We start from the raw sequence: 72089 nt of genomic DNA on the forward strand, positions 1-72089 counted from the left end.
TTTTTGTAGAGAGAGCGGTATATCTGAAGAGCCAACTCCCTATTCATAACCTAAACTCTCCTAGAAGGTGACTAAGTCATCTTTCAATGACTTTTCTTTCATATACAGAGAGTCAAAGGTGAAGGCGTACAATTCAAGAGCTTGAAAGAAATGATTCCGAATTTAGTATTTCCAGATTCTGTCTTTACATTTAACAGACTCCAAACATGGTATGGGGAGGGGGGAAGGGAAACAATCACCTTATAGAAGAAGGCTAAATGAAGAATGTTCCTCCAAACTTTTAGGGATCACCAAAATGTAATGGTACTTAAATTTTTTCCAACTCTTATGGTAGATATCAAATATCCTCAACAGTTGGCAACGAGGGAGCAACTTTTGTCCCTAGTCTCCTAGACTGAAGTGCACAGAAGATGAGACTATTCTGACTGCACAGAAGGATATTGAAGATGAATTCTTGAAGTTCTACAGAAACTTAATGGGTCAGGCACAAAGTAGTATTATGCACATTAATGTAGAGGCAATGAGGAGAGGTAAGCAGATTGGGATATATCAAAGGAATATGCTGACTAGTCAGGTAACTAATGCTGAGATTGAACAGGCTCTCAAAGGCATTGGAGCTCACTTTTTAAAGTTTGTTGGCCTATCATCAGGACTGATGTTGTAGCAGCTATTCATGAGTTCTTTCATCATTGTAGGATTTTAAAGGACTTTAATAGAACTATAGTTACTCTGATCCCAAAGACTGCATAAGCTAAACAGGCCAAAGATTATAGGCCTATTGCAGGATGTACGACTGCCTATAAGATAATCTCAAAAATTCTGACTCAAAGGCTGGGGACAATTCTGCCTAGTATTATCAATATCAATCATGCTGCTTTCATACCTGGGCAAATTATACATAACCACATTATGCTAGCTTTTGAATTGTTGAGAGGATATACTAGAAAGGGTGTGGAACTCCTAGGTGTATGCTGCAATTGGATCTCCAAAAAGCATACGACATGGTGGATTGGTATGCCTTGGAGCATGTGATGCAGGAAATAAGTATGCCTCAGATGTTCATCAATTGGGTTATGATGGCTATTACTAATGTTAGTTATGAATTTATTGTTAATGGTAATACCTCAGAGATCATGCAGGAAAAGAGAGGCTTAGGGCAAGGGGACCCTATCTTCCCCTTGCTTTTTTTCTCATGATGGAGTACTTAAATAGGCTTTTGGTCAAAATGCATAGCAATCCTGATTTCAATTTCCATGCAAAATGTGAGAAGGCTGGTATAACCAATCTCACATTTGCAGATGACATACTCTTGTTCTGCAGAGGGGATATCACTTCAGTCCAGATGCTCTTAAATACAGAGAAGGAATTTTCCGACTCTACTGGGTTGGTGATCAATCCCAAAAAATGCAGTTTTTTGTGGAGGTATGGACAGAGACATTAAGGAGCAGATGACTAGGAGTACTACCTTTGAGGAGGGAGTTCTTCCTATGAAGTATCTAGGAGTGCCTATTACCAGTAAGAGACTAAATATAAACCACTATATGCCATTAATTGAGAAGATAATGAAGAGAGTGAATCATTGGACCTCAAAACTCCTGAGCTATTTTGGAAGAATTTTACTTGTGAAAAGTGTGATCCTGGATATAACTCAATATTAGATGCAGTGTATTCCTATCCCTCAATTTGTGATACACAAGATTGACAAGTTATGCAGAACCTTCATTTGGACTGGGAGTATGGACAATAGTAGAAAGAGCCCAGTAGCTTGGCAGACTATGTGCAGTCCCAAGAACGAGGGTGGACAGGGCATAATTAATCTCACCATTTGGAACAAGGTCACCATGATAAAGTGCCTTTGAAACCTGAGTAGAAAGGATGACAACATGTGGGTCAAATGGATCCACATGTACTTCTTGAAAGGGTAAAATGAATGCGGAAATCATCCAAAGCAGCTAGTGGGTTATTAAGAATATTCTGGACTTGAGAGGTGTTGTGCAACACCATCAGCAGACTTGGGATAACATACTCAGTCAAAAGAAGTTCAAAATGAGTGTTATGTATGATGCATTGACTCATAGCAATCAGTGTGTGGAGTGGAGTTACCTGCTGAAGAGAAGTGCAGCAAGACCAAGAGCAAAGTTCATAACTTGGCTGGCTTGCCATGGAAAGTTGGCAACAAAAGATAGACTAAGAATATTCAAAATGATTGATGAGAGCACCTGTAGTTTATGCCATGCTGATGAGGAAAGTATAGACCATCTGTTTTTTGATTGCACGATTACTGTGGACATTTGGAAACAAGTTCTAATTTGGTTGAATGTCAACCATCAACCGCAACCATGGCATGAGGAGCTCCATTGGGCTCTACATTATGTATTGAGGAAGGGATGGAGAGTTAGCCTAATAAAGATTGCTTTTGCTGAAGTAATATATGGTATTTGGCAAAGAAGGAACACAGTAGTATTTGGTCACACTAATCAAACTGATACTGTACAGAATATTATAGAAAATATAGTTTATAAGAGTTGGCTTTATAGGAGAACTAGAAGCTATATTGCTCAATTGATGTTATAGGATCTTTGTTTCTATTGATAGTTGGATCTCATGATCACCTTGTGTATCTTTGTTTTTTGGTAGTAATATATTTTAATTTAACATTTTTAAAATGCTAAGTACTTGACCATAAATTTGATTTGTATTTACATAAAATTTAAAAAGTTAAATACATTTAATTAATTTTCTTAATTTATTTAAATTATTTTTTTACTTATTATAGTGAGAAAATATACATAAAAAAACTCATATTCTCTTATATGATTTAATTATCCAATTTATCCTTACATTATCTTATTTTATATTTTCATTATTATACAATTTTTTAATTTATAATAATATCTCTATTATGATTTCTACTCCACCATACAATACATAGTTAATATAGAGTTGTCAAATGGGCCGGCCCGACCCAACCTGCTTCGGCCCGGTGGGTCAACGTGTTTTAATGGACCGGTCCGGCCCAACCTAATTGTTTAATGGGCCACATAAAATGAGCCCGACCCATTTTTCAAAGGCTTGTGTGGCCCGATGGGCTAGCCCGACCCGTATTTCAATATTATAATTTTAATTTTACAAAAAAGATGTAATGGATAAACGCAATACAACATAAGTAGAGAGTCATCATAAACGTATATAAATGATGTTTAAAATATTTATCCATGATATATATATATATATATATATATATATATATATATATATATATATATATATATATATATATATATGGGACGTATCAAATGAGAACTTTGGTTATTATGAGAATGAGAACTTTTAATAATAACCGTATGATTTAAAATCAATGCTCAGATATGCATTTATGTGATATGTATTTAAATCAGAATCTATCTATTAATTATTGTCTTTTAAAATTTGAGTGAGATCTAAGGCATTGATTTTAAATCTTACGGTTATTATTAAAAGTTCTCAGTTCTCATAATAGGCAAAGTTCTCATTTGATACGTCCCCTATATATATATATATATATATATATATATATATATATATATATATATATATATATATATATATATATATATATATATATATATATATATATATATATATATATATATATATATATATATATATATATATATATATATATATATATATATATATATATATATATATGAATACCACAAAATATTCCATGTAAAAATATAAAGTAACTTAATATTACTATCACCAATACTTATCAAATTTTCTCTCCATCTCACAATTATTTATTTGATCACATCATCTTGAAAATATATCTTGATCCTCTTTAACTTTTCTTTATGACTTGAAAACACATTTATGAAATCATATGTTATCTCAATCTTTTTTCCCCAAAATTTACCAAAACCTTTTTTTTAATGGGTCTGCCCGAAGCTCGCTTGGCCCTGTTAGATATTTGGTATGATAATCCTTGATATCTTCAAGAATCGTGTTTGTTCACTTTCCGAACAAAGTATTTCGACCCTATTCTTTGTCTGGGTTCACGAAATCTTTGCGGGGATGATTCTTGAAGAACAATCTGTTTCTGACAATGGAGAACAGATCAGAATGTAGAGAGGAAGTATGTAATTTCGTGTTCCAAATCGAGACCAAAAGACTCCTTATATAGGAGACCAATAATAGAAGCGAACAGACACACCTCTTCGGAAACAGTTATGTCTGTTGGAACGGGTGCAACTATTCAAACGAATCGTTATGTCCGTTGGGAACGGGTGCAACTATTCAAACGAAACGTTATGCCCGTTTCTATTATTCATATTCAATTACGCGTTTGGTTCGACGAGCGTGCACTCCGCACTACCCTAACTCGTTTCAAACTTAACGCATAATTGTATTGGCATATAGTAAATCACATTACTACCAAAATGCATTGATGATACTAAAATCACCAACAAACTCCCCCCATTTTAGTATAATCCTTGATTTACTTTACAGGTATAACGATCAAACAAATGCATAGAAGAAAATGTCTTACGATTGAATTTTCATCTTAGTACAAATACACATTCCAAATATTCAAAAATCGGGGTGTCATAATGATTGAACCCGTCAATCCATTTGAATATTTAAAGATATAGTACACATATGTTTCTTACAATACTCTACTATTCATACTTGACACTTTACAAGCCATGTGTCCTTATCCATTAATAAGCATATAGGAAGCCAAGTCCAAGCTTCTTGAAGCGGCAAAACTTCATGCTCACATAGGTGATCCTTTTAATCTTGCACCTGCATTTGCAATTTTTCAAAAGAACCATTAAGAAGATATACTTCAACCTAGCCATCACTTGCAGGTCTGAGCACATACCTTGGGAAGATAAACACAATTGCTCCAATCTTTAACTATGATCTTTCCACATTGAATTCTGCTTCTAACGTTGTATTAGAAGGGAATTGGGTATACCATAACTAATAGATTTAAATGGACTTTAATCCCATCCCAATTACCGACTTCTTCACTAAGTCTCTAGCTAACCCCTTCGTCAAGTGGTCAGTTAAGTTTTGTTGCGACCGAACAAACTCAATAGATATCACCCCATTCATGATTAATTCCCTAATCATACTATGTCTAATACCCAAATGTCTAGACTTTCCATTGTATATTTGACTATATGCTTTAGCCAGTGTGGCACTGCTATCACAACGGATAGAAATTGGTGATATCGGTTTAGGCCATATCAGAATCTCATATACCAAGTTCCTTAGTCATTCTGCTTCTTTACCAGCAGCAGCTAATGCTACAAACTCAGATTCCATTGTGGAACTAGTTATACATGTTTGCTTCTTGGAAGCCCATGAGATGGCACCTCCCCCAAGCAAGAACACCCATCCACTTGTAGAGGATGAATCTTCAACATTATTTATCCAACTAGCACCAGAATAACCCTCTAACACCGAAGGAAATCCCATATATGACAATCCATAATTCATAGTACCCTTCAAGTACTTGAATACCCTAGTTATCGCATGCCAATGATGTCTACTAGGATTACTAGTAAATCTGCTCAACTTTCCAATCGCATAAGCAATATCCGGTATAGTGCTAATCATAGCATACATCAAAGAGCCTATAGCTCTTGAGTATTCGAGTTGATCCACAGGTTTACCTGTATTTGGCATAAGCTTTTCTCCCGGATCCATGGGAGTACTTACTGGAGAACAATTTTCATAATTGAATTTCTTGAGTATTTTCTCAATGTAATGAGATTGTGTAATTACAATCCCCTTATTTTCCCGTTTAATCTTAATACCAAGAATAATGTAACGCCCCAGACTGCTTTCGGGATGATCGACTGACCCCACAAACCAACACGGGTCTTTTCAGCATGCTTTGACCTCACTCGCACGCTTTCCGGGAAACTTCCCAGAAGGTCACCCATCCCAAGACTACTCCAAGTCAAGCACGCTTAACCGTGGAGTTCTTATGAAACGAGCTACCGAAAAGAAGATGCATCTTGTTGGTATAGGTAGTACCTATCAATCCTTATAAGCTTTCCTTCAACCATGCAGTCCCATACCTGCACGACTTTAGGATCCCTCTCATTCCGATGTGGCGACCACCCTAGCCCCAATTGGCCTCGGGTGTTCCATGCGGTGCAACCACCCCCCGCCTTCTTCGGCCTCGGGTGTTACATGCCCACCAGCTTCCGCATGGTTCGTCCTCGAACCACATCGTACTGGGAGAGGTCTGGCTCTGATACCATTTGTAACGCCCCAGACTGCTTTCGGGATGATCGACTGACCCCACAAACCAACACGGGTCTTTTCAGCATGCTTTGACCTCACTCGCACGCTTTCCGGGAAACTTCCCAGAAGGTCACCCATCCCAAGACTACTCCAAGTCAAGCACGCTTAACTGTGGAGTTCTTATGAAATGAGCTACCGAAAAGAAGATGCATCTTCTTTTCGGTAGCTCATTCCATAAGAACTCCACAGTTAAGCGTGCTTGACTAGGAGTAGTATTGGGATGGGTGACCTTCTGGGAAGTTTCCCAGAAAGCGTGCGAGTGAGGTCAAAACATGCTGAAAAGACCCGTGTTGGTTTGTGGGGTCAGTCGATCATCCCGAAAGCAGTCTGGGGCGTTACAAATAACGTCCGCTTCTCCCATATCCTTCATGGAGAACTTTGATGACAAGAAATTCTTTGTTTTATCAACTTGATTTTGGTCGGTGCCAAAGATCAACATGTCATCAACATATAGACAAATGAACACTCCTTTACCGGATGTATCAAATTTGCTATATACACATTTGTCAGCTTGGTTTAGAATGAAACCATTAGACAAAACAACCTCATTAAACTTTTGATGCCACTGCTTCGGAGCTTGTTTCAGCCCATACAACGACTTAACTAGCTGACACACTTTATGCTCATTACTAGGCATTACAAAACCTTCAGGTTGCTTCATACACACTTCTTCTTCCAAATCACCATTCAAAAATGCTATTTTGACATCCATTTGATGAATCACTAGATTATGAATAGCCGCCAAGGCAATCAACAATCTAATAGTAGTGATACGGGCAACTGGAGCATAGGTATCGAAATAATCAATCCCTTCTTTTTGTCTGAAGCCTTTGGTTACTAATCAATTCTTGTAGATGTTTAGTGTATCATCACTATAATACTTCCTTCTAAACATCCACTTGAGAAGTTCCTTGAAAATACATCTTCATTGTAACTTTTTAGGATCAACTTCCACTCGAAGGATAATATGAATATTACGAACAAAATTCTCACATTTTCCTTCTACACAAGAGAAATAAGTCGAAAAGTGATTTTGTTCGGTCTTATATCCTTAGCCTTTCAGACTTTGCTTATTCTAAGTTCGATTTGTTTTTCAACAATGATTGACGAACTTTCGATTTATTTTTCAATAAATCCGTAGAGAACCTTCCTCACGAGTTTTTCATTTGTGGGAATCTTGAATTCCTTATCCTCCGCGATAAGATTCTCAAATTCCACATCTCGTAATTCAATAGTTATATTCGACTCCAAATTCATAAATTTATATAAGTCATGATCCATTTTCGAATGACCTTTATATACCTTCTAATGGTAAGTCTCATTAAACCCAAACATGTAATTTACATTCAAATATATATCACAAATCAATATTCTTAATTATTTAAATTTATATACTTGAATGATTTATAAATCATGCATATAAAATTTAATTTCACAAAATAAATATTATTTTTAATATATTATACATGGATTTAGAACATCATATGTATATTTTTAATATAATTATGTGCCTTAATAAAAAAATTGAGTGTATAATTCTCCATAAAAGTTGAGCCACAAATTAATCATAAAATGATAATTTAAAATCACATAGAAATTTAAAATTGATATAACTTTAACTGTGCACCCTTTTACATTAAAATTTGTACCTGAAAATAAACGTTTATATATTTTCAAATTTAAAACCACAAACAATAAATTTGGTGATTTGGTGGATAAATCTTATGCTACGTTGTAACTTTTTAGCCAACAAATATCTCTGTTCAAAATTTATTCAAAACGGTACATTGCTCTAATGACACAGTTGTGATCATCCAAAACGGTACATTTATTCAAAAGGATACATTGCATCGGTTTGAAACCAAATGGCAATTGGTTTTCTAATACTCACATTAACATGCCAATTTTGTGTTCCTACATAACATTTATTGTTGTGTTCCACCATATTCATATATTTTTTTTTTTTTTATGAAGGTAATAGCACAGTATCATTATTATTAAAATCAGTATGTTTTTCATGTGCATGATACATCATTGTATCAAATTATTTCTTATCAAATTATCTCTTTTGCATGCAGAATAAGAAAATTCATGCGAAAAGTGAAAAAATATATAATATATTTTGAATAACATATTGATTACGAAAATAATCATTACCGAAAATCATAATCTCAATAACTTCAATTTCAATATCATTTGTTAGAAAATTTTCAATTTAAATCTTGATATTATAAAATTGACAAATACTCTAATTTCTATGAAAAACAATAAAATGTACCCGGTTTATGATGTAAATTTTTCGTGTGTTCACCATATGTAAATTGTCCTTGAAACTTGTCCAATTTTCCGAAACTTTTTGTCATCTCCTTGACGGTGCTTCCTCCTCCAACCATGATTATCAGAAAGAATACTTTGTTCGTTTGTTAGATATTTGGTATGATAATCCTGGATATCTTCAAGAATCGTGTTTGTTCACTTTCCGAACAAAGTATTTCGACCCTATTCTTTGTCTGGGTTCACGAAATCTTTGCGGGGATAATTCTTGAAGAACAATCTGTTTATGACAATGGAGAACAGATCAGAATGTAGAGAGGAAGTATGTAATTTCGTGTTCCAAATCGAGACCAAAAGACTCCTTATATAGGAGACCAATAATAGAAGCGAACAGACACACCTCTTCGGAAACAGTTATGTCTGTTGGAACGGGTGCAACTATTCAAACGAATCGTTATGTCCGTTGGGAACGGGTGCAACTATTCAAACGAATCGTTATGTCCGTTGGGAACGGGTGCAACTATTCAAACGAAACGTTATGCCCGTTTCTATTATTCATATTCAATTACGCGTTTGGTTCGACGAGCGTGCACTCCGCACTACCCTAACTCGTTTCAAACTTAACGCATAATTGCATTGGCCTATAGTAAATCACATTACTACCAAAATGCATTGATGATACTAAAATCACCAACAGGCCCGACCCGACCCAACCCATAAAAAACATAGGCCCGATAGGCTGACCCAAAAAGACAGGGTCGTGTTTTTTAAAGGATTTTGCGATCCGACCTGCACTAAATTGTAAGGCTTATGGGCCCGCCCGATGGACCAGTCCATTTTGACAGCTCTAGTTACATACATACATGTCATAACACTCACAGTCGTCAAATTTAGGGATAGATTCATAGAGCTGCCCAAAAGCTAATGCGCCAAGCCGCCAACCATACCTTTTAGAGTAAATTACTAATCGGCGCAGTACCTTTTACAGTAATATCACAAAATAGCAAATCACCACGCGCCAATATGGCGCGTATTCGAAAAGAAGAAAAATTCAAATTTCACCTCTGACCAAAACCGATCAAGATCTTACTCTACGTACGCTAGCACGTGCGCCGTCACCTAACACTGATCACATACAATACTACGCTCGCATCTCCACTCTACGCACTTTCCTCTCTCTCTTCTCTTCACTCGTTATCCTAACATCAAAATTCCAAGGTACTATCATCATCATCACCGATCATCGCTATGATTCTCTTCGTTTATCAATTTTCTATCAATCTCGCATATCTTCAATCCCCTTTTGTATGGTTATTCTCCAAAAAAATTGAATTCAAATTCGATAAAATAGTTTTTTCTTCTGTTAATACACTATTCAATCTCAGCCTCTCGTTTTCCCATTATCTGTATTTGTTTATTTATTTAAAAGAAAATACTAATTTTGTAAAACTGGTTTCTCGGCTGTCCCATTTTGTTGACCTAGAAAATAATTAATTCTACTATACTATAGTATTCATTTATTGATTAATTTATTGATTTATTGAAGTGGGACTGAATTAAAGTTATCGTTGGTTGTTTGTTTGGTTCAATGTAGATAGGATAGGACCAGTAAGGTGTAACCAAATATAGGGAGGTGTTTGGTGGGGATTAGAAGATACTATAAGAGTTATATTATATAAATAAATAAAACATGGCTGATTTGGTTCAAGAGGAACAAAGGGTTCTTGGAATTGACGAAGAGGGTCAAAATAAGGGAACTGAATCTGAGGGAAACAGCAACAACAGGCGTATACATTTGGAGGGTCAAGGAGAGAAAGATATGCAAGGGAATTCGATTCATAGATCCAGTTCTAGGCCTCAACTTGATGTTAGTAAAGCTGAAATTCAATCTAATGTGGAGGATAAGTATCCCACCATTTTGTTGCCTAATCAATCCGATGATTTGTCTCACCTAGCTCTTGATATTGGAGGTATGTCATGTGTGTGTGACTCAGATCAATGTTTCATGCTTTTGGTGTTTTGTTTTTCATTTGGTTAAGTTGTTTGCCTTTCTCACTTCTTTTTTATTAGTGTGTATTGTTATGATCTTTGTTCTATTCATTTTGTTACTATACATGGTTTTTGTTGTGTTTTATGGGGGGGTTAAAGTTAATATTCTGGGTTAGTATCTATCTTCCATGAAGTAATAAGTGAAATGCATAAAACAACTGCCATCTTTTAACCAACTTTCCTTTTTCAACCTAGGATATTATCTGTTCACTCTGATTCTTGTTTTATGTTATTCTTTTAGGCTTGGTCCTTGTCTCTTGTTTTTGACTTTTTTTTTTGTGAAGTTTGATTACTATCTTGTAGAGAAAGGGGGATACAAACCTATAACAGTGTATATAACAGTTTCATCTTTTTACTTTTTGAGGTTTTCACAGTTTTGAGTCATATTCAGGGATTTGTCTTGTCACTGGTCTATTCTATGATTATTCTGGTTCATTTTTAGGAAAATAAAGAACTTGTAGTATCTGTACTATGCACGAAAGTTGATCTATTTCATTATATGGGCAGGATCTCTGATAAAGTTGGTGTACTTTTCACGACATGAAGGCCAATCAGATGATGATAAAAGGAAGAAAACTTTAAAGGAGCGGTTAGGGCTTTCTAATGGTAATAGGAGAAGCTTTCCTATTCTTGGCGGGAGGCTTCACTTTGTCAAGTTTGAAACAAGAAAGATCAACGAGTGCTTAGATTTCATTCATTCAAAGCAGCTTCACCGTGGTGGGTACATAGTCCCTTTTAAGCATTGAGCATTTAAATATCATTTTATTATCTTGTTGTTTTTGTGTTCATTCAACTGAATTCAACATTGCTAGAAAAAGTTAGCACATTAATACAACTTAGTGAATTTATATGATTATGGAATTTTTTCTTGCTTAAAGGGTTGGAGTCACGTTACCCAGATGCTGCGGCTAATGAAAATGCCATAATTAAGGTAACTTTGAGTCTTTGTTCTCTTGGCTTAACCAGAAGCATTTCTTCTAATATCTTTTCTGTTTGGATTATATCATTTCTTCAAATCATCAATCATAATTTATATGAGATTGTAACTATAAAGCTACAACCTTTCGCTGCTTATCACATGTGTCAATAGTTACTGTCCAAATGAAATCTGATTTGCTCTGCCCTCTGGTTTAGAAACCAATATCGAGGATTTTTCTGTTCATTTCATTTGATGTTGTTAGTATTATTTGTAATTTTAGTATTATCTATTTTTGGAAAGCTCTCAAATTGGATAATATTTTCCCCACTTTTCTGCTTGTCTTCTGCTTTGATGGCTATGAAATACTAGACTAATGCATTCATTTTGTGACAAAGGCTACTGGAGGTGGAGCATACAAGTATACTGACCTTTTCAAAGAAAGACTTGGGGTTAGTCTTGACAAAGAGGATGAAATGAACTGTCTTGTGTCAGGAGCGAATTTCTTGCTTAAGGTGGATGCCTGTTTTAAATTATCCCTTTCTCCTGCATTATGCATTTTATTTAAGTCAGCTTGACAGGGGAGGATGTATTGTCTCTGTGAATAAGTATTAGGTACTTTGCATTTTCACTTATTTAAATGAATAATCATAAATAAATAGTTAAAATGAGAAACAGTTCTTTGTCTGACTTTGCTTCTTTCTGAGTCGTTGTTGTGTTTTCCATTGTTATAAAGGTAAAGAGCATTTCTTTGGCTAAACTTGGTTATGTTTATAATTTGGTACAACCAATAAGCTTTAAATTTTAACATGCTAGAGTTTTTATATAGCTATAGCTGATTACTGCTTATTTCTGTATTTTCCTTAACTTTTCATGTTTCTTGCTACTGACCAAGATCTAATTGGAAACCACGTTGGTTCTGTCTTTTAGTTTGGAAATTGTGAACAGAGTGTGCTATGCCATTAACTCTTTCATTTTTACTGATCTTATACTCTATAGTTTGCTCTCTCTTTCTCTCTCAATATCTCTCTCTCCCTCTCTATCTCTCTCTTGATATCTCTGATTAGAAGTTCTACCACTTCTTAGTAGGCAATTCGACATGAAGCTTTCACACACATGGAGGGCAAGAAAGAGTTTGTTCAAATTGACCATAATGATTTGTTCCCTTATCTTCTAGTTAACGTTGGTTCTGGTGTTAGTATGATCAAGGTACAGTTTTTTTCGTGTATCCTAATTTTATTATACTTTTGATATCTTTGGACAACGTATGACAATGATTATCAGGTTACGATACTTTCTTTTTATTTGTCATAGGTTGATGGGGATGGAAAGTTTGAGAGAGTTAGTGGGACAAATGTTGGTGGTGGTACTTATTGGGGCTTGGGAAGACTGTTAACGAAGTGCAAGAGGTTTTTATCACGAGACCTGTTATCATTTTGATCTATTACTATGTTTAAATTATTGACAAGGTGTTTTGTTGAAATGAATTTCAGCTTTGATGAGTTGCTTGAGCTAAGCCAGAAAGGAGACAATAGAGCCATTGACATGCTTGTTGGGGACATTTATGGTGGTTTGGATTATTCTAAGGTAAATTTTACAGTTGACCTTATTATTATATACTATAAATGTTCATCATATAGTGTGAGAAAAGTGCAAATTAACTTTACAGAGTAGATGAATATGAATCATTTTATAATATTTTATCAATAGACATGGCTGAGTATTCTTTGGTCTTAAATAATTCAAGATTGGTCTATCGGCTTCCACTATTGCTTCAAGTTTTGGGAAAACTGTATCAGAAAAAAAGGAGCTTGAAAACTACAGGCCTGAAGACATATCACTCTCTCTTCTACGGATGATTTCATACAATATTGGCCAGGTGAGGTGGCAATTATAATACATTCCATTTAAGGATAATTTCATACAATATTGGCCGGGTGAGATGGCAATTAAAATATTATCTATTTTTTTCTTAAATATATGCAGCCAAACCTGTGATTCTTCTTGTCCGTTTGTCCAACCCATTATTAAAAATCTCACTGTTATGTTTTGTAAATTAGACATGTAAAACTGTAGAGTTTTTTGTAGTTAGTTTATTTATTGAATCTAATTTCACTTTTAAGTAATATCTGTTATCGGGAACCACTTTAAGTAATTCCAACGTTCAATTCTAGTACTTATTTTTCTTCCAGCAAATACCTGACACTCCTGTGTTCTTTTCATCACTCTGTAGATAGCTTACTTAAATGCATTGCGATTCCGGTTGAAGAGAATATTTTTTGGAGGATTTTTCATCAGGGGTCATGCTTATACAATGGACACTCTTTCTTTTGCTGTTCAATACTGGTACATAAAATGCCCGAGAGCTTGATGTAAATAGAATATTTTTCTTCTAAATTAAATTACTACTTTGACTTGCAACTTATATAATTTTGTATTTAGGTCTAATGGGGAAGCACAGGCAATGTTTTTGCGACATGAAGGCTTTCTGGGAGCTTTAGGTGCATTTATGAGTTATGAAGAGCATGGTTTAGATGACCTCATGGTGCATCAGTTAGTTGAAAGGTTTCCAATGGGTGCTCCATATACTGGAGGCAAGATACATGGCCCGCCACTTGGAGATTTGAATGAGAAGGCAAGTGATAGGAAATTGGGTGTTTTGGAGTTAGTGTATTTAGTTTAGCATAGTTTTTTCATAAAAAGTTTATCCTAACAACCATAAGTATAACTTCGAAGTCAATTTAACAAGAGTGTTTTTTTTAGTGGGCATCAATTCCTTTACCACCGACCGAGAACGTCCCATTTTCTCCCTGAGTGGTTTCTCTTGAAGCTGTAATAGTTAAATAACTAAAGTAACTCCACTAATAAAATTCTCCAGAATAACTTTTAATGTCACCCTATGGAATCATATCCAATTGAGTTGGAATATTTGTATGCCAACTTGAGTAGCTAGTAAAATCAAAAAGTCTAGAATATAGTAATGTGCCTCATGGCATGAAATTATAAATTGAAATGAAGTAAAATTCGTTATACTTCAAAACAGCACCTGTTTCCTGTGATACATTGATTGTATCATTTCTTGTAAATTCTTCTAGGTGGTTATAACTCTGATGTGCCTTAGTATTAAATATTAAAGGAACCGACTTTAGTAAGTTCCACTGTAACTACTGTACCCTAGCTATATTTGCTAAGTCTAACTGATCCCTAGAATCAGAAAACTAACTAACAGATTTAGTTAGCTGTGCAAGTCTAGATAGACCACACCACATGTAATTCAAATCATATAGTACACAAACAGAAAACAGAGAAACTCAGTTGAGATTTTTCTCTCAAAATCTATGAATATAGAATTCCAACACATAGAGTTATATGAATAATTTTTCACCCTTAAGTTCAGAAGAGGCTCACTCTATTAAAAATTTGATGTGATTTGGAGGTTTCAATGCAGATTTCATGGATGGAGAAGTTTTTACAAATGGGAACAGAAATTACTGCACCTGTACCGATGACTCCTGTTGCTGGAACTACTGGACTTGGGGGTTTTGAAGTCCCTTTGTCAAAAGGAAGTGCTCTGCGATCTGATGCGAGTGCTCTAAATGTTGGTGTTCTCCATCTAGTACCAACTTTGGAAGTGTTTCCATTGTTAGCAGACCCAAAATTGTAAGTATTGTTGTGGAATGTGCATACACCTCCTAGATTGAAATTTCACATCTATTGGGCCGCCATTACGATGATATGATCTTGTCATTTATATTGCCATAGATGGCAATAAAGAACTATATATATGCGCTGGCTTAGATGCATGCACGAATCATGTATGCATACATGTACACACATATAGTGACTTATTGCAAGAACAGATCACGGCCATTGGATTGTTTCACACTAATTTGTAATCTTGGCCATCCATGTAAGGTCTAATAATGGTCAATATCTGATCCACTGTTATCACTTGTTATGTCGCTTTGTATTTATTAACTATGGTTTGTGTGCCTTTTCAATATAGAAAATGTGCTACTTTTTTAAAAAAATTGGCTTTATAAGACAATCCTATGTCATCACTTTTCATTATTCTGTTTTTCAAAACTGATATTAAAATGCATCTTTCAGGTATGAGCCCAATACAATAGATCTTGCAGATCCCAGTGAATTAGAGTAAGCAAATTATCATTAATTATTGGTCAATTAAGGCTTCATAGTTTCTTAGTGTTTCTTCTGTTGCTAACACAATTTGTATCTGACATAGATATTGGCTCACAATTTTGTCAGAGCACTTGCCAGATCTTGTTGACAAGGTAATAAACTAATGTTGTCTTGGAAGTTCAAACCTCAGTCTTCATGCTTGTGTCTCTTTTATGCCACACAAAAAAAACTAAAATTGGAACTATTCGTGTATGAAAAAACACTAAAGATCACTCCAGGTCTCTGCTTACAATAAAGATAACCTCTAGTATCAATAAAAGTGTCACGTGAGCATTGGAGACCAAAAAAATTACTCAAAATTATCTTGCGCGTGAACTGTGTTGGTATAATGACAGCCTATCTTAGAATCAGATAGAACTGTAGAAGTTCAATACAAACACTCAGAGAAGGATTATATGTGATCTGTAAACTTAAGCTATTTTAGCATTGGCATTCTATTGCTGTAAAATATTACTATTTATCCTTTGGCTTTTAAAATATTTCTGTCAATCAATTGGAGCACAGCCTATACCTACTCGTGTAAAACTATTGTATTTCTGTGTTTAGCTTGTTAATGGTCTGGATACAACCCTTGGCTCAGTCACTTTGTTGTTCGGTTGTACTGCATTGTACCTCCTCTTGTTGAGAGTTGTATGTGAAAAGACAAATTATCAAGTCATAATGTATTTTCCGATTTTGATATATACAGGCTGTTGCTAGTGAAGGTGGAACTGATGATGCCAAAAGAAGGGGTGATGCTTTTGCTCGTGCATTTTCTGCCCACTTGGCAAGGTAAGATTGATATAAGATTCCTGTTTTGATGGCTTAGTATGTTGGTATCATTATTGAAGCAATTGTATTTTAGCCTTGTTATCTTTAATCAACTAGTTTAATTTTAAATTAAAAGTTATTGCTGGTCAAGTGCTCTTGCACTGTGTTTCATGGTTTTGAGAAACTCCTCCCAACAAAAAGATGTGCATGAGAAGCAACTAGAATTGCCAAGCACCGCGATCTTGTGTGTGTGAGATATATACATGGATCATGTCAAAGTTACTATAGTTTACAAAATTGGCTAGTTCGGTCTCCTTTTACTTTATACTGCCCCTTTTCTTAATTTTTTAGTATATCTATTTTTTCAACTATAGCGTATTAGCATGTGAAGAGAGAAATCCATGAGTGTGTAATAAAGAGCTAGGGTGGATGTTGTATTTGACTTAAAAAACTTGGTACCATAACGGGAGGGAATTTTTTTCTTAACACATAATTCTTTGAATATAAAGACAATGCAATTTGGTGCAGTTCCCACTCCAAGTCAACCAAATTTCTAGCATCAAAATTAAAACAGATTGAAGGATGTCCGACCTCTTCCTTTTTCACAGTTTCACCAACTAGATCATGAATCCCATAGAATAAAAAATAGAAAATTGTTCAGATGGAACTTCAAATTTTGTGTGAACATCCCTTAAACTTCAAACTTTGTCATATTATTGATGTTGACACTGTATTTATTATGTTTAATAAATTTTCAAAATTCATGGACTTTATTTGGTTTAAGCTCTCTTTCCACTAATCAACTTGCACACCAAATGAATAGGTTGATGGAGGAGCCTTCTGCATATGGGAAGTTAGGTCTGGCCAATCTACTGGAAATGAGGGAAGAATGCTTGAGGGAATTCCAGTTTGTTGATGCCTATAGAAGTATAAAGCAGAGGTAATTATGCTTTTAAATTTAAATCTCTACTTGGACTATGTTTAACCAATTGCCTTCTGAGTCCTTTGAATATTTTTTAACTAGAAGTTTAAACATGAATTGATTTTTTTGTCCATTCACACATGCATTCTACTGATATTTCTATCTGTGTGGTTCCTGGTTTGTGTATGTATAATAGGGAAAATGAAGCATCACTTGCCGTTTTACCTGACTTGTTTGTGGAACTTGATAGCATGGATGAGGTATGCCGGAATAGTACAACAATCCTTTAGATTTAACGAATAGGGGGAGTTAGTATAAACTGGTTAAGTAATTAATGTATCATTCCTAATTTAAAGAAAATGTGTGTTGATCTATCTAATTTTTTAATAAAATTATAACTGAATGAGTTGGTTAAATTTTGAGGCCATAGTATTTTCTCATTCATGAGCTAATTTGTACTCGCTTCTGCTATGGGCTTAAGGAACTCTAGCTTCTAATAAATCTTGTTGCTACCAGTAATATGAATCTCCTTTGTTTCAGGAAACGAGATTGCTTACTCTAATTGAAGGTGTTCTAGCTGCAAACATTTTTGACTGGGGATCTCGTGCATGTGTGGATCTCTATCATAAAGGAACAATTATTGAAATTTACAGAATGAGTCGCAATAAAATGCGCAGACCATGGAGGGTAGGTGTTGAGCATATCTGTTGATAAGAGTTATTATTATTATTATTATTATTATTATTATTATTATTATTATTATTATTATTATTTTTTGAATTTATTCATCATAGTTCATAGTTAAATACCAATATAACTTTTACTGATCTAGGTGGATGACTTTGATGTCTTCAAAGAGAGAATGTTAGGGTCCGGAGGCAAGAAGAAGCCCCCTCATAAAAGAGCTTTACTTTTTGTTGATAATTCAGGTGCCGATATTGTTCTAGGGATGCTCCCTCTGGCTAGGGAGCTCCTTCGTCGTGGAACTGAAGTGAGTTCACTTTCAAGTTTCTATATTTTGAAAATTTTAAAATTTTGTATAGGATGTTATACGTGTTTGAACCTAAGCAACCCCCTTCCAAAAAAATTGTTGACTTTATTTGAATTTAAACTTGGTAATTTTAATAACGGGATTGGCTACATTATATTTATATGGTTGGTAAATCTCCAAATTTAAGTACGACTGCCTCCTTAAATTTCCCTCCTTTAGCATGGTTTTTTTCACTATCAGTTTTATGATTTGACAAATCAATTAAATAATGATTGATTGACATACACATTATGCTGTAGCTTTATATTCTGTGCATGCATGTGCTGCTTAAGTTAGCGTCTGCAATGTTGCAGTAAAATAAAGTATAGTTAGTTTGTTATTACGGTAAAATAGAGTTACCAACTGTTAACAGCTTGCCAAGCTTGCATGATCGGGATACAAATACCTGCAACTACATTATGCACTTCATAATTTTTCTGAAAGCCTATCTTTCTCTGAATTCCACTCTGCACCAATTTCTACCATTGTTATTTACTGGTACTTTGGATGTTATATAGTCACTTTGGTCAATGTCTATAAATATTGTTTTTGCCATGATAACAATGGACATGCCTTGTAGGTAGTTCTGGTTGCAAACTCGCTACCTGCTTTAAATGACGTGACTGCAATGGAGCTTCCTGATATTGTAGCTGAGGCTGCCAAGGTTTGTCTATTTTTCTGAACACTAATCGGTCTTTATTTTATTTTATTTTATTTTCATGTCTGTCATATTCAGTTACTTCTCTTTGTTATGCCCGCCCCCCTTTCCTCTTCGCATTTGATGGAAAAAGCTTCACTACATATAAAACACTCCTTCATTTTGTCTATTCTTCAATCTAATAAAATTGTCTCGTAGACTTTTACCAAAATGGCATAGCATTCAATGTGAATTGAATTAAAAAAAGATTAACTAGAGGTCATTTGTGCAATTTCATGTATCTACAAACGGAATTGTTTTTTTTTTTTTTTTTTTGACCAATACAAACGGAATTGTTAGAAGTTCCAAATACCACTGTCCTTTTGTTGGTATTATTTTGACCATATTATCCTTTAGTGGAACTAAACTAATCTTCCTGTTTATAGCATTGCGACATTCTAAGGCGAGCGGCTGAAGCTGGAGGCCTGCTTGTTGATGCGATGATTAATACAGATAGTTCTAAAGAAAATTCATATTCAGTCCCCTTGATGGTTGTTGAGAATGGATGTGGTAGTCCATGTATAGACTTAAGACAGGTCAGCTCTGAGTTGGCTGCTGCTGCAAAAGATGCCGATTTGGTGAGAGGATTGTTCTTTCTGTTCTTGTTACAACAACATTACTTTGCATATAGGAGGAGTATAAAGGAGAAACATTTTATGATTGAGTTTTTGTCATCTGCAGATAATTTTGGAAGGGATGGGTAGATCTCTACATACTAACCTCTATGCTGAGTTTAAATGCGATGCTTTGAAGGTAACATCTCTGGTTAATGGCTTTTATAACTGTCAGATAAATTTAATTTGACTATTTTTGTCATTTGGTTTTGGTAAGAGTTTACTTAGCTAATGCTTCTCCGAAACTCTATTGTTCTTCTGTGTCATGATTGTGGATAGTTTGATACATTCTTCTTCTTCCTCTTTATCATCTTTTATTTATTTATTTTAAACCTTCCTGGCAGCTTGCGATGGTGAAAAATCAGAGATTGGCTGAAAAGTTGATTAAAGGGAACATATACGACTGTATTTGCAAATACCAGCCTTCTAGTTGAAAGCTTCAAGGAACGAGCTGATTGTGTAATCGAGTTTCTAAGAGAAAGAACTGGTGTTCAAATGTAACCTTATGTATGTTTTTTTCTTTGTACAGATGCACTATAAAGTTTTATTAGTTTTGAATTTTTCATAAGAAATGGAGCTTGTGAGACCACTGAATTCTAATTCTAAGTGGTCTCACCAAATTTTATACACCAAATCCAATGGTCCTTTAGTCCTCTTGACGGCCATTGAAGAGGTCTCACTCTCAGCAAGCCTTTTTTTCTATTCGAATTCTACGTATTTCCTTAATATCAATTGTATCATTCGCATTTAATTGCACTGAAACCTCTTGTATTTCTTTCTTAAATCTCTTTCTCAACCATATCAACACATAATATAGCCTTAACATCCTCACGTGTTTTCGAGTAAGGAACTACCCTGAATTTCTAATTGATGCCTTTTTGCTCTACGTATTCCCTCACTATTTGTTATATTACAAAAATCACATGTCACCTTCTTCTTGTTATTTAAATCTTTCAAATGATTATATTTCCATCCTATATTCTTACTATTGTTTGGTTTGAACGTTGGAGAACATGAATCAACCGACGTAGAATTCAGTGTTGTAGATGATGCTGCCATATTGTTTTAGTCTCTAGAATAAAGATAAACAATCTTTACAACAAAACAAAATAGAAGAAGTAGAAAGTAGAAAAAAACAGTAGAAAGAAAAGAAGTAGAATAAGTTGAAGAATTAGAAGAAATTACCTGAGATGGTTGAACTAGATGAAAGAAGAACCGAAGAAGGGGAGTAGCAAGGAGATGGCGGAAGAACGAAGGAGTTGTAGGGAAATTGCGGCAGAACTGTTGAAAGAGAGTTAAGGAATGAGGGCACGATAGAACACATCGAACGAGGGAGAAAGAAAACAAAAATTGTTTAAAACTATTTTAAAACAAGGGCATTTAAGTAATTTGGCCTAGAAAAATGTTTTAAAAAATAGAGAACCGGAGCCGCTCCGCCCGGAACTTCCCGCGACCCGGTAATGGGGCTGAAGCGGCCGTTTTTCCATCTCCGCCTCCGAACCCTGCATATCACGCGGGGGGTGCCGCGCCGCTACGATGCGCTGCGATAGCGGCTGGAGCGCCTGCTATTGACAACTCTGGGGATCAAGAGACAACAAAAACAAAAAATTTAGCAACTTTTTCCCTCTTGATATTGTACTACATAAGTGTATTGATTTGGACCTTGCCAATGCACTGATTTGGACCTTGCCAATGCACTGGATCTTGAAGTAAGGGCATAACTCTTTGTATTACATTAGTGATGCTCACTCACTCACCTTAATGAAAAACCAATAATGCATTTAAAATTCGAAAGTTAAAATTTTGATGCACTCGAAATTCAACGACAATTAAGTATAAGACCCTGGATTGAAAAAATTTGGAGGTTAGTATCCATATTTTTTAGTTTTTTTTTACGAAAGTTAACTTTTAAAACCATTCCTATCGTCTAACCCCAGAGATAATTGTAAAAATGGGAAGAATAACATAAATTATCATAAATTTTTGTTATGATATACATAAATCATGTAATTATTTATAGATTTTTATTAACCTAAATCTAACATTAGATTTCATCATTAAGAGATAGTTGAAGATGTTTTAACATTTTTATGTCTGTCTTGTAAGCGTCACATCCACCTCTATCAAATCTTTGGTTTCATAACAATGAAATATACTCCACATAACCGTTAAATCTTCATTCGTCTTCTACTCAAACTAGTTGAATTGTATATTTCCTTCATTGTTAATCGAGGGTGAACGACAACAGAGTTTCACGACTCTCCAATTGTCTAGGTATCCCAACAGATTCTATAACACCCCAAATTTAGTAAATTATTTTATTTATTTTATTTTAATTTAATTATAAATTTTATTTAATTATTATGTGGTGATAATTAAATTAATTTGGGTGGTAGGGGTGTGTGACCTTGAGAGTAGAGTGTAGAGAGTAAGTAGAAGTTGGTATATTTTTTTTAGAATTATTTAATAATTAAAATAACAATAATCTATTGTGATTTATTTAATTAAAATGAGAAATAGAGGAATTGAGCCAAAGGTGAGAAGTAATGAAAGTTATGGGGAGGAAGGAGTAAGAAGTGGGTAAGTTTGAGTTAAGTGTGTAATTTTGAGAAAATTTATCCTAAGTAGAAGATTAAGAGATAAACCTATAATTGAGAGAAATCTATCATTACATAGAGAAAGTGAAAAGAAGTTAAGGCTACGAGTAGAAGGTTGAAACTTAAAAAAGAAGAACAACACCCAAGTTAGAGAATCACTTTGGTTGCTAGAAATTAAGGTAAGGGGAGAACAACCTTAATAAAAGGTATATGCATGAGGGATAGAGTAGATGAGTCCTTAACCTCCAATAGGGTATTTTATATTGATTAAATATGAGTTTTTGTATTGTTATGATGTTGCTGGCTGAATTGATGATGAATTTTTGTTTATGATTATGTGTGATTTTACTAATTTGAAATTGTAATAAATTCCACCATTGTTGAAACTTGAAGCTTTGGGGTTAATATGTTTTCGAGAAAATTGAAAAAGATAATTGTAAAGATCGGGAATTTTTATGAAATCAAAATCGGAGGTCCAAAAGGCCTCCAACGATGAAAAACGCAAAAGTTTTGCATTCTGCAGTTGGCGTCGACACATACGTCGCGGTCGTATCATACTGATTTGTTTACAAAATCAAACATTCTGTCCTTTTAGCTTCGACACATATGTCACATAGGTCGACGCATAAGTCCTATATGTCGACGCATGCTCCCTAGAGATCGACGCAAGTTTAGCAGAATTTGAAAAAATGTCGTTTTGACCTAAGTTGTATCCCCCTACAATTTTGGCCATAACTTTTGATCTGTAAGTCCAAATTAATTGTCATTCGAAGCGTTGGGAAGCTAACGCGAATTAATATCAAATGGAATTTTTTATCAGGGGATGAATGTGTTGTGATAACCCGAGTAATTGATGTGGATTACATGGGTTATTGATGTTATGTTAGGGAAGATGAGGATTTATAACTTTGAAATGATTTAATAATTGTGTTGCGCATATTTCAATTGTGTTCGGCATTTGTGATTTTGATTGTGTGGTGATCCAAAGAATGGATTATGAGAGTCGTCAGTGCATTTTGTTAGGATCAGAGAGGGATCTTAATGCATTGACATTGATATGTATGATTCGTGCATCATTTGAATTGTGTCAAGAGGCAAGTTCGCTAGTTTAAATATGTGTCAAATGGCTTGTCCCAAGCTCAGAGAGGGGGCTTGGAGCTCAGAGAGGGGGCTCATGGGTTCAAAGAGGGAACTTGATTTTTGAGACGAACAAATGTTGAGTTGGTACCACACGCATATGCATCAAGTTTCATAGTTGAGTTGCATTACATAAGTGAGTTGTATGCATAATGTTTGTTTGTGTGTGATTGTTGAGTCGAGTGTGAGAATGTATTATGACATGGTGTATGCAATTATTTGTATAACATGTATGTATTGATACTCTACCTTGCGGTATGTATCACTTACTTTATTAATGGAATTTATCACCCCTTTGTTGTTGTTGTTGTGGTCTGTGCTTCTCCTTGGAGTACATATAAGCATGTAACTGAGTAGCTGCTCAGAGCGGAAGATGGCACGAGGTTGTTCTTCTTTTATTTTTTGTTTTTCATTTTAGATTACGTGCTCGTATCTGTAACATTGAGTGGGGCGAACGATGTCTTTTTATTTTATTTATGTTAAATGAAGAGTTGGATGTTATACTCTCTTCGAGGCGATACTTATATTGTTATATTCTGTTTAGTTTTGGCTGGCAATTGGACAAATTGTCGTGTATTGTTTCTCTCAATGGTTGTCAATTCGTCAACCATTACAGCTTTCTAGGCATCATTCTTTAATGCTTCATTATGGTTGCTAGTTCAACATTTGTCATTAGTGCAAAATGAGCAAAATATTCATCTTCTGTGACTTCATTAATTGCAATCACCTCACAATCTTGTAGTCTTGCAGGATTTACTCTTGTCCTTTGAGATTTCTAGATCAAAGAATCTTTCATATCATGGAATTCTCAACTACATCTTCTGGTGGAGTTTCATCAGACTCACCATCTAATTCTTCTAAGCTAAGTTCAATAAAGGCTTGTTATTTATGCTATTAGAAGCCCAGTTCCATGCTTCATTTTCATCAATATTGATGTCTCTATTGATCATAAGCTTTCTGCTGATTGGATTAAACAATCTATAAGCTCCAGTTTTGTGATAACCAACGAGTATCATAGCTTCACTTTTGTAATCTAGTTTCTTCATTCTAGAATCAAGCACATGCTTATGAAAAATTGAACCAAACACCTTAATATGATCCACTAATGATTTCTTGCCACTCCACATTTCTTTTGGAATTTTGTTCTTCAATCTCCTTGTTAGAAACCTATTCAACTCATATGCAACTGCTGTTACTGCTTCTCCATGAGTTAGGCGTACCATTTTGCTTCAACATACACCTAACCATATCCAAGATGCTTTTGATATTCCTTCTCTAAATTTCTTAAAACATCTTGGAAGTATATTCTCCTCCACCATCTGTTCTAAGGACATTGATCTTCTTCTCACTTTGATTTTCCACTAAAATTTTGAATCTTTTAAAGATTTCAAATACTTCATCTTTGGGCGTGATCAAGTAAACCCAAATATTTCTACTGTGCTCATCCATAAAGGAGAAAAATTATATATTTACACCTATGGTGTGATCCTTAAAAAGACCACAGACATATGAGTGAACCACTTCTATGATGCAGGATGAACTCAGAGACAAATAGGACTTGAAAGCATTCTTAGATTACTTTCTCACCAAGCAGCCTTCACATAACTTTCCAGGCATTGCAAACTTTGGCAGACCAATCACTATTTCTTGTGCAATAAGTTGATTGAATGATCTGAAGTTTGAGTGACCAAATCTCAAATGTCACAACCAACTTTTTTTGTGCTCAACCACAACTTGCAGAAACTGATCAAAGTCTTGAAGGTTATATTATCGAGAACCATTTCTCAATTAGTTGACAAACACTTAAGAGATTACACTTCATGTCTGGTACATATAGCAGATTTTCAATGACTATTGACTTGCCATTACTTCTTTTGATGACCGTGTTACCCGCTCTTTCTGCTTGCAATGATCTTCTATTAACAAGTCTGATCATGCTTCTTCTTGACTCATCAAACTTGATAAGCCATGTCTTGTGACCATTCATGTGATTCAAGAAACCTGAGTCGAAGAACCAAGTCTTTGAATCAAAATAATCATATGAAACTTTAGCCATAAAAGACCATAGTTTCATAACCATCTAAATCATCTTGTTCCATTTTTGCTTCATCACAATATTTATCTTTAGTAGTTCCTTTTCCTTTGTTGTATCAATTGTCCTGGGCCATGAGAGCCAATTTCTCACAATTATAACATTACATAATTTTCCTATCAAAATTTTCTTTATGATGAGAAGTCCATCCTCCTCTTTTAGAAGATTCAGGCTTGTCTTCATTCTTCTACTTTTGAGAGTGAGACAAAGAATCCTTCTTATTATTGCTTTTGTCAAATCTACCTTTGAGCTTTCCATATCCACCATGCTTCTTCCAAGTATGAGCTAGCAAAGCCTGAATTGATTTTTGAACACCTTTTTCTTTCAACAATTCTCAACTCATGGGCTTCTTATGAACCTACAAGGTCATCCAACTTCAGCGTAGACAAATCACTAGATTCTTGAATAGCCACAATAATATGATCAAAATGAGAGGTCAAAGGTTCATCACCTTCTCAATGATCATCTTATCTGTCATTTTTTCACCATAATTTTTTATCAAATGAACAAGATTTTGCACCTTGGACACATTGACTGCAAATTTCTCATTTTCTCCCATCTTCACTAACTTATATTGGCTTTGTAAAGACTGCAACTTTACACTTTTGACTTTCTCAGCTCCTTCGTAATATTTGACAAAAGTATTCTATGCCTCTTTCGTAAACTCAACATGAGCAATCCTATCAAAATTTACACCATCAACAGTTGATTGAATACAAAGCGACGCCTTGAAATCCTTCTTTTTGGAGTCTATGTAAAGAGTACGTTGAGCTTCGATTACGTGTGCTACAAACTCAGAAACGCATTTGGTAATCACCTCAATAATATCTTGAAAGCCAAATAGGGACTTCACTTGCTTATGCCAGCGGTTCCAATTCTTGATTCTTGCCATCAAGAATTGGTAGATAGTGTGAAATGTCATTGTTACCATTCATCGTTAAACAAATGCAAATCACCACCCTAAGATACACAACTTTTATGGATGAGAACCAAAGGGTTCGGATACCAATTTGTTGGTGCAAACTCGATGTTTAGAACAAATATTCGACGTAGATATTGGAGAGAGGACAGAAGTTGGGAGTGTAATTGGTAAAGTAATATTATGACAGTGAGAGTTATCAAAATATTATAAACACAAGTGTTTATATACTATATGTAAGATTACTTGTCTCATAAGTAACAATCTAACTACCACAACTAACAATCTTATAACTACCATAACTACTTTAAGTTGGATTTATTTACAACAAGAATGAGACTGAGGTCTTATCCAAGTATTAGTAGGTTAAGAAAACACATGAGGGGATTCATAAGGTGCGTCCCCATAGTTATAGGCTTGGGAAAAAGAAGAACCAACATATTAAGAGCTAGGTTGAGGTTGAAACTGTTGGTTAAACATGTGCAAACATGAGAGAAGTATGGCCAAATTTAAAGCAAACATGACATTGAATATTTGAGTTGCGTCCTCCTCTGCCTCTGCTATACCACGACCACCACACGAGTTAGTACCTCCTCTAAAGAATTTGTACTCAGGTTCATTTAACTAAGGTGGAATGAATTCACGAGAAGTATGAGACAAGTCAAAAGCATCATGTTAACTAGTGTAGGTGAAGTGTGGTTTAGTTTCAAAGACACAACATCAACAACAATTTGTTTCTTGATTTTGTCCAATCTAAGTTCATGAGCAAGAAGAAGGACTTCAACTTTATCAAGATCCATCATATCAAATTTGGTTTCCATAACTGATATTACATGAGCAATAGGATCTCCAATAAAAACAAAAGCATCAGCAAATTTTCAAATGCAAAGAAAGTAATCAACGAACTATGAAAATCACATTAATCTAACATATAAGTATTACAAATTTATACATTTAATATCTTTCGTTTTCTTGAAACAAATGGAATAGTTGAATAAAAAAAGGCAAAAAGAAAGATAGCTGCACTGCAATATTATTTAGCACATCTTTTGAAAGTTTTGGATTTTTCTATGATTAAATAAGCTTTCGTTGATAAAACACACAACAGGGCATTTGGTCTAGTGGTATGATTCTCGCTTTGGGTGCGAGAGGTCCGGAGTTCGATTCTCCGAATGCCCCTTTTTCCATCTCTATCATAATTTTCTTTTGCTTAATATATCTTGCATGACGGCACAATAACGAAGTCAAAGAAACACTCATATCATAGTTATGCACTTAATAATATAAATAATAGCCCAAGATTTTCATAAAGAAATAATAATAATATAACAGTACTACAACATATCATCTTTAACTAGGATACAAGAACTACCATATCTTCCTCGATGTTACATCAAACATAAATCCTAAATCTTCCATAATCTTCCATTACGTGTCGCACACTAAGACACACATGCATATTTATATAATCCAAAAGCCACACACCAATGCAGTAGATTTGGACTCTCCACCTTCTCATTCACACTCCATCCATCACCAACTAGAAGAAAATAAACACTACATAAAAAAAAATACATGAAATTAATTAATTAATTAATTAAACCCTCCCATACAATAACTTTATGTATATATAATAATACTATAGAGTGATTGATTAGGTCATTGATCAAATTAACCATTTACCAAGAGAAATCTCAGCCGTTGATCAAAGGGTTTGTTGTGGAAGATCCATAACCATTCATCATGCCACTCCATGATCCATATCCAGCATCAGAGCAACCTTGATCTTGTTGCCATTCAAGAGATAGTAGTTTAGGGTTTGGCTTCACATCAATTGAACCATTATGATCCTCATCATGAGCATCATATGGAAGCATGAGTCTTTGACAAGAATCCATTAAATAACCTCCATTGTTATTGTTTCCATCAAATGATGATGACATGCCACCAAATGAAGAGTGAAAATTCTGTTGCAATTGAAGCACATTTTGGTTTTGACCATTCATCATGTCTCCAACACCCATGTTCATACTCATGTGATCATTGTTTCCAAAAAAGTTATCAAAATTCCTAGAGCTACTTCCAATTATGCCTTCTAGTTTACTCTCCATCATGAAATCAATAGGCCTAGGATTCTCAAGCATGCAAGCATTGAAATTAGGGTTTCCTAATGCACCAGAAGTACTACTCCCTAGTAAGTTACTAAGGTGAGAGAATTGCACATCAGGGAAAGAAAGATGAAGATCCTTAGGGTTGTTGTTGTTGTGATTATGATGATGGTATGAATAAGAAGACCCTTGTTGAGGTTGGTTTTGAATATGATTTTGAATATTATCATTAGGTTTTTTGGAAGAAACTTTCTTGTTTTTTCTACAACCTCCACCAACAGGAATGTTTCTTAGGGTTCCTCCTTTGGTCCAATACCTTCTACAAGTCTTGCAGAAGTACCTAGGCTGAGAGAGACTGTAGTTGTTGTAGTAGCAGAATTTGGTGTGAGTTGAATCACATCTTGGACATTTTAGAGAAAGGTCATGTGGTGGTCTTAGCCTCCTTTGATCTATCATGGAGGATGGTCTTGAACATGTTAGCATGTCACCAGATAATGGTGAAGATGAATCCATTCCTGACTCATCGTGAATTGTGCCCTGACATTTTGTATAAAAGAAACTAGAAGTTAGTATATTTATGATAAAAGTTAAAGTAAAAAAATGTGTTGATTTGGTGTCTTGTTGGACTTGGATTGTTATACATTGTCTTTTTCTTTTTCATTCTTTTTGTTCTCTTTCTAGCTAGCTAGCTTCTTCTAGTTTTGTTTTTCTCTTTTTTTAGTTTTCATTCTTCACTTTTAAATTTTAATCATGAGATCAATGAGTCAAAAACATATAATGCAGCACTTTTAATTAAATTCTATAGAATTTCAGGAGATCAGTCTCACCGTCTACTGGCCACAACCCAACTAAAGGCAGAAAAAACATCGGTAGAAACCGGTAAAGACCTATTTGACATAAGAATAGTTGACACCTTGAATATAATTAAGTTGATTATTAATTTGTAAAGAAGAAACTGAAAAACTACTATAGCATTGATTTAAATAATGCATGTGGTAGTGATATAGCATGATAAAGAAAATGAGAGGCAAATGGTAAACAATGTGCATGTGCATGTGCATGGTATACCTGCAACCAGTGATCTGCAGATGAATCCATATTGCAGACGTGAAGAGAAGATAAACCCATTCAAAAGCCAAGAATTGAGCAGTGTAGTTGGTTAAACTAAGTATCACTCACTCACAGTCAAACTATTATACTGTATCAGTATTCATAGTGTAAGAAGAGAAAGAAAGAAAATGAGAGAGGTAAGTGTGTTAAGTGAGAAGAAACTTGCATGTGTTAGTGTGGTTTGCATTGCAACAACATGGGACAGGACAAGTGAATAAGAAGGAAGAAAAAGGTGAACTCAAGGGTAGTGAGAGAGTTAATCACTTAATTGGCATGTTGTCTGTTGCATCCTAAAGGAAAAAAACTCGTCGGTGATAACAATGGTGGGCCTTAACCTGTCTCTCAAGAAACGGAGGGTTGAGATTTGGAGAGAGGGAGTGAAGGTGTTGATGTGGATGAATGAGAGACGTTGATGATGATTTGGTGGGAGTGAAAGAATAGATATATACGTAAGAGTAGTCGTATCTGACGTGAGAGAAGGTGAGAAATGAGAATATTTGAGAGGTTCTATTATCGATAAAGAACGCATACCGAAAGAGCACTCTACTTAACAGCCCCACATCGTTTGGACCCACTCCACCTCCTTCCACAAGCAAGGGATATATTCTCCTTATTCAGAAGTTTTCAATCCTTCACGCGCCTTCTTGTCTGCCTTCATTCCTCTCTTTCTATTTCAGAGACTAGACAAAATCATCTAAGATATTCCAAATGTATTTGTTTTTAAAAATAAGTAAGGCCTAGGTTGCCTAGAAATTTAGGATAAGTTGTTAATTAAAATAAGTAAGATGTATTCTATTAACTAATTCTAACACTTAATTATGACATATGGACCATTGTTTTAAAAATAGGATTAAACGGGAACCAGAAGGATCATTGGTCTGGTAAAATTGTTGGATCAAATAAATTATTGGACTAGTGAGAATCGGCCAAAATCGGTAAAAATCGACGAACCAGCAGTTTTGAAAAATCGAAGGGTTAAATGCTTGTTTTTTCCTCATACAAAATGACGTCATTTTGATAACTTTTTTTAAAAAATAAAATTAAAATATCGAACTGTGGTTCAACCTACCTAGTCAAGCGTCAATCACCACTGGACCAACTAACAATTGGTAAATATAAATAGATTTTGTTCTAAATTTTTTGAAACAACTTTCTCTATTTGGAATTAAGTTTATTGGAGACTGTAATTATTTCGTCATTCAGTTTATGTTACAATTAGACTTTGTTCAATTTTTTTTTTTGTATTTTATATTATTTTGTTATATGTGATGATTAATATATTTAGAATTTGAATTAAAATAATAAACTTGTGAAATTGTGATATTTTAAAATTGTGTAGGTGTCGTAATTTTTTTGAAAGACATAGTCATCCAGTTTGAGTGATTTAATAACTATATAATTTGGTTATAGCGACAAGTTTATTCAACCGAGTTATCTTGTTTAATCTGGTTTAGTCATGTGATTCGACCATTGACACAATGGTTCGTCCAATGAACTAGTGACCCGACGCCCTTACGGCTTATGATCAGTTTGGTTTTTAAAACATTAATTTGGACTTTAATTTTGTTATATATTCAATACTTTTCTATTTAATCATAAATCTTATACTTATTAAAACTACAAATGCGTGACAACCTCTTGTAATTAAGGATTGTCAAAGGCTTTAACATTTGTTGTAAGGTTGAGAGTTTATTCACATAGAAGTAAAATTTCTATTTGCGTGTATTTCTGTATTGGAGTTAGGATTTACCTCTCAATCATGATGACGAGATATTTTTAGTTGTATTGGACCTGGATACAAAGCTCATTGAAAATAACAACCACTTAGGAAACGAATAGTTTACCTCCTGATATTCTGAAAAGGGTGATCCACCTGCCCCACGACTTACTCTGTGTCGTTACAGGATGAGGACACGTCATTCACCAATTTCCACATTGGGAGACTTAGGCCAGAGAAGGGCGAGTTATCTAATAGAAGGATAATACTTTTGATAAAAAGGTGAAATGAAGGTCTTCATATCGCCTCTTAAGACCTTCTCATAAATATATCGATGCACATCTCTGAATCAAGTCTGAAACAATTCATCACAAGTCAATTGTTGTGTTTGAGATTTGATCATAATGGTTTAAGTCAATTGCATGAGTTAATGAAACAAGAACCATATGTGATATCAATTCAAGTCATGTGGTAAGTGAAATCTCAAACTATTTTGAAAAACTTGAAAAGTTGAGATTTCTGATGTGTGTGACTAGAGTCATTCACAATCATGACTCAAATCAAACCAAAACGTGAAATCTTTTATGCCTGTGATTCGAATCACAGTTTACACATGATTCTAATCACGCAACTCTGTGACTTGAATCATAAGTTGTACATGAATCGAATCACAGACCTCCTTTCAGTCACTATCTTGTGTGATTTGAATCAAATTTAACGCATGACTTGAATCACGAACATGTGTGACTCAAATCACAAGAAAATGGCTCACTTTATTATGAGATCTTGTTTCATACTACTTGCTCATTTGACTCAAATCATGAAATGCTCTTGACTAGAATCTAACTAACTTTTTCCATCCATTTTTGTGTTTAATTTCAAGCACGTAAATCATTTTGCCATCTCATTTCCAAAAAAAATAATAATTGATGAAGTCATAATCTACATTGTGATTTTTTAAAATCAACACTCTCATTTTTTAAAGTTCAAAAAATGTTGAAAACAAATTTCTTTCATCTTCAACCTCTAGATTTGATTTCACAACTTAATTATAAGATATTTGTAATTGATTGAGGGAGACACCTTGTTAAAACTAATCGTTCTTGAAGATTTTGATGAGATTTTTTTGAAGCCTGCAAGATTGAGGTTGTTGTCATTAATGCTGACAAATTCCAGTAAAAAGAAGAAGGTTCTTTTCTCCGGGTGATTTTGGTAGTGACTGTATGGAAGGCTACAAACAAGGTGGAGTTCTTCTCAAACCTTCAGACAATTCATCGCACAAGAAATTATTGGGATCAAGGGTTTATTGCCACACACGAAGACTATGAGCAAATGGGTGAAGCTGGAAGATTCAAGAAACCTCAATCGAGTAAAGATTACTCATAAGAGTTTGACATTACGTTGTATACAAGTCAAGATCCAGATAGGAGATTTATTTTTTCCAGCATTATTGTGGATTAGTGATAGTATGAACTCTTGCAATATTTTTCAAAATAAAAAGGAACAGAAAAGGTTCTAATGAGAAAAAATGCGATGATGAACGTCGAACTACTATACATTAGGTTTTCAATTTTTAGCGGAGTTTATCATTTATTCAATTGGTAGCAATTTATTACGTACGGTTAGAATTTGTACCTAATCAAGCTTTAGTGATGATTAAATTCTAGAAATTATTATCGTTAGAATTCGATCACAATTGAAATATCGTATAAGACACATCTTGTGTAATATAAAATCCTTCAATCATTTGTTGTTGAACAATCTGTGAGTTTTATATTGTGTATTTATCGACATGATCAAATTCCATAAAATTATAATCTTTCCATTTTAGCTTTAAAACTTCCGCACACACTTTTGAAAAACCTCGGATAATACATTTTGGAGAATCAAGCGAATTTAATTATTCTTTTTAAAGGGTCTATTCATTCCCCCTCTAGACCGTTTCATTACTCTATATTCTCTTCCAACAATTGGCATCAAGAGTTAGTCTTTTGATTGTGTCTAATTGACTCCAAAAGTTTGAGAATATGGCGGAAAATGGCAATCTAAAAGGAGTGTATAATATAGCACTTGTTTTCAAAGGCGAAATTATACTCGTTGGAAAGAGAACATGTACTTACACTTACTATCAGTTGATAAAAATCTATGGGTAGTCGTCACCGAAGGATCTTTTATTCCTGCAGGCTACAATGACGTTGTTAAACACCCAAAAGATTGGACAAATGATGAAACCAAAAAGGCTTAATGTGATTTTAAGGCAAGGAACATACTTATCTCCCCTTTAAGTACGAAAGTATTATACTCAATTTCTCATTATAAGAGTGATAAAGGTATGTGGAACGCTCTCTCCAAACTCTATATGAGGGAACATATGACTTCAAGGATTCCAAAGTCAATATGTTTATAGAGGACTTCAAACTTTTTCATACGGAACCCATAGAATCCGTGAATTCCATACAAACTAGATTCCTCCACTTAATCAGCAAACTAAGCAACTTGGGAAAAATCTATTCTATCAAAGCTTATACTAACAAAATATTATGATCTATGTGCAGGGAGTGGTAACCAAAGGTTACCCCTATAAAATAATCTAACGATCTTAATACTTTGGATATTACAGAGTTGTTTAGGAAGTTAGTCAAGTATGAAAATGAATTAAAATGACTCGCGGATAGCAAAGTAAAGTCAAAAAAGAAAGAGAAATGGAAAGAAGAGGGATGAGATCTTTCTTTGAAATCTTCATCATCTAAAGCGGAGAAGTAAAAGGAAGAAAGTGACAACTCTGATGAAGAAGCACTTAAACAAGGGGAGACAAGTTTTTTCGTCAGACGCTACAATAGATACTTGAAAAGAAACAAGCTCAAGCATTCCGAGAAAGGCTTAATAAATTTCAAAAATACTCACCCGCCTAAGAAAGAACAAAAGAAAAAGGATTATGACATTACGAGTTACGAGTGTGGAAAATAGAGACATTTTATAAGCACTTGTCCAAGTCTCACCAAACATTATAAAAAGAAAGATAAGGAATTCTACAAGACGGAAGAAAAAATCTCCAAAGGTCGTAGAGCCTATATCGCGTGGGAAGAAGAGGATGAGAGCTCCTCCTCATATTCTTGCTCAAGTTCAGATGATGAATTTGTCAACCTATGTTTGATGGCACGTAAGAAAGGTGAAACTTCTAGGTATATACTTCTGAACACGATGATGAATATTCATATAGTGAATTGTCGAAAGCGTTTAATGATATGTATATGGATTCTATAAATGCTTTTAATAAAATTTCTCTCCAAAAGGAAATGATTTTAAAATGTTGTGAATTCAATGCCAAGAACAAAGTATAATACAAGGGAAGAATAAAGGACAAGGAAGAAGAGGAACACAATAATTGGTTATAACTGCTATTCTTTCACTTTCTCTTAAAACAAGATTACAAGTTTACAAGAATAAAAAATAACCTCTCTCACCCTAAATTAGGATTTGCAGCTTTTTTAATGATGAGAGACTAGTATGCTATTTATAATAAAACCTAACATACTAACTAATGGGCTTTTGCCACAAGGCCCATTACACAAGCCAACTTAATAAACAAGCTAACTTAACAAATTAGGGTTTAAACACTAAAACCTAATTTAACATGCTAACAACCCTAGCATCTTCGACACAAGCATGTGAACAACCTTCGACTTCATGCTTATTCTTGTCGAACCAAGAAGCTACCCTTCGACCATACTAGAGTTCGATCCAATATCTCACAAATCTCCACCTTGGACCTAACTCTACAACGTCAATGGAACAAACTAGCTTTCTTCATGCAGCTTTATCAACTGCATACAGTGGAGAAACTTGCAACTCGGCAATGTCTTGGTGATCATATCAGCAGCATTGTCTTCAGTCGAAACCTTCAACACTTGGACTTCTCCACGCTCGATTACTCCTCTGACGAAATGCAGCCTCATATCAATGTGTTTAGTTCGCTCATGATAGGCTGAATTCTTCGACAGGTGTATTGCACTTTGATTATCACATTTAACAGTGATACCTCGACCTTGAAGTTTCAGCTCCTTCACAAAACCTTCAAGCCACAATGCTTCTTTCACAGCTTCAGTTAGGGCAATATACTCCGCTTCAGTGGTTGATAGAGCAACAACCTTCTGAAGTGTTGCTTTCCAACTAATTGCAGTGCCAAACATAGTGAAAACATATCCCGAAATAGATTTTCTGGAATCCATACAACCTGCATAATCAGAGTCGACATATCCTTCTATTACTGCTTTACTATCTTCACCCAAGGCTCCACCATAAATTAGGACTCTATTTAGAGACCCATTTATGTACCTTAAAATCCACTTCAATGTTTGCCAGTGAGCCTTTCCAGGGTTCACCATGTACCTGCTTACAAGACTTACTGCATATGCTATGTCGGGTCTAGTACAGACCATAGCATACATCAAAGAACCAACTATATTAGCATATGGGATGCTATTCATATAGGCTCTTTCGACATCAGTACTGGGACACTAATCAATACTCAGCTTGAATTGAGGGTTTGTTGGAGTCACAACTGGCTTCGAATTCGACATACCAAACTTTTCGAGAATCTTCCGTAGATATGCCTTTTGAGATAAGCATAACTTCGACTTCTTTCTATCTCTTCGAATGTCAATTCCAAGAATCCTGGAAGCAGCTCCCAGATCCTTCATATCGAACTCCTTATTGAGTTCAGCCTTCACCCTCGTCACATCTTCAACATTGTTGCTTGCTATGAGAATATCATCCACATAAAGCAACAAAATAACAAATGAATTACCAGGTCGAAATCTGAAGTAAACGCAGTGGTCGAATTGACTTCTAATGAAACTTATGCGTGCCATGAACTTGTCGAATCTCCTATTCCACTGTCGAGGAGATTGTTTCAGCCCATACAAAGATCTCTTTAACTTGCACACATAATCTTCCTTCCCCTTTTCGACATACCCTTCAGGTTGCCTCATCAGGATCGTTTCATCTAGATCACCATACAAGAACGCAGTCTTCACATCCATCTGTTCCAGTTCAAGATCGAATTGTGCTACCATGGCCAGTAGCATTCGAATGGACCTATGCTTCACAACAGGAGAAAACACATCATTGAAGTCGACACCTTCTTTCTGAGTGAAACCCCTTGCAACTAACCTTGCCTTGTATCTTTTTGACGTCACTCCTTCAATTCCTTCCTTAACTTTGAAAATCCATTTACAGCTGACTAACATTGCCCCAACAGGTTTATTGATCAGTTCCCAAGTATGATTATCATGAAGAGATTTCATCTCATCATCCATGGCCTTCAGCCATTCAGTCTTATTTCGACTCCTCATAACTTCCTTATAGTCTCTAGGTTCTTCGTCTAGAACCTCACTTGCAGAGATTAAGGCATAAGCTATAAGATCTGCATCTCCAAGTCTCTGAGGTGGCTTGATGACTCTTCTCGACCTATCTCTCGATAATAGGTAGTCATCGTCAGTTTCCTCAACTTCAGCATCTTCTGCTTCTTCTTCGACTTCATCTAGGATATGCAATTCAGCATCAACATGCTCCACCTCAACAGGAATCTCTACCTGTTCCAGCTCTTCGTCAGATGTTTCTGTACTTCGACCAACATCATCAGTTTTCTTAAAAGCCATTTCAGCTTCATTGAAAACTACATCTCGACTGGTGATACACCTCCTGTGACCTGGCTCTAGGCACCATAGCCTATAAGCTTTGACTCCTTCAGGGTATCCCATGAACATGCATTTCAGAGCTCTAGGTTCGACCTTGTCTTGCCTAGTGTGAGCATAGGCTACGCAGCCAAATACTCTCAGTTTGTCGAGATCTGGTGGATGTCCCGACCAAACTTCTTCAGGTATCTTCATATCTAACGCTGTCGAAGGACATCTGTTTATTAGATATGTTGTTGTCGAAACAGCCTCAGCCCAGAACACCTTCTTTAACCCAGCACTAGTCAACATACATCTGACTCTCTCCAAAATAGTTCGATTAAACCTTTCAGCCAAACCATTTTGTTGTGGAGTACCTGCAGTAGTTCTATGCCTTGCAATACTAGAGGCAGCACAAAAGTTGTCGAATGCCTCATTGCAAAATTCAAGGCCATTGTCGGTTCTCAACCTCTTGACCTTTCTGCCAGTCTGATTTTCAACCAGAGTCTTCCAACTTTTGAAATTCTCAAAAGTTTCATCCTTAGTCTTCTGAATGAATACCCATAATTTTCTGGAATAATCATCTACTAGGGATAGAAAATACCTTTCTCCTGAATGTGATGGACACCTTGCATGCCCCCAAAGATCAGCATGGATGTAGTCAAGGGATCCATGTGTTCTTTGTTTGCCTTTGTTGAACTTCACTCTGCAAGATTTTCCAAGTACACAGGGTTCACAAAACTTCAGCTTTTCGACTTTGTCTCAACCAAGCAGATTTTGTTTCCCTAATTCGACCAGACCCCTTTCACTGACATGACCCAATCTCATGTGCCAAATTTCTATTTTCGACAAAGGTTTCGTGGATGCAACATTTGTCGAACCACTTACAACTTCAGCCTCAAGGGTATACAAGCCTTGTTTCTTCACGCCTCTCAAGACTTCCTTCGAACCCTTCATGTCTCTTAGGATACTTTTCTCTCCTTGGAAAACATATCCTTTCTTGTCGAATTCACCAAGAGAAAGCAGATTTCTCTTCAAATCAGGAACATACCTGAATTCAGTCAACAACCTTATTGACTCATCATGGAGCTTGAATCTCACAGATCCAACACCTGCAATCTTGCAAGCCTTGTTGTTTCCCAGCAATACTGATCCACTATCTTGATCACATAATTCCTCGAACAAGTCTTTGTTTGGAGTCATGTGCCAAGTGCAACCTGAATCCATAATCCACTCCTTCTTAGAGTCACTGCTTGAAACCACAAGAACATCAGATGATTCGAAATCATCTTGAACAATGGCAGCGTTGCCATTATCCTTACCTCCATGATATTTCAGGCTTCAGGGCACACCTTTCTTGTGTGACCCTCCTTCTTACAATGGTAGCATCGAATGCCGGATGCTTCGCCACTGTAAGACTTTGACTGGCTTTTGCCTTTCTTCTTGTCGAACTTACCATCCTTTCGTCAGAGTTTTCCTTTAACGGCCAAACCTTCGCCAACAGTCGAAGGTTTATGCTCCTTTCGTTCATTCAAGTCCTTAGAGTACAAGGCTGATTGAACTTCTTCAAACGTCAGGGACTCCATTCCATACAAGAGAGTTTCTTTGAAGTGAGCATGTGATCGAGGCAAAGAACACAATAGTAACAGCGCTTGATCTTCATCATCGATCTTCACATCAATATTTTCAAGATCAAGAATCAGCTTGTTGAACATATCCAACTGCTCAGCCAATACTTTGTCTTCAATCATCTTGAATGAATACAAAGCTTGCTTCAGGTAGAGTCGATTTACCACCGATTTGGTCATATACAAACTTTCAAGTTTCACCCATAACCCTGATGCCGTCGTCTCCTTTGATACCTGCCAAAGAACCTTATCACCAAGACTCAACAAAATTGCGCTGTGTGCTTTCTCGATCATATTCGTCTTCTCCGCTGCCGTCAATTCTGCATTCATGGCTGCCTCTCCCTTCAACGCTTCCAAATAACCCTGCTGAACCAGTAGGGCTTTCATCTTCAAACGCCACAGACCGAAATCATTCACTCCGGTGAACTTTTCAATCTCATACTTTGTTGAAGGCATCTTCTCCACGCTCACCGCACCAATTTGTTGTGAATTCAATGCCAAGAACAAAGTATAATACAAGGGAAGAATAAAGGACAAGGAAGAAGAGGAACACAATAATTGGTTATAACTGCTATTCTTTCACTTTCTCTTAAGACATGATTACAAGTTTACAAGAATAATAAATAACCTCTCTCACCCTAAATTAGGATTTGCAGCTTTTTTTAATGATGAGAGACTAGTATGCTATTTATAATAAAACCTAACATACTAACTAATGGGCTTTTGCCACAAGGCCCATTACACAAGCCAACTTAACAAACAAGCTAACTTAACAAATTAGGGTTTAAACACTAAAACCTAATTTAACATGCTAACAGCCCTAGCATCTTCGACACAAGCATGTGAACAACCTTCGACTTCATGCTTATTCTTGTCGAACCAAGAAGCTACCTTTCGACCATACTAGAGTTCGATCCAATATCTCACATAAAACTTCAAAATGAGATAAATAATATTGATTGCACTTTGGATTCCTTTAAGGAAGCACATACATCTCTAGTTAATGAGCACTGTAATGTTTCTGACACTTTAGTTTATAAGGTAGGTAAAGTAGACTGTGTTACTTGTCCATATTAAAAACTTGAGATAGAAAATGAGATAAATAATGTTAATTGTGCTTTAGATTGTCTTAAAGATGCACATACATCTCTAGTTGATGAGTGTTATAATGTTTCCAATACTTTAGTTGAAAAGATAGAAAAATTATAATGTGTTACATCTCCAACTTTAAAAATTGAAATTGAAAATCTCAAAGGACAATTAACTCATGCTACTTCACTATCTTGTACTTGTTATAGCTGTTCATGTGATAGAGGGACAATTTTCAAGAAAAATCCTCATGTCACTAGGAGAAATAGAAAAATCTTTTCCTCTAAAGATATGTTTCATTACTGTGGTGATAAGGGACACATAAGGCCTTTTTTCATATTAGGAACGTTCAAGTTCCCAATGGTAAAATGACATGGATTCATAAGTGTACCTCAACTAACCCTAAAGGATCCAACAAAATTTGGCACCTAGTTCTATATATTGATGTTTTATGCACGAGTGTCTAGGAATCTTAATGTATTCTCAAGACAAGTGAAGGAAGATGTATCCAATCATATTTTTGATCTTATTGTATTCATTTTGTTGTATTAGTGCTATTTGCTAATGTTACTTTTGCAATAAGTTTAGTTCTAGATCATTCTAATTGGTATGGTTGTCCCTTTCTTCTCTATTTTTGTGTACTTTCACTTAATTTATCTTAATTGTTTTGTTGCATCATGGTTATTCATCTATCCTTCATACGCATCATAATTATTTTTCAAATGCATGAAAATTATTTTTCGTATGCATTAAAGTTGATTTTTATTTGCATCAAAATAAAGTTTTAATTACATTAAAAATCTTTTTTATTAAATTCGCCTTGAATTAAACGATTTTCACATTAAATTTTTTCCATAAGCAAAGCATGTTCATTCTAGTTCAAATTTACTTTTATGATATCATTTTCACTTCTACTAATGAATCTATTTGCAAGATGTTTACTAGTGCCACGTAACGAACTTGAGATATCTCTTATGAGAGAGTTGACATATTTCTTTGGATTACTAAAAAAGCAAGACGAAGAAGGCACTTTCATAAAACAAACAAAATATTGCTTAGAGCTTCTCAACACCCATGGCTTCGAATGCACTTATTGACAAAGATGAGAATGAAGTGGTTTTCGAGATCACCAGGTATAGAGGTATAATCGGATCTGTCATACCTCAAAATTTGCCCATCTCATTTCACCTTTCAAACTCATACCAAAGTTCAAGACTCAAGGATATACTCTCCTAAACAATGACCTCCTGAACTAGGGTTTTGATTTCTCTGAAGAAAATGAATGAATCAAGATCTCCAATGGATTTCATATGGATTATGATGTTTCAAACTATCTCTATGGCAAAGTACAAGCTTCAATTCCAAGGGTTTCTCAGTCAATTGTTCAGAAAGTCAACAGTCGACTAGTTTGACCTAAAAGTCAACTGTGGTCAAAGTACAGTCAAAATTCCTGTTTTTTGTCAACATCCTTATTTTGAAGTACCATTCATCATTTTATCAAGGATTGATCATGATTCATCAAGGAAAGTTCAGAAATCAACAAAACATAAAGTTTCTAAATTAGGGTTTTTTGACTTAAAGTCAACTGAACTTTGACCAGCCATAACTTCCACATGGAACATCAGAAATTTTCCATCCAATGCTCAGTTTGAAGGAAAATTAATTCTCTACAACTTTGTATCTCACAAGCCAAGTCTAAAAATGCTTCAATTGAGAGATATGGATCAAAATATTATAGGTCCTTTTTGAAAGTCAATCAAAAGCATTTTTTTGTCAAAGCCCATATCATCAAGATAAAATCCTCAAATGGAAAAAAGCTTCCAAATTGGATTGTAGAGGACATCTTGGGCTTTCCAAAAAGTCTTAGATCATATCCATGTGATAAATATTGAATGAGTTATGGCTTGCACAAGTTGGTCAATTTTTGAGAATTTTATGAAGCCCTAATTGACTATTTTCACACTTTTGAGTATTGGGCCCTAACATTTGGAGTTCCCACGTGATATTAAGATAAAAAAGGTCCCATTAGTCAAATATTACTTATTTTATGAATTTATTTCATTTATATTTGATTTTATTCAAATAAAATCATAAGATAATTATGTGATTGATGAATCAATTTTCTTCCTTGATCAAAATGTGATTGAATCTCATCTAATGGCTAGGATTAAAAGGGAAATATGCAAAAAATAGGATTGGCCAAATATAGTAAGATTTTATGCAAAAATCAATCAAATATTTTCTCAATTTCTTTTCCAATCAAAGATGTGATTTTGTCCAAAGTTTTCAACCCTAATTCTACCTATATATATCCTCTAAACCCTCAGCCTTGGGGGACACGAGACCCAGCCACAAAAAATCTCTCCACACTTCCAAAAAATCAAGAATCTAGGGCGCATAAGTTCTTGCAATACCTCCATTCTCCAGCAAAACTAATCGTTGTATTTCGTTCCTAAGGTAAAAGAGAGTAAGTTTACACTCATGTCTAAGACGAAAAGCATATAAAACACTCATCCATATTGTTCATAATTGTTCATGTTCTTGAATTTTCGTTCTTCATATGTTAATGTGTGTTTACGTGATTTAATGTTACTGACATGTTTGTGACGATGTTTAAAAGAGATTTAAACCCTTGAAGCATTGCTTGCACGTGAGAATACCAAAACACCATGCTTAGGGCTCAAAGCTTATATTGCTTCGTATCCATGTTTCCAAGCGTTTTTAGACAAAAATAACACCACCATTGGATTCAGAAGGTACCAATTGGTGGATCTGGGCTTTATTTGGTTTTTGTTAACGCGTATTTTTTGAGTTTGAAGTTGCAGAAAAAACGAAGGTTATTCCGCTGGTAAAAGCGAAGGAAAATTCGTGACTAATTCCGCAGGAAAGTTAAAGGAAGAAGATGAAGTACAGCAGACCACGCGTGGCACAAGGGCATTGGGCAGTCAACAGATTCAAACCTCTCTCCGATCGCGATTGGCCTGTCAATAATCAAAATCTCTCTCTCTGCTCCCCATTGGACCACGCGCGAGGAAGTGGGTCCTGTTTCCGGTTTGTTTGACTTTTTTCCAATTGATGGTGTTTTGATTATATATTATATGCTGGCTTTTGTTTTTACAAGTAAAGAGCGCAGGTTAGTTGGAAAGAAGTGTTGCTGGTGAACGAAGGGCGTGGGTTTGATTCCCTGCCTCTACAAATTATTTTTACCAAATTAAACTGCAGGATCACGTGTGTATTGCCTAAGGGAAACCACCATGCGCCACGCACGTTCGCCCTCTGATCTTCCCAGCGGCCAAATCCGACGCTCCAGGAACATTGCTCTACCATGTTCCTCCAAGACGCTGCAACACAGGAACAGACGCCATTCTTGGGCCTCCTCATTGTTGGGCCATACTCCTCTTTTACTTTTGCACCTCCAAGCCCAGGTTTTGTTATTTTCTTGGTTTCTACTTCTTTTTTTTTTTTTACTTATTTGAGTTATTATTTTTTTATTATTACTTTATTTAACTAAAAACCACCAATTAAAAATCACCAAAAATATTAATTAGATTTCTTTTGATTAAATATTTATTTTGTATTACTTAAAGTTTAATTTAAGTAATTAGATTTCTTAGGATTAGTTTTATAATTAGGATTTAGGATTTCAATTAATTTCTTCAAATCAAACTTTTTCACTAAAATCTCAATTTGCGATTCTCTTCTCATCTCAAAACTCTTGAATGTCGCATGGTTGTTTAAATTTAGTCATTTATTTAAATTACTCATTTTACCCGTTTATTTAATTTCTAGAAATTATGTATAGGTTGCTTATTCAATTTTCATGTAATAGTAACTAGGATTTATTTTCTCGCACTTTAATTTCCGCATCCCCCATTTTTTGGTTATGTATCCCCCTAATCCCGAAGCCTTGTAATAGCGTAGGACATTTACGTTTCTGCATTTTATTTTTCTGCATGACATTAACTGCTATGGTTAGTAATTATAGGGAGTGCAAGATAATTAAATGAACGTAGCTCACTAATACAAGATAAAATAATCGAATTGAACAACATGATTGGTGCACACACACACCTTTAGGGTAACCTCTTATGTTGCCTTGTTGCCTGTTGCCTTTATTTGTGAAAAAGAGTCAAGTCCCTCGGATATAGGGATACCTTAGCTTGGTGCCTTCGATTCAAAATCACCTTGTCCCTCCGATAAAAGATCATAGTCCCTTCGAGTTGCCTACGATAAATATGATCTCGTCCCTCGATTAAATGGTGATAGTCCCTTCGATTGCTAAGGTATCCTTACTGTTGCCTAAATGACTATTATATCCTTTCCCGAGACTAACTGCCCTTTTTATGGTAGGGACAGTCTTATGACGAACGATACTCTCGATGATCCTTTCAAATCCAATGAAAGACTTCCTGCCCTCTCATGGTATGGATAGACCCTTTCGCCCGAAAAACTTAAAGAACATGAAAGACAAACTTAGGGTAGGTGGTTCTCAATTTCTTGCTCACATTTAAACTTTCAAAAAATACTTTTCACACCTCCTTTTCAAAACAATTTCCAAAAGGCTACGCTTACTTACAAGCTAAAGTCCTTATTCAAATCTTTTCAAATTCACACACGACACTTTTCAAACAATTAAAACAATACAAAGTGAGCTAAGCAATTAAGAGCCCATGGATAACCATGGATACAAAGGGTGCTTACACCTTCCCTTTGTATAACCTACCCCTCGAACTCAAAATCTTTCAAAGGTCTTTCCTTACTCTATTTAATGGCAAGCAGGCCAGATATCATGTTTAGTGTGTGCATGTGTGCTAGATATCAAACGTCATATAAGGAAACCCATTTTAAGATCGTAAAGCATATTTTGAGGTATCTTAACGGAACCTCCCAACACGGTCTTTGGTATCTTAAAGGTAGCACATGTAACTTAGTAGTTTTTTCTGATTCCAATTTCGCGGGATGCAAGTCGGATAGGAAAAGCACTAGTGGTGTAACATCCCGATTTTATTAGCTTATTTGTGTGTTTTATTAATTATTTGTTTATTTGATTATTATGTGGTATTACTAATTAATTAAAATATCTAATTATATGCATATTTGTGTTTTATGGTTTAATTAGGTTATTAGTAGTATACTATGTATTGGGCCTAATTAATAATTGGATGGGTGGGTAATAACATAACTTAGCCCATTAAGAGAAAGATAGTAAGAAGAGGAAAACTAGGGTTTTAGAGATAACACAATTTGGGGAAAAGATGAGAAAGAAGAGAAGAGAGGAGAAAGAACAAGAGAAGAGGAATTGTAGATTTCTTGAAGTTAGAAGGAGAAATTCAAGAGGTAAGGGTTTGAATCCAAGTTCTTATAGTTTACATGATTGGGTAATGTGTTGTTTGTGTAATCTTTCATCTCTCAATTTCATAGTTTTGGAAAATGTTAAGGTTTATGATAAAACAATGAGATTTTATGATTTGGTCATGTTTAATGTGTTGTATGAATGACCCATGGTTAGAAACATGATTAGGAACATTATATGTGTGCCAATTTTGCTTTCATTTGATGTATGAATTGTGTGTAGGTTAATGGGTGTTGTATGAGGGGAATGGGGAAGAAAAATGGTGATTTTCTGAGTTTTACGCAGCATAGGTCGACCTACACAGAGGCATGAGTCGACCTGAGTAGCCAAAACGGCAGAAAATCCATTTTCCTTTAGCATGCGTTGACCTATAGATTCTGTGCGTCGACCTATAGCATCCTTTGCATCGACTCATGGGTCAACGAGAGCTAACCCGAGGGGGATGGCAAATATCCATGCGTCGACCTATGAATTCCTTGCGTCGACCTGCAGATTTCCATTTTTGGCAAATTTTTGTAAAGACCATAACTTTTGATCCGTAACTCCATTTTATGCGTCGTTTGAAGCGTTAGGAAGCTAATGAGATTATATTTATGATAGGATAGAGTTGTTTGATGTTGAATGGTTTAGTTTTAATGTTAATATATGGATAACATGTGACTTACTTATGTGTGCATTATGAATTAATGACTTGTGACTAATATTCATGGATGTGTTAAGTGATGTGATATCCATGATATGTTGGGATGAATATATATATATATACTATTTGTATGTGTCTTGTTGATAATTATCATTTAAATGTGTATGTATCGAGATGTGGATTGAATAATGATGATGCTAGAATTGAATACACGTGATTGATTGATGTGTGTTGAGTGATGCATTGTTTGGCATTGAAGTCATGTTGTGTATATTGTGCAATGTTGGAAAGATGTGATTGTGTAGTTTAAGAGATAGAGAGATCGTCTTAAATGCATGAGTCTTGTTTTGTTGCACACGTACACAAGCATGAGTCTTTGAAAGTGGCAATGTCGAGTAATCTCGCGAAGATTATTTGCTTGTCCCAAATCTAACGTCAAATGGGATTTGAAAGCTTAACGTCATATGGAGCTTTGAGGTGGTTATCCAGTCTATAGAGGAAAGACAATCGGCATGACGGGAAATGATAACGGATGGGATCCTCATGCATATCGCATTGAGTCACACTTGAGTCGCACGTGTCGGTGTGAGATGTTGTTGTTGGTGTGATTTATGTGATATGAATTGTGTGGAATGATGTTGGTGGATATGCATATATGTGGATTTGTGATTCATTTGATATGAATAGTTGTTGTTGTTAGACGCTGGCCTTAGGATCTAGAGGGGGGTGCATAGATCGTTCACAGTTTTACGGATTTAAACGACTTTTCAGCGGAAGTGAATTCTGAATCGACTCGCGTCTATTCCGAACCACTATCGAAACGATTATATATGTGTTTAAAAAACCAGTCAAAGACTTGAAGTAAATGATAAGAGTATATGTTGCAGAATCAAAGCGTTTCTCTTATTGAAAATCAGATTAACTTGTTGTATGATGGACAATGTTTGCAATGCAGTAAGAGTGATAGAAACAAATATACAAACACTTGGTGATAATGATCAAATTGAAGGTAATTCAATGTGTGGTGGATTGTGATGTTTATGTAAGAACTTAATTCACAATCTTAACACTCGAATCGTTGATCAATTTGCTATTATAACCAAATATGAACAGAATGTAAATGAAAAGGTAAAAGCGACAAGAACACGATATTTGTTTAGGCAGTTCGTCGATCGTCCTCGCTACGACTACGTCTGCCCCCAATTCCAAATTGAAATTGGGTAATCTTTCATTAATGTTGAAAGTAGTATATACAAAGAAGATAACAAAGCGATAAACGATAAACCAATTATGTCGATCCTTTGAATCTTCTTCCCCCTTAATCTTTGACCAAGATCAAGGTTATCCAAGAGCTTCACTTTGATTCCCTTCTGCAGTGTCTTGATTCCTTGAACTCCCCGTTCCTCAATCGTTACACTCAGCCGAATCCTCAATGAACGCCTCTTGATAAAAACCCCCAAGAACCACCCGTCGTGGAGGACAAAACCCGCAGATTTTATTCACCAACAAACCCCACAAACCTTCACCCACTAGGAATCTTCAATTCCGTTCCATGGACGTTATCGAACTCATCACTAACCCGCAACGCAAGAATGATTATGTGTAATTGTGTTGGAGATGATGAAGAACGAAGATGAGAAGCGTTTGTGTATCTTTCAGTCGTTGGTGTTGTTTTGAATAATTACCCTTGGACAATATATATGATAGCTTAACAGTTGGAGATGAGAAAAACAAAATTTTTGGCATTCTTGATCAGTTAGGTCGACCTCTTGTAGAGCTTAGGTCGACCTAGCAGTGCTTGCAGAATTTTGCTCCCAGTTAGGTCGACCTGTTTAAGGAGTAGGTCGACCAGAATCCTCTCAAAATGCATTCTGGAGACATTTTCACAGATTAGGTCGACCTAGTCGTTGTGTAGGTCGACCTAGCAGACTGGTATGTAAATTTCATCAATTTAGGTCGACCTGGATGATGTGTGAGTCGACCTAGCAGAAGTATGTAGATTTTTCTCCATTTTAGGTCGACCTGGGTTGATGGTAGGTCGACCTAACTGCTGGTTTTCTGCATTCTTCTTGATCTGCTTGTGTTGAGTCGACCTAAAGTATAATAGATCAACCTGTACTTGTCATGAGTGATCAATGCTTGCTTTTCTTTGAGTTTTCTGCTTCCGCCTTGTTGTTTGAATGCTCATTTGAGTTTGCCATAAATCAAAAACATCTTTGAGTGTAATCTTGTATTCACATGCTCCCCCTTTTTGATGATGGCAAACCATTAGTCGAAGCTTTGGTGGTAAGTGATAAAGACTCAACAGAGCTCCCCCGTACATCCAGCATCTATCTCTCAACAAGTCAATCTCTCAACACAGCTCCCCCGTACACTCAGCATCTATCTCCCCCTTTGTCAACATCAAAAAGAGATACAACGAAAATAGAAGAGTAACGAGAGAACCATAGATAAAATGCTAGCATTCATAAAAGGTAGTCAGTTATAGCATGAGAGTCAAATGAGCAAGAGCGATATATGTATGAAGTCACTATAAGCATGTTAATTGATAGCATATCATAGTATCAATAATATTTTTGGAAGTGAACAACAATAACGTTACCGCTTTCTCAACTTTAATGGCAGCCTTTAATCAATGTGGAATGACGCCTGGCTAGATGATGAACTACCTTTACGCTAAGAAAAATGTTAGCAAGAGAGAACATATACATATATATAAAGTAAAGGAATAATATTAAGAGAGAACAAACGTAATTAGCCCAAATTAGAGATATCGAGTATCCCTAATTCCCTACGAATGTTGAAGTATTGCTCCGTTGCTAGAGGTTTGGTGAATATGTCAGCTAGTTGCTTCTTGCTTTCTACATGTTCAAATGTAACATCTCCTTTTTCTACATGATCTCGTAGAAAGTGATGTCTTATTTCAATATGCTTGGTACGTGAGTGTAAGACAGAATTTTTACTCAAGTTTATGGCACTTGTGTTATCGCACATGATAGGTATGCGATCAAGCTTAATACCAAAGTCAAGAAGTTGTTGCTTGAGCCATAATATTTGTGCACAGCAGCTTCCAGCAGCTACATATTCTGCCTCAGCAGTAGATAATGCAACCGATACTTGTTTCTTGCTATGCCAACTTATCAATGAACTTGAGAATAGATGACACGCTCCACTTGTGCTTTTTCTATCGGATTTGCAGCCAGCAAAATCTGAATCAGAGAATCCTACCAAATGACACTCATTTCCCTTTGGATACCATAGGCCATATGTAGTAGTTCCACGTAAGTATCGCAGAATTCTTTTGACGGCTTTCAAGTGAGATTCTTTTGGACAAGATTGATATCTTGCACACATACACACACTAAACATGATGTCTGGTCTTGAGGCAGTAAGATACAATAGTGAACCTATCATACCTTGGTATAATTTTACGTCAACCTCTTTACCTTTCTCATCTTTGTCTAGATTAGTATTTGTTGCCATAGGTGTGTCAATTTCTTTTGCTTCACTCATTCCAAATCTTTTGAGCAGCTCCGTACAGTATTTAGTTTGATTCACAAACGTTCCATGACTGAGTTGCTTGATTTGTAGGCCAAGGAAGAAATTTAGCTCACCCATGAGACTCATCTCAAATTCACTCTGCATAAGCTTAGAAAAATCTTTGACAAGTTTTGCATTAGTCGACCCAAATATAATGTCATCTACATAAATTTGGACTAAGAGAATATCTTTATCTTTTCTTTTAATAAAGAGAGTAGTGTCAACTTTACCCCTAGAGTACCCTTGACTAAGGAGAAACTTGCTCAAACGTTCGTACCAAGCCCGAGGGGCTTGTTTAAGACCGTATAGAGCATGTTTCAGCTTATAGACATGAGTTGGGTACATGTAATTCTCAAAGCCGGGTGGCTGAGCAACATAGACTTCTTCATTTATATAGCCATTTAGAAAGGCACTTTTAACATCCATTTGGAATAGTTTGAAGTCTTTAGAACAAGCATAAGCAAGTAAGAGACGAATAGCTTCGAGACGTGCTACAGGAGCGTATGTCTCTTCATAATCAATACCTTCCTCTTGATTATAACCTTGGGCAACTAATCTAGCTTTGTTTCTAGTAATAACGCCGTTTTCATCAAGTTTGTTACGAAAAACCCATCTAGTGCCTATTACTTGATGATCTCCCGGATGAGGGACTAAGTCCCAAACATCATTCCATTTAAATTGGTTTAATTCTTCTTGCATGGCCATTAGCCAATGCTCATCAAGTAATGCATCCTTAGCGTTTTTCGGCTCAACTTGTGAAACAAAAGCAAAATGATGACAGAAGTTACTTATCTTTGAGCGTGTTGTAACGCCCCTTGAGATGTCTCCTATTATATTGTCAATTGGATGGTCTTTCACGTTTGTCCAAGCCTTGGGAAGTTCTTCATTGTTTGAGATGCTTTCTTTTTCATTTTCATTGTGAGACTCATCTTTCTCTCTCTCAGCATCTTTCTTTACAATACTTTCATTCTCGTCTTCCTTATCCTTGACAATGTCTTCAGTGGACGGACCTGCACCATTAAATGAAAGACCTTTCTCGACATATTTTGCATAAGATTCATCAAAAGACACGTGTACTGACTCTTCTACTATAAGTAATCTCTTATTATATATCAGATATGCTTTGCTAGATTGTGAGTAACCAAGGAATATGCCCTCATCAGCTTTAGCATGTAGATGTTGTTTACTCTTAAGCTCTTAAACATAATGTCTCTTTTCTTAGTATGTTCTATTGTGCAGCCAGAATTTGTAAACATTACTTTAAAATCTTTGTCACACAATTGACTTATACTTAAAAGATTATGTTTAAGACCTTCTACTAGCAGCACATCAGTTATAGTAGTGGTAGAAGGGTTACCTACACTTCCTTTACCAAGTATGGCTCCCCGATTGTTATCTCCATAGGTGACATACCCCTTTTTCTTTGCTTGAAACTCAACGAAAAGAGATAGGTCTCCAGTCATGTGTCTTGAACATCCGCTATCAAGGAACCACAACCTTTCGGCAATGTCAAGACACTTTTCCTGCAAGATTAATTTAAAGAGGGAGGTCCCCAATTTTCATTGGGTCCTTGGTAGTGAGTACACAATTTGTTGCACTTAGGAAACCATTGAAATACTCCTTTAGAAACTAAAATTCTCCTAAATTTGCATTTTTCAATGGTATGTCCCTTTTTGCAACAATAATGACAGGTAATATGATGAGAATATGGAGTTTTGCTAGTTGATACTTTTGGTACAAAAGTGTATTTACTATATAAAGGAGTATACGATCTTTTGCCTTTGTCGGAACGTTTTGCTCCATTTTTCTTTAGATATTTGTTGTATCTTCGCACAAACAGTCCCATTTCCTCATCATCGGAGTCTTCGTCATCACTTGTGTCACTATCCTTTGGCTCTCGTTTTGAGGTCTTGGAGCTCGAAGCTTTTAGAGCTATTGACTTCTTCTCTACCTCTTTCTCCATGTTCTTTTCTTTCTTTGTCCTTTTCTCATGCATGTCAAGGCATTTAAGGTGTTGTTCATGTTCCTCTAGTTTACCAAATAGAGTTGTGATGTCTAAAGTGTTTAGATCATTTGCTTCCTTTATTGCTGTAACTTTGGGTTGCCATTCCCTGTTCAAACATCTTAAGATTTTGTTAGTAGCAACTGCATTGGAAACAGGTCTATCAAGTGAATTTAACCGATTTTTCAGATGAACGAATCTCTTCTGCATGTTTTCGATGGATTCACCATCTTCCATGTGGAAGAGTTCGAACTCTTGAGTTAACGTATTGATCCTAGCTAGTTTGACATCATCCGTTCCCTCGTGGGCAACTTGCAATGTGTCCCACATAGCTTTAGCTGATCTACAATGGGAAACGCGATAGTATTCATCAACTCCTAGAGCTGAGATTAGAATGTTTCTCGCTTTCCAATTGTATGCATTTCTCTTTTCATCTTCAGCATCCCAAGTATTTTCTGGTTTTGGAACAACTGCACCAGCTGCATTTGTCATGGTGATATGAAAGGGACCATTGACAATAGCTGTCCAGATGTTCCTATCAATTGCATTGATGTGGACACACATACAATCCTTCCAATAGCCATAGTTTTCACCGTTAAAAACTGGAGCTCTATTATGAGCCCCTTTAGGTCCGGAAGCTATCTTTCCAATAAGTGTTTCACGTAGCACGGAATAAACCAGAGCTCTGATACCACTTGTTAGACGCTGGCCTTAGGATCTAGAGGGGGGTGAATAGATCGTTCACAATTTTACGGATTTAAACGACTTTTCAGCGGAAGTGAATTTTGAATCGACTCGCGTCTATTCCGAACCACTATCGAAACGATTATATATGTGTTTAAAAAACCAGTCAAAGACTTGAAGTAAATGATAAGAGTATATGTTGCAGAATCAAAGCGTTTCTCTTATTGAAAATCAGATTAACTTGTTGTATGATGGACAATGTTTGCAATGCAGTAAGAGTGATAGAAACAAATATACAAACACTTGGTGATAATGATCAAATTGAAGGTAATTCAATGTGTGGTGGATTGTGATGTTTATGTAAGAACTTAATTCACAATCTTAACACTCGAATCGTTGATCAATTTGCTATTATAACCAAATATGAACAGAATGTAAATGAAAAGGTAAAAGCGACAAGAACACGATATTTGTTTAGGCAGTTCGTCGATCGTCCTCGCTACGACTACGTCTGCCCCCAATTCCAAATTGAAATTGGGTAATCTTTCATTAATGTTGAAAGTAGTATATACAAAGAAGATAACAAAGCGATAAACGATAAACCAATTATGTCGATCCTTTGAATCTTCTTCCCCCTTAATCTTTGACCAAGATCAAGGTTATCCAAGAGCTTCACTTTGATTCCCTTCTGCAGTGTCTTGATTCCTTGAACTCCCCGTTCCTCAATCGTTACACTCAGCCGAATCCTCAATGAACGCCTCTTGATAAAAACCCCCAAGAACCACCCGTCGTGGAGGACAAAACCCGCAGATTTTATTCACCAACAAACCCCACAAACCTTCACCCACTAGGAATCTTCAATTCCGTTCCATGGACGTTATCGAACTCATCACTAACCCGCAACGTAAGAATGATTATGTGTAATTGTGTTGGAGATGATGAAGAACGAAGATGAGAAGCGTTTGTGTATCTTTCAGTCGTTGGTGTTGTTTTGAATAATTACCCTTGGACAATATATATGATAGCTTAACAGTTGGAGATGAGAAAAACAGAATTTTTGGCATTCTTGATCAGTTAGGTCGACCTCTTGTAGAGCTTAGGTCGACCTAGCAGTGCTTGCAGAATTTTGCTCCCAGTTAGGTCGACCTGTTTAAGGAGTAGGTCGACCAGAATCCTCTCAAAATGCATTCTGGAGACATTTTCACAGATTAGGTCGACCTAGTCGTTGTGTAGGTCGACCTAGCAGACTGGTATGTAAATTTCATCAATTTAGGTCGACCTGGATGATGTGTGAGTCGACCTAGCAGAAGTATGTAGATTTTTCTCCATTTTAGGTCGACCTGGGTTGATGGTAGGTCGACCTAACTGCTGGTTTTCTGCATTCTTCTTGATCTGCTTGTGTTGAGTCAACCTAAAGTATAATAGATCAACCTGTACTTGTCATGAGTGATCAATGCTTGCTTTTCTTTGAGTTTTCTGCTTTCGCCTTGTTGTTTGAATGCTCATTTGAGTTTGCCATAAATCAAAAACATCTTTGAGTGTAATCTTGTATTCACAGTTGTGTTATGAATGTGATATATGTGATTGAAACATATGTGATGTAGATGTGAAGTTATATAAACTAATGATATATGTATATATGTGTGGATATGTGAATCATGTTTGATTGATGATGATACATGGGGTAAGCGAGGTAATTACATATATACTTGTGATAATAATGACACGATTCCAATGATGTAAATATATTCTATGATGTTTTGTGAAATGAGATAGAGATGAATATGTGCATTTGGTGATATATGTTCATACTTTCGATACATCGGTGAATCTTATACATGTCTATATGTTTGGGAAAAACATGTATATGTGATTATGTGATGATAACTTGTATATTTAGAATATGATTATGTTTGAATACAATTGTTACTTCGTGAATGTTTTCAAAAAGGATATGTACTTAGAATCCATATGTTGGTGAAATATGATTATGTACATTGTTTAGGAATCATGTATGACCATGTGGAATCGAATGAGCCAGGTTGTATGACATGAATATGTGAATCTTGATTAATTGCATATGATGCATGTTTATGTGAAGAGTGATTAATTCTTGAAATGTATTCTTTATGTGTTTCACATTTCCCATATTATGTTTATCTATAATAAGTTGAATTTTCACCCTTTTGTTTGAATGTTATCCTTTGTTGGTAACGCGCAGGTTTTTGAGGATAGTGGTGCTTCGAAGGAGGCTTAGTTTAGGGATTTAGATCTCTTGTAGAATGTCGTGACTAAGTAGTCACTTGTGCTCTGGTCATATGTAACACATGGGATTTGGGTTTTATGTTTTTATGCCTCGATGTTATGAGATATTTGTTTACTCATATTATATTCGTATTTGAATATGCTATTTTGTTAATGTATGGCCTTGAGCCAAGATGTTGAGACATGGTGGATGATGTATGAGAATCATCCGATTTTACCATTTATTTGATGAGATGATTATTCCACTGTGGTTTTGCATTTTCTTTTAAATCCCGTGTTATTCGGAAATGACCATTGCATGTTTTAAAGATAAAATGTTGTTTTATTTTGAAATGTGTGTAACGCCCTCGTGAGATGCATGCTTCTTTACTCTGATTTACGCAAATGTATGCCTTACTTGTTTAGTATAGAATTGGGGGTGTTACAAGTGGCACATTTCACTTATTTGAAAGTTGTTTAGTTTCTTGGCACAATAAGAAGCAACATAGTGTTGCTATTTCTATCGTGAGGCTAAATATGTAGCTGCTGGTAGTTGTTGTGCACAAGTCTTATGGCTAAAGCAACAATTACTAGATTATGATTTAATACTTGACTGCATTCTGATTAAGTGCGATAGTACCAGTGCAATAAGCCTCACTAAGAATCCAGTACTATGTTCACAAACTAAACACATTGAGATACGGTACCATTTTCTTAGAGATCATGAGTATAAAGGGGATTTTTTTTAATACGTTGACACTAGAAGTCAGCTTGCTGACATTTTTACAAAACCATTGTCATCAGAATCTTTTCACATGATTTGTAGGGATTTAGGATTACGTCTGCTATTGTCTTTTTTCCCTTTGAATATGCATATGACCTCAATAGTTTTCTTGGGGGAAGCCTTCTCTAGACGAGAGGACTGTTTCTTCTTTGGTAACTCATCATGTCCCCTATAATATTTCTTCTAGTCTCTTCGTCTATTTGGCATCTGTCATACCCCAATTTTTGATCCTAAGATCATACATCATTTGCATTTCAATTGTCAATCAAGATCACAATCTTGAGGTTTCATTTTTTGGTGTTATGCTCACTTCGTCTCTGAGGGGAACCATCAAGCACCCATGTTTGTTTAATTTGTTTTATACTAACCAAAATCCAAAAATATGCATTTTGTTTCTTTTGTTTGTGTTTTACAGGTAAGAGATCGAGCAAGAATCAAAGCAGTTCAAAAAAACAAAATTTTTTGAAAATTTTGCTGAGGAAATCGATTTACCCATATGGGAAATCGATTTCCATGGACGAAATTTGAAAAAAAAAAAGGGAAGCATGACATCATTTTGGCACCACATTCCCTTGATTATTCATTAGCATTACCAATATTCCACCTCATCACCATAATTAATCTCTTTCATTAACCTCATTTTAACCCCATTTTACCAATTAAATTCAAATTAATCTCCAAAAGACAATTACCAAATTGCCACTACCCTCACTTCCAATTCTATAAATAGAGGCCTCTACCTCTTAATTTCAGAAGCTTGGAAAGCCAAAAAACTCTTGCAATTTCTCTTCCCATTCTCTCCCAAATCACTCAAAGCTCTTCTTCCATAAAAATTTAGTGAGATTCACATTGAATCTCACTAATCTTTGAGCTAAACCTCCATCTAGACACTCTTTCTTCATACATTGTTGGTAGATCAAAGCACTTGGTGGTTGTTCTTGAAGTTGATTCAAAGTTTGTGCAAGAATTGGTAAATTTCTAGATCCATATCTATTCTTCAAGATGTGATCCTTTGTTGATTATGTGTGCTACATCTATGGTGTTATTTTGATGTTATTTGATGGAAATTTCACGCACATTGGTATCCAAGATCATAAGGTGTTTGTTGATATGTTTAACCAAGGTTTTGTGCTTCCTAATGCTGTTTTTTTTTTAAAATTGTGCTCAGGAAATCGATTTCCTATAGAGGTAAATCGATTTCCACACTCTGTTTTGTGCCAGATTTGAAAAACTGCACTCAGAAAATCGATTTCCTACAGAGGTAAATCAATTTCCTGACAGCATTTTGCAATTTTTGCCTTTTAAACTTGTTTTTGGTTCTAACTCTTTTTCTACTCCGATCTTTTGATATTTTCTTTAAATTGCAAGTTTAGAGGTCTAATTCCTCTTCAAATTCAATGGACTTAGGGCGTTGATAGGATGAGAATCCTAATCCGCAATATTAAGTGATTGAACTTGAAGATGGAAGGAACCTTTGAATGTGATTCTATCTTTTATTTCTTTTATTTTGGTCGATGAAAGTCTTCGATATCATTGGAATTATTTTGGATTCTTGATTAAGATGAGACCGCTACCTATTTTCTTTTCGTGTGGTTTTGCTTTCGGAGAACGATCTATATATCGTTTCTCTCACATGCATTAGCACAAAAATTGTTGACCGACCTCGTTGTAGGGTAACTTCTACATAAGTTACTTGGCGATCTGCTTAACATAGCGCAATATTCATTGTCTCGAATCGAAAAAAAAGATCAAATATGGCAGAGATTGTATGCGGTTGGCTTAAGACTTATGGAAATTTATCATGTAGTCGCTATGATTCTATCAAGCTTTTGATGAACGTTCATTGAATTCAAACCCGAGATGATCATTCACTCACCATCGATCTCTATTACTAACATCGATGATATACTTGACAAGTTTCAAGATGGTAATCTTGCTAACAATTAACAATTGACTTTAATTTCCGCACTTTATTATATTGCTCTTTATATTTCTCGCTTTATGCTTCATTTTATCATTCATCATGTTTATGTTTCCGCTATTTTCTCTTTGTCCATTTGGACGTATGTTTATGTTTCCGCTATTTTCTCTTTGTCCATTTGGATGTATGTTTATGTTTCCGCTATTTTCTCTTTGTCCATTTGGACGTATGTTTATGTTTCCGCCATTTTCCTTTTGTCCATTTGGACCATATTTTATTTTTGTGCTAAAACATTAATAAACAACTTAAAACGATAAAAAAATACTTAAGGCTCTATGGACTATTGGTTACTATCCCGAGCATTTTGGAGACCTAGACCTTTTGGACTTAGCATCTCTGGACCTTGTTATTCTGTCATTCTGTCTGGAAGTCCTTGGAGTTTACTCCAAGGCATTCGGTTGTTTTCTATTTGTGTATGTAGGTATTTCCTCGAAAGTCCTTGATGGTTAATTCCAAGGCATTGTGATATGGAATTCATCTGTACACAGCCGTTACTCTGCCCGAATTTCATCAAGAGTTTATAATGTATTCCAAAGGCTTGGTGCCAGTGGTGCTAAAGATAATAAGTTCATCTGGATCCCCAAGTAATTATGCTGGTTTAGTGTTGGTAGTCCAAAAGATGGGAAATCTATCTTGACTCTTAATGTCAAGTGTTGGCTTTTTATTTTGGTTAGATCGTTCTTTCCTTAGCTTTTATTTTATGCTTTAGGATAGTCCCTTCATCTCCTCCCCTTCTTAGATTTTCAAAATCTTCTCACTTTTTCCAAAACCTTCTTATGTTTGCAAACTCTTTCAAAAATCCTTCTCTAAAATATCTTTTTCCCTTAGTGGCTTTTCCTTTCAAAGTATAGACACGATTAATTGTTGTAGTGAGTTGCGATACCCCATGAGAGAGCTAGTGGCATACTTTTTGATTTTATCCAAGTTGGAGCCCTTCTTTCATTTGTGACGCAAAGAATCCATCTGTTCTTATGTTCAAAATCAATGGCTGAGTATTCTCTCCTATGATGATAAAGTGTTTATACCTTTTAAAAATCTTCCCTTTTAAGTGGAACTACATTAGCTCTGACTTCTCCATTGCATCGAGGAGGTATGTAGGCACAAGATGTAATGTCTTGCCGAGCTTATTTTAAAAAATCAAACAAACCTTTCTTTTGCATACAATATCTTTTAATTAACACATATTTTCAAAAAGGTTCCTGTGGAGTACCACAAATATGAGGGGTGCTTAAAACCTTCCCGTTGTATAATCAACACCCGTACCTCAGATCTTTTTTTTGTTGTTTTTGTTTCAAAAACTTCTCTTTAGGTTTATTTCACTCTTTTCCCATTTCCTTTGGAAACAATAAAGCGCGGTGGCGACTTTCACTAAAATAGTGAGTCGAGTCAATCCAATGGCTTTGATCTCAGATTTTCCTGCCGCTACAACATCCTTCTTGAGTGTACTCGTTGAGCCACCCTGTTTTTATCAACTCATCAATTGCATCTTTTAGGTGAATGAAATTATTAGTATTGTGGTTGTAAATTGTGTAAAATTGGTAGTATTTCGACTTATATGTCTTAGTTCACTCTCTTAATGGATAGGGGTTCTTGATCATAACTTATTTGAGCTATGTGTTCACACATTCTAGCCATATTTTCTCCCTCAATGTGTTTAAACAAGTGTATGCAGAAAATCTGGATTAGAGTCCCCACTCTCTGTCATCTCTATTATGGTTACTATCCTTTTTCGGAGCTCGGACATTTCTGGGGTTTCTCACTCCTCGTGTCATATTCTCAGTTAGGAGATCTTCTTCATAGTTGATATAGGGTTGGACTCTATTCAGTTGGTCACTTAGATTGCAAGCTCCTTACAACCCTAGTTTTTCTCGAAATAAGAAATTTGCTCACTTGAATATCCAGTATTTTAATTTGTCGATGGTACCTCCTACTTCCATTGCCACCTTAATGAATCAATTGATGTACTCTCGCATGGTATTTTTCTTCTTCTACATGATCTTGCTGAGTACGACCGTAATGTTGGGTTGCTGCCATTTTGAGAGGTGAACTGAGTGAGTAGTAAATGGATCTCAAAGTTATTTCCAAGACTCTATGCTCCCATTTGAGAGGTTTTGAACCAGGTCATGGAATCTCCCGTAATGATTAATGCAAAGAACTTACACTTCACAACTCTTTGAATGTGGTAATAATCTAACTTGTTATCCACAAGTTCGATGTGTTGGTCTGAATCTCTAGTATCGTTGTAGCTTTCCAACTTCAGAAGGATTCTCAAGGGACTTTGGGATCTTCGTGTCCAAAATGCGTACAGAGAGTAGGTTCCTCTTCTGTTTAGAATAAGGGGCACCTATGACGTACCTTTACCTTCTCCAGAAGCGGCACACTGGTGAGCTATGAGGATGATGAACCTCAAGTGGAGTGGGACTGTCACTCCTCGTCGGGCATCCTCTGTTTTCTCCTTTGGTGATGCCAAAAGGGAAGGTGCTTTCTCGTTTGATCGTCTTAAAAAGGAAAAGGAAATGTTTCAAGGGCATGTTAATGCTATTACTATCGAGTGAGACCGGTATCTAGAATAGCTCATTTGGAAGACTGGTTTGCATAGACAGATAAAGATTAATTTTGGATACATTCGCTTATTAACAGAGAAGATGAAATCTCTTGTACATGAGATGATGGATAAATATGAAGCTCTATTTTCTATTTACTCAGCGTTATCCATAACTGAGGTTTCTCTTGTGGAGGCAAACAAGGATTTGGAATCTTTCCATAAAATGGAAAAGGATTTGGAGTTGTCTCTGTCTGAGGCTCAGAAAGGTTGGAAGGAAGCTAAGGACGATATTTGGGAGATGCGTCATGAAAAACTTGAGCTATCCAAAGAGTATGAGATGTTAGTGGATGACATTTTCTCCATTATGCATGTTTCCTTTGAAAATGCCATGCAACAAGTGTAATTTTTCAACCCAAGTTGCACATTTCTCAAGAGCAAGTTCTCCCTAACCTAGAGATTGGGAACGGGAATTGGTCTTTGTTGAGGACCATCCATCCTCATATTTTTTGGTTGTCTAAGAAGAATTTACCCGATGTAATATTTTTTTGCTCTCCATTACTTGCATCATACTTATCAAGATCCCTTATCCTTTCTTTTGAGGGTTTGAATGCTATTTTTTCTAATCTCTTTGGGAGGTAGGCCACATTGATCTCCATTTCCTTCTATTGTTTCTCCCCTTATGATTGTCCTTTAAGGCTTTATGTATCCTCTTTGCTCTAGACAGGTCAGGAAAATCGTTATTGGCTCGTTGTGAATATTGTGATACTAAAATTTGAGGTGGATCGGAGAGGACACTGTGTCTAACATTGTCACCGAAGGATCTCTCAAGGATGTAGTTGTAGATGTTATTGTAGATAATAACAAGTAATTGGAGGCCGACCATCCTGGTGGGAAAGTCAAGGAGCTACCCCAATATACACTAATGGGCGAGTTACTGAGCCGTTAAAGACCTGTAGGTCGGATCCCTCATACGACCATGACTATCTCTTCTCATTTCAAGTTTCTCGAAAAGCTTTGCGTGCATGATATTGCAAAAGCTCCCCCTTATCAACTAGAATTCTCGATAAATAAAAAATGACCATTGTTATCGTTATCACCAAGAGGAAAATCTCATTCGGGATTCCGCCCACCTTTCACTATCCTGGAACCCAAGGAGTTTTTTGTTCTGGGGAGACCCCGAGTGATTGAAGTGATGTACTATCGTTTCCATTTGGATCTTCCTTTTCCTATCTGCTATTGTTTTTCTCCCCCCTTGGATTCATTTATAACATCAATAGTTTTCTTGCGGGAAGCCTTCTTCGGAAGAGAGGGTCGTTTCTTCTTTGGTAACACATCATTTCCCTTATGATTTTTCTTTCGGTATTGGTTGTCTCTTCGGCCTCCTTCTCAGGTGTACCTAGTATGCAACCTCTTTTGATCATCTCATCAATTGCATCTTTTAGGTGGATGCATTCACTAGTGTCATGGTCGTAACTTTTGTGAAAGCGGTAGTCCTTTGACTTATTTGTCCTGGCTAAATCTTAAATCGAATAGGGGTTCCTGATCTTGAATTGTTTGAACTTAGTGTTCACACATTCTCACCATATTTTCTCCCTCAAAGTGTTTAAAGGTATGTTTGCAGAAAATCTGGATCAATATGATTACTATCCTTTTCTAGAGCCCGACCATATATGTGGTTTCTCACTCCTGAGTCTTCTTTTCAAGTATGAGATCTTCGTCATAGTTGATATAATTTAGGATCCTATTTAGTAGGTCACTTAGACTGCAAACTCCTTCCAACACTAGTTTTTCTCGAAATAAGCAATTTGATCTCAGTCTCTTCTTAAATATCTAGTATTTTAATTTGTCGACAATACCTCTTACTTCCACTGCTGCCTTGGTGAATCAGGTGATGTACTCTCGTATGGTCTCTTTCTACTTCTGCAAGATCCTGTTGATTACGGCCATGCCAAAGAGGTGGGTTGCTACTTTTGAGCGGTGAACTGAGCAGTGAATGAATCACACAATTCTTTCCATGAATCTATGCTCTTTTTTGGGAGGTTTTAAACCAGGTCGTGAGAACTCCTTTAAGGGATAACACATGCACAACAAGAATAAAGCTCTTCTGCGAAGTGTTTTGGTGATGTGATTATCACGTGTCAAAAAATTGATAGTTGCGACGTGATAATCACGTCACTACCTTTAAATAATATAAATAATGTAAAGTCATAGGGAGTCAGACACTGATTATTGAAAAAAAATTGCAACGTGGGAAACACGTCAGTACTAAAAAGTAAAATAAAAAACACTAAATGTTGTAACGTTCACATGGGGGGAAAGGTTCAAAATTTCATAAAACTAGTGGTGACGTGTTAAGCACGTCGCAAAATTTAAGAGGGAAATTTCAATTTTCGTGAATTGATTGGTGGCAGGCTTTTGCAGGCATGCTCATTAAATGATGTTACCATTTAAATGTTGCGACGTGATATTCACGTCACTGTTTGGCTTATATAATTAGCCCTTCGTTCTCTTTCTGCAGAACACATGTGTTTAAAAAAAAAATCTCTCTTCCTTTCCATTTTTTCATTCAAATAGCTTCAAATCTTGTATCAAAGGTAAGTTTGATTCAATTTTTTTTGATAATTTCGTTTTATCAATATCTTTCAATGTTTTTAATTTTTTTTATTATTAATTTTAGGTTAATTTTTTTTGTAAGGTATTGAAGAGAAGGTTGAAGGAGATTGAAGAATTAAAGAGGTTGAAGAAGAAGAGTTGAAGGAAATTAGAGAATAGGTATTTTTACATTTTTTTGTTAAATTTAATATATTAATTTGGTTGTTAGTTGGTTGTATATATTATGTTTTTTCTGTTGTAAAATTGTTAATTTGGTTGTTAATTGTTAAAAAAATAAAATAAAACAGAATATATTTATAAATATATTAAAAATGAAATTATATATATATATATATATATATATATATATTAAAGTTTTTATTTTTATAAAACAGAATATGTTTATATTGTATATATTATTATAATGTTTTTAAATTTATAATTATTACCTTAATGTTGTTGGGAGTACAACCATTGTTGAGCATCTTCGATATAATGTGGCGTGATTTTCACGTGGCATGTGATATGATGTGACGTGAAAATCATGTGGCAACTTAGAAGTTGCGGCGTGAAAATCACGTGGCTATATTTCATATATTATTTAAGTAAATTTAATTTCATTTAAGTTATATTTAAGTTAATTTTTTTGTTGTATGTGTGGAATGATTATCAGACATTGCTTGTACGATTTCTGAATATTAATCCTCATTATACTCTGAGACCGTGAGAGTCGCTTCATCCAGATGTGAATTTTTATATTTGGAGTGAAGTCATTGACGGAAAGGGGCCTAACGGGTGTTTTTTTGGTGGTGGAAATTTAGCAGGTACCTTGAGACGTGATGATAGAACTCTATATCAAAGAGTTATCGATGGGGAAGGAGGGTCACGTCCATTAAATTTGACACCGGAACAACGAGAAATAGTAAGACAATTGGCGATAAAAAAGGCGAGTCGCGAGGCGGCGGAACGTGAGGCGGCTTTGAGGGTCGAAATGGAGGCGACATTGAAGGCCCAAATGGAGGCAATACAGGGTGAGCATCAGCGGGAAATGAAGGTCACGGCGAAGAGGCAATCTGATATGGTGGCACAAATGCGGCAATTTATGCAATCGTTTAGTGGAAATCAAAACGTGAGTGGCTATGCGTCGACGAATCAGGAGAACGCAAATGATGATGACTTTCCCGATCCAGACTGATCCTTGATTTAATTTAATTTTTATTTTATTGTTACTTTTGATTTTGAATTTGTGTAAGATATTAATTAATTTATAATTACATTATAGTTAATAATATTTGATTTATAATTTTAATTTATTAATTTTATTATATTTTAGTTTATTAATTTATATATTTTAGTATATTTAGTTTATTAATTTAATTTATATATTTTAGTATATTTAATTTATTAATTTAATTTATGTATTTTAGTATATTTTTATTTATTAATTTAATTTATATATTTTAATATATTTAGTTTATTAATTTATATATACAATTCATTAATTGGTTTTAGAATTTATTTTAAAAAAAAAAAGAATTAGTGACTTGATTTACATGTCATTAATTAGTGACATGGAAATCACGTCGCAACTTACAATTAATGCAAAGTTGTAATTCAAAACAACAATAAATAGTGACGTGATTTTCATGTCACTAATTAGTAACATGAAAATCACGTCGCAACTAAAGCTGCTTTTTCCGAACCTCAACTCTTGTGCCTGCTCTGACTTCAATGTCATGAATCTCTGTGCAAACATTTGCGACCTGATTTTCATATCACTAAGTGAAATGAAAATCACGTCACTACGTAGTTGTCATCTGCTCTCCTGCGGCGTAACTAGCCACGTTGCAAATATCAGTTTGTGACGTGTTTTTGCTTGTTGTGGCGTGAAATTCACGTCACTAATAAGCTTTTTTTGTAGTGATAGAACTTACACTTCACAGCTCCTTGAGCATGGTAATAATCTAACATGTTATCCACATGTTCGACATGCTCATCTGAATCTCTAGTACTGTTGTAGCTTTCCAACTTTAGGGGCTTCTTGTGGGACTATGGGATCCTGGTGTCCGAAATGCGTATAGAGAGTGGGTTCCTCTTTCACTCAGAAGTTAGGGCATCTTCTATGTATCGTTCCCTTCTTCAAGACCGGCGCACTGGAGAGCTACGAGGACGATGAACCTCAGGTGGAGTGTGACTATCACTTCTCCCTCTGAAGTCGGTGATGGGATGGTATGATGTCTTGTGCTTCAGATACGACTCGGGACCTTAGAACTGGATCGTGTAGCGATGTTGCTTCTATTGGAGTAGATTGCAGTATAAATTTGTGTTTGTCACGTGAAACTACCTAGTGTGAAATGTTGATTCCCGGGAGAGCGCATTACAGGTTCTCTTGAAATATGAGTATTGTGTCCGCTAAGGCTTGGGAATTTTGTTGTTGTACCAAGTTGTAGATATTATTTAATATTTAGTAGGTCGGCAACTCCTTGCATGTCTAAGTTGGATTGTAGTTGTTGAATAATGGTAGGATAATGGTAGGAATCAAAAGTTTATCCCCACATACAATGTCATTGTCCTGTTCAAGAACCTGAATGTGTAATGAAGTGGTGAAATAAATTTTTGGTGCTAGTTGTGGGAGCAAGCTTTCGGTACGACTAGGAGGAGATGGACCTACAAAGTTAATACTTCAACGCACAAATCATTAATTAGGTACAAAGTATTATGAGAGTGAATTGAATATCTGAAATGGCGCAATCTAATTAATCTTTATATAGTGGGAAAATTTAAACCGTTCATGTGTGTTTCATCGCATTATGCGAGTAATAGTTAGATTAGATTCAACGGTGAGAAATAAAATGTGGGATGTGATTGTGTGTCCTCAGTAGAGATGAGGTCTATCTGATTCATAACGCTTGTTATTGGACTTTTTTCGTCGTGGATGACCGATCAAAATCAAGTTACATTATTTGAGATGAGATGTCAAATGTATTGCAGGAATTCAAACACTCTTCAAGTTTTGTTTACCCCGGCGGGAAAATTAAAACAAGAAAAGAAACCTTTTATGTCATTTTTGCATTGCAGTTTTTGTTCTTCTTATAGGTTTGTCCTTACATAACAACAATAATATATATATATATATATCAATATATTCTTGTTTGGAATTAGGTTGCAAGTGTTATATTCAAAGTTTGAACAAATATTCCTCAACAAGGCGGGTTGGTGGATGTAAGAGAATAAACTGATGAGAAAAGCTTTCATAACAAGGGTGACACCTGAAAGAGAAACGAGAGGGATGTTAACTTTATATCCATAATAAGTAGAAGAATAATCACAACATTATTATAGGATATGGTTGGCGTGAACAACACACCCCGATCTATATATTCTAAAGTACATGCAAATGTGTCGGGTGAATAAAGTGAGTCACTCTGTGTGTGACCACGTTCCTCCATTCATCTCACTCAGATTGGCTTAAGGAGCACAATTAATTAACAAATGCTTATACTATAATCTATGAAATTAAAGTTATAAACACTTTGTCACTGACAGAAAAATAATCTTTTTTCCATAAAAATTCATATAATTAAATTAACATCATATGACATGTGAACTACTAAAGATTATCACAAACTCAATAATACTGTAGTGTACTGTGTACGTACGTTATTTGCTTTTTACTATGTATATGCTTTGTACATATCTTTGTAGGTATCTTGTAAATTAACAATGAGTATCATCTTTTAAGATGGAAAAACTTTAAACTCCCAACACATACTTCACTCTCAAGCTACATGTTTTTTACCACTTGCTTTTTTTGATCTTCTTTTTCTTCTTTTTTTTCTTTTACTTAAAGAAATCATAAATATTTAAAGTTCACTAAAAGCCAAGAAACACCACAAAAATTTAAAAGCCCGAGTTTTTCTCAAAAATATTTAAAGCGGGAATTTTTTTGGGTTTTTTTTAATGAGAAAAATTGTAATTTTTTGCCTTAGAATTAGATACTCGTTTGTATATACTCTTTTTTTTTTATTGTCTGGGTGATCATTTAAGTGTATTATTATATACACGGACAAGTTACAACGTTAAGGCACTTTTTACTTTCTTGAATTTCTAAATTGTCTTAAGCTTCCTTCAATGGATATAATACCAAATATATACTATTTTATGCGTTTGAACTTTCTGTTATTATACTGAGAAAATAATTACTGTTTTTTAAATAAATTTAACGGTGATATTTATATGCATATGTATTATGGAGTTTCTGCATTCTACTATCATAATATCAATTGGTAATACAGTATCGGTTATTATTAGGAGTGGAGATTTTATTACAATTCAAAAAAAAAAATCTTGAATGAGTATTTTCTTTTTAAGACTAATATTTAAACTTTTAATATTACACTATATGGACTACTGTGTAAAAACATTTCTCAATAAATTTTATCATTTTTTAAAATAGAGAAAATGGAATGTGCGCTGACAATATAAATTATTTTTACACTGTCAAACAATGACAATCAAGTATCTTATAAAATCAGTTTTTAAATTTTAAATTATTGATATAATTTAGCACTTTAAAATAATTTGATTGAATGTTTGTGTAATATTTATTTATACTTAAACTCTTTAAAATATTACAGTATTATTATTATATTACATATGACTTTTAATAAGAATTTATTAAAAAAAATAGAAGATGTTCCAAAATATTTATTATAAATTAAAATAATAATTTGGATATTTAATAATTTAAATATCTATAGTTTAAAAGACTCACATAATAAAAATAAAATATTTTATCAAAACTTTATATCTTAAACTGATTTTTATGAGAATCTTTTTAAAAATAGTTCTTGTTTTAATTATTTTCTAAAATTTTATTTGTAGCAAATTTAAAAGGATAATATACGAAAAGATATTGTAATCATGATAATATATGAAAAGATATTTTAATCATTTATTTTGTTTAAAGTTATTTATATAAAAATTATTTCAATATTTTGTAACAAAAACAAATAATATATGAAAAATCATTTTAAAAATAAATTTTTACAAAGATTTTTCTAAATCCAATTACCATCATAAATAAAATGCATATAGTTTATATTTTGATTATATATTTTTCCACCTAAAATGGGCTATAATATTAATTTAGTCATCTCATTTGTAAAGAGAAAATAAATTAAGAAAAGTAGTTGTTTTTTATCTAAAAAAATCAAACAAATTATCTCAAAATAATTTAATCAAATACACACTTTTTTTATAATTAATACTAAATGTAAAAATATGTATGAATAGATGTGGTCCGCTGAATATGATGGTCAAAAAATTGGAACCTATATACCTCGTTCTTAGTGCAGTCAGTAATTGGTTCTTTAGGTCCCACCCCAATAACTCTATTCTATCTGTTCCAAAGTTTTCCATTCACATGTACAGCAATAATACGTATCCAAGAAAACCAAATTATAAGTAGCTCACAAATAATCTTAGGGGACCAATATTATATAAATTAAAATCATGATATTGGCATAAAAAGTTTTGAATTATAGCACTGTGTAATTACAGACCCCACTGCCGATTTCAAGCATTATCACGTACTAGTACATTTCTTGGGACTAGTGTGAATACCAAAGTGAAAGACTGCAGCGACGAAAGCAAGATCTATGTACATATGATATAGGCCAATATAATTGAGATTCAGGTGTGCACAAGTAGCATTTGTTAGCGCAACATCGGGCAGGGTCAAGTCGGGAGCATTGTTTATTCCGGGACATTCCTTTGAGCAACACACCTTTGTGGGAGAGACACCACTTCTCCACCTAAAACCTTAAGGTGATAGGTGAGTGAGTTCTCCCACTTATATATGCTCAAGTCACCACACACATTTCCAATGTGGGACTATTATCCACACTCATACTTGATTCTCAACACTCCCCCTCAAGTGCGAGTCTTACACAATGCTCTCCCTCATGTGGAAGCTCTCTCTTCCACATACACTTGTATCCGTTGACTTCAACTACATGTATCTGTTGATTCTCTTCAACTACATGTATCCGTTGACTTTCAACTACAAGTTTTTTTTTGCCGGTCCCTTTTTCTTGAACCAAAGGCTCATGATACCATTGATAGCGCAACATCGGGGGAGAGTCAAGTCGGGAGCATTGTTAATTTCGGAACATTCCTTTGAGCACCACACCTTTGTGGGAGAGACACCACTTCTCCACCTAAAACCTTAAGGTGATAGGTGAGTGGGTTCTCCCACTTATATATGCTCAAGTCACCACACACATTTCCAATGTGGGACTATTATCCACACTCATACTTGATTCTCAACAGCATTATGGGAGAACCCAATATTGATAATAGTAATTAGTGATTTTTTTTCTTCTTTAAACAATTACAATCAGTGTTTTTGGTTTTGAATTTGGTTAATTTTTCTAAACAATATTAAATATGAATAGAGTGTTCTAAGGAAGTGTTTCGAGAGAAAGAGCTAATGAATCCTAATCCTAATAAGTTGTTGTTATGAACCTTAATCCCATTTTGATTTGCAGAATTAAACCCTAATTCCAATTCGTTCTTCCCGTTTCTCATGGAGTACATTGATCTTTTTCCTGAAACAATCTCTTATACTAAGTCTTTGGCTGTTGTTATTCGGCCTTCTGATATAGCGATTCCTTCCTTCTCCGCTACACCGTTTCCTTAGTCTGTGAAATCGTGCACTCAAGTTTTGAAGGGGGTATGTGATATTCCCTCATCTCAGCTACCTCAACCCATCATTAAAGGGGATAAACCTTCAATCACTATACCTGAAGAAGATTATAAAGCTGGTCTTGATGAATGTAAGAACAACGTCCATGGGAGAGTGTTGTGGCAAAAGGGATTCAAACCGCTTACGGTATCAGGTCTTAAGGAGAAACTTGTTTTGCTTTGGACAGAGGTGAAAAATCGGGGTTTGTTATCTTTAGGAAAAGGGTATGACGAATTCACGTTTTCTTGTACGGAGGATATGCGCAGAGATAGAGCTTCAGGGTCCATCAACCTTAACCCAAGTTCTTTAAAGATTTTTTCCTGGTCTGGAGACTTCAATCCGACATTGCAAAACATTACCTCTGCTCAAGTTTGAGTCCGATTTTTTGGGCTCTCACAAGAATACTGGAGGCATCAGATTCTTTTTGCAATATCAACTTGTGGAGGCCACTCAAGTTTTGGTTGATAATTCTCAGGAAGGTTCAGTTCCTCTTCATAACTCCTGGGCGGATCTTGAGGATGAGCCTGATATTGTCGATGGAAATTTTACTAATGTAGTCTCCATCATCAAGAAGAAACATTTAGCAAGAATCAGGAAAAAACGTTTCAAGGTTTCAAGCAGGACCAAAATTCATGTCTCAATGAAGTGCTTATTTTGGAATATTCGAGGTGCGGCTAATGCTTCCTCTAGGTTATCCTTGAAGAGACTCGTCACTTTACATAATCTGAATTTTCTTATGATTGCGGAACCTAAAATGGATTTTGTCAATTTTCCTCACAATTGGTTTTCTCGGCTTGGCCTTAAACGAGTAGCTTTCAATACCACAGTGCATCCTTCTCTTTGGTGTTTGTGTAATGATGTCTACAATCCTACTCTCATTTCGGTGTCAGATTAGTTTATTGCGTTTAAAATAATGGTGGATAATTGTCTATTGGCTATTGCAGTGGTTTATGCTTCCATTAATTTGTATAAAAAAGGGATCTTTGGTTGAAATTGGATGACCTTCAAGCTTGTAACCCATTGCATTGGGCTTTCTATGGTGACTTTAACGTGATCTTGGGTGCGTATGAGCATAGGGGCATTATATCCCCTTCGAAGCGTCTGATGGCAGATTTCCAGAATTGGACTGACAATAATCAACTTATTCACGTTCCCACTGCCTGCACTAAGTTCACTTGGTCCAATAAGCGAGACTATTCGTTTTTAGTTGAGAGAAGGCTTAATCGTTGTATCGGGAATTCGCTATGGGTCGACTCTTGTTGCAACATCTCAATATATACTCTTCCCAAAATCTGCTTGGATCAGTACCCTCTGATTTTTGAATTCCATGTCGTTAATGCTAGGGTGGCCTCCCAATTTAAATTCCTTAGCACCTGGACTTTACATAAAGGTTACGGTGATTTAATTCGTACGATTTGGTCTCAAAACATCTATGGATGCCCTATATTCATCCTTACTAAGAAGCTTCAACTTCTTAAGAGAGAGCTCATAATTTGGAATAAGACCATCTCCGAGAATGTTATGGAGAATGTCCGGGTTGCAGAAGGAAATCTTGTTAATTTTCAGAACTGCATTCACCATGTTGGTAGTGATGATTCGTTTAAGCTTCAGGAGGTTGAAGTCTAAGATAATCTTCCCACTGATCTTGCCATGAAGGAGAAATTCTGGAAGGAAAAATCCAGGATTAATTGGCATCTAAAGGGTGACCGCAACACTGCATTTTTCCATCGTGTTACGAAAATTATGAACAAATTTAGACCGATTTTAGTGCTCAGGGATAGAGATATTTCGCTCACTGATCCTAAGGATATTGTTGATCACACGATTAATTACTTCAAATCGCAATTTTCCTCTAACCCGAATGTTTTGCAAGATTTTAGCTTGATTGACGACATGATAACTCCTATAGTGGATGGTGCTACCAATTTTACTCTGACGGGAATTCCTTCTTTTGACGAGATTACGGTTGCGGTTTTCAAATTGAATAATAGCAGTGCTCTGGGGCCGGATGGTTTTGGAGCGGCGTTCTACCAAAAGTTTTGGGATATTATCAAGATTGACGTCTCAAATGCGGTAATTCAGTTCTTCACGTCCGGTTGGATGCTTTCAAGTTTTAATGCTAATACCATCATTCTTATCCCTAAAATCAAAGGTGCGGTTTCTTTGGATTTGTTTCGACCGATTGTCGTCTCTAACTTCAAATTTTAGGTTATTTCCAAGATTATTGCTGACCGGTTGGCAACCATCATGGCTTTTATTGTTTCTAAATAGCAACACATGTTTATTCGCGGCTGGCACGTCCACGACTGTATAGGATTGGAGTCGGAGGGTTTCAATCTTCTGGATTCGAAGAAGTGTTGTGGTAACGTGGCCCTTAAAGTGGATATTTCAAAAAAATTCGATACACTCCGCTGGGACTTCTTATTGAAAGTGTTGCAGATTTTTGGGTTTAATGAAAAATTATGTTTGTGGATTAACATTCTCCTTCAGTCTACGCTTCTGTCCATCAATATCAATGGCTCCCTCCATGGTTATTTCTCTTGTGAGCATGGTGTCCAACAAGAAGATCCTCTCTCGCCATTGCTTTTTTGTCTCGCCGAAAAAGTCCGTAGTTGGAAGCTTTCTCTTCTCTCTGCTAGTAAGAAGCTTGTTCCTATTCAATGTCCCAACCATCTTTCGGTATCTTCTCATATTTTGTATGTCGACGACATTCTCATCTTTTGAATGGTTAAATTTCCAATATCAAAACTCTTATCTCCACATTGAAGAATATGCGCTTGTCTTTGGGCAGAATATTAATTGCATCAAGTCATTCATCTTTGGAGGGGGAAAACATCAAAGAGTAAAGTGATTATGGTGGCTTTGGAAGGATATGTGTTATCCTTTATAGGAAGGGGGTATTGGCATCTGGTCGATAATTAAGGTTAACGAATTGTTCAATCTTAAGTTGGCTTGGCATTTGCATAATTATACTGAGTCTCGGGCAACTTTACTAAGTCAAAGGGTTTTAAGAAAAGGTAAATTCATTAAGCATCATATTTACTCTTCCCTTTGGACCAACATTAAATCTGAATTATCTATTGTTGAGGATAACACTTCTTGGATTGCTGGCAATGAAGCTTCTATAAGTCTTTGGTTTG

General features: G+C 35.4%; 2 protein-coding genes and 1 non-coding gene across 3 annotated transcripts; 2 read left to right on the forward strand and 1 right to left on the reverse strand.

Annotated features, from left to right (window-relative positions):
* Positions 1-9649: 9649 nt before the first annotated feature.
* Positions 9650-20536, forward strand: LOC131639952 (pantothenate kinase 2-like). Its single transcript, XM_058910373.1, has 23 exons — positions 9650-9798; positions 10175-10550; positions 11137-11346; positions 11508-11560; positions 11944-12060; positions 12635-12754; positions 12860-12954; positions 13039-13132; positions 13293-13424; positions 13779-13891; positions 13988-14180; positions 14994-15205; positions 15656-15700; positions 15792-15840; positions 16437-16519; positions 17322-17438; positions 17617-17680; positions 17961-18107; positions 18253-18411; positions 19031-19114; positions 19534-19725; positions 19829-19900; positions 20106-20536. The coding sequence occupies exons 2-23, from the start codon at positions 10271-10273 to the stop codon at positions 20193-20195; spliced, it is 2721 nt and encodes a 906-aa protein (XP_058766356.1). The 5' UTR covers positions 9650-9798; positions 10175-10270; the 3' UTR covers positions 20196-20536.
* A 7077-nt stretch (positions 20537-27613) lies between these two features.
* Positions 27614-27685, forward strand: TRNAP-UGG (transfer RNA proline (anticodon UGG)). Its single transcript has one exon. It is a non-coding gene; the product is annotated as a tRNA-Pro (tRNA).
* Positions 27686-27788: 103 nt separating this feature from the next.
* Positions 27789-30000, reverse strand: LOC131639947 (dof zinc finger protein DOF5.6-like). The gene is made up of 3 exons (XM_058910368.1): positions 29683-30000; positions 28190-29151; positions 27789-28063 (listed from the first exon to the last, which is right to left on the reverse strand). Exons 1-2 carry the CDS (start codon positions 29740-29742, stop codon positions 28201-28203), a joined length of 1011 nt encoding a protein of 336 aa, XP_058766351.1. The 5' UTR covers positions 29743-30000; the 3' UTR covers positions 27789-28063; positions 28190-28200.
* Between the last annotated feature and the right edge of the window lie 42089 nt (positions 30001-72089).

This window comes from Vicia villosa, unplaced genomic scaffold (genome assembly GCF_029867415.1).
Source record: "Vicia villosa cultivar HV-30 ecotype Madison, WI unplaced genomic scaffold, Vvil1.0 ctg.002871F_1_1, whole genome shotgun sequence".
NCBI lineage: Eukaryota > Viridiplantae > Streptophyta > Magnoliopsida > Fabales > Fabaceae > Vicia > Vicia villosa.

Coding starts and splice junctions, on each gene's coding strand:
- LOC131639952 (XM_058910373.1), top strand. CDS start 10,271: ATGGCTGATTTGGTTCAAGAGGAACAAAGGGTTCTTGGAATTGACGAA. Junction 11,561..11,943: donor ATGAAAATGCCATAATTAAG/GTAACTTTGAGT, acceptor TTTGTGACAAAG/GCTACTGGAGGTGGAGCATA. Junction 15,841..16,436: donor TGCCAGATCTTGTTGACAAG/GTAATAAACTAA, acceptor TGATATATACAG/GCTGTTGCTAGTGAAGGTGG.
- LOC131639947 (XM_058910368.1), bottom strand. CDS start 29,742: ATGGGTTTATCTTCTCTTCACGTCTGCAATATGGATTCATCTGCAGAT. Junction 29,152..29,682: donor CTGCAGATCACTGGTTGCAG/GTATACCATGCA, acceptor ACAAAATGTCAG/GGCACAATTCACGATGAGTC.